Source organism: Cuculus canorus, chromosome 1 (genome assembly GCF_017976375.1).
Source record: "Cuculus canorus isolate bCucCan1 chromosome 1, bCucCan1.pri, whole genome shotgun sequence".
In the NCBI taxonomy this organism is placed as follows: Eukaryota; Metazoa; Chordata; class Aves; order Cuculiformes; family Cuculidae; genus Cuculus; species Cuculus canorus.
The window spans coordinates 22,047,755-22,108,702 of record NC_071401.1 but is presented as its reverse complement, the minus strand read 5'-3'; the positions used below and the strand labels follow the sequence as shown (position 1 = coordinate 22,108,702).

Below are 60,948 nucleotides of genomic sequence, written 5' to 3'. Positions count from 1 at the left end.
TAGCTTGCCTCTTCAGCTTGGCAGCACTGCTTGCTCTTCCTCTCATCAATACCCAAAGAAATTACGCAGGCTGCCAGTGCATGAAAGCAGAACCTATAACTGCTTCAAAAATAAGAATTGAAATGAGACAGCAAAAAGTCAGCTGCACCGAATTTACCCTAGAAAATATTTTTATGTAGAAGTGTGAGTGAAGGGCTAAAGAACCAGGCGAAGACTGAGCAGCCAGAGCAGAGGCAGCTGCTCAGCTTGGCAGAGGCATCCTCTGACAGAAGGAAGATGCTCCCCAACCCCCCAGAGAGGCCCCTTCTCCCCATCCCATAGCTGTTTCCTTCAGGCTCAGGACTCAGACCCTCACTTTTGAAGAAGTGGTTTCACTGTGGGCAGTGACGTGCACCCTTAAGGCAACCACCTGCGCGGCTCAGCTTGGTTTCACTCGCGGGGCTGCGGGACTGCAGGGCATCGCCAGCCATGGCAGTAGGCTGGCCCTGTGGCCGCCCCGCTGGAAGCCTGTTTCATCTAGCTGGTAAGGTGTCCTAGCACCGCTTTTCAGATCCTTTCCTCTGCATTTCTTTGTCTCTCACAGCATCCCTTCACATCTTTCCTTTATTTCTCCTTTGACTTCATTTTCTCACACATCTTTTATCTTCTGTCCCACCTTTCTTCTGTCTTCTGGAGATGTTCTTCTCCCTCCCATCACCCTAGTCTCTTCCAGCTCAGCCTGGCTTTTGCTGTCTCTGCATTGATACATTTCATGCACAAGGCAAAAAGTATTTAAATACACTGATTTTCTGTTTTCTTTTTCCTGATATAAATGTGTTTCCTGGTGTTAATGCTGGCTTGCCTGATCACTTTAAACAATCTATCTGCTATTTCCCAGGTAAATGATCTGTGAATCAGATACCTTAGTAGAGTGAAATATAATGGTGCATCTATATCTTACCAGGCTTTGTTGTTGTTGTTCAATGATCTAACTAGAAGAAGAAATTATATTAATGTCTAGAAAGTGTCTTTATTTTGTTAGTAAAGAGTTTTAAAGCTTGATTTCCTCTACTGAAAATCATCCAAACATTTAACTGTTAAGAGAAAAGGAAATAACATTTGCTTCCATATCAAATGCCTGAAACTATGTGTTTTTTCTCTAAAGTAAACTGCTTCCTCCTATCAAACATGATCTTGCTGATTCAAAATTCAGGACTGAAACAAAAAAGAGTGTGTTTTTTTCTGATTGACACAGTTCTGATGCATGTGTAGGAAAGTTACTTAACAATCCATATACAGGGATAATAATATTTACTTCAAAGAGCAATTGTTAGAATTCGTTCTTAGTTGGAGCTATTTGAAGGAAAGGCAGAGTAAAAATGAAAATTAGTATTTTATGATCTTCTGCTTTGCGTGGTTGCTGATACTACTACTAAGCAAACCCTGTTAAAGAGGGATTTCTGTGTTTTTCTCTTAGCTGAGGTTTGCTAGTCTTGCAGGCTTCATAACAAAGTAAACAAAAGTGATTAGCATGTAGGACTTAATGGTGTCCAAAAGCTCCTGCCAGGGATGGATGCCAGGGTGGCTAAGAGGCAGTTCTGCAGAAAGAGAGCAAAAGGTGTGAGAGTCCCAAGATGTAATTATTATCCAGAAGAATTAGTGTTCTTTCTATTGAGAGGCAAGGTATGTGGGGAAGTAATGTTCCTCCTTGTAAGATTAGTTGCTACAGGGAAAAAAAGCAAATGCTTTTGGACATACAAACCAGCTCAGATTGAAGGATCAGAGGCATAGCTGACAGCAGAAATCCTGAAAACTTCAAGTTTCATGCGTCTGTCTGTAGCAGATCACTCTTGAAAAGCAATTTGATGTAAAAAGTGTTAAGCATTTAATGAATTATTTGACATTTCTTAAAAATGCATGTGTTCTCTTTAAGAATCTGTTGTCTAGAGATAAGACCTAGTAATAAACTGTACAGACAACAGAAAGTATTCATATGATGAATCAGAATCATCTGAAACTGCAACACTTAAGCAGCAAAGAAAAGCTAAAATATAATAACACCTAGAGCAGAGTCTCCATAATACCTGTAGACTTAAGAAATCAGATCTGTCTTTACGTTATAGACTCGGAACCGCAAAATATGCAGGAAAGAAAAAGCACCTTCCCCATGTTATTTGCTGGAAAACAAAGCTCCCCAGCAGCAAGGAATGTAATCCCAAGAACTTTAGAAAACAATATATACAATACAATATATATGTAAATACAGCTATATGCATTAAAAGCACTGCTCGAGTTCCTCTTCTTCCTAACTTTTTCTGGTTACCCCAAGCACGAGCTTGTGGTTAAAGAGAATATTATCTAGCGTACAATTAGCCTTGGACTGGTGAGAGGGTAGATGGGGCTGGGAACTGAAACAGTAGTAGTTTCACGTTCTACAAAATGGAGAATTTTGTGATGAACAAAGACTTCCAGTACCTTTCTCATCAGGGGAAATTTTCCGTTAACAACTGCTCTTTGTCCCTTTGTTTTTATTGCACCCACTCTTACCTGAGAGCTATTCATAAAACCCACCTGAGAAAAACGAAGCTGAGAGATACTGACCGAGTTCTCCCTCGGGCTGGCAAATGAGAGGGCTTTTCATATGAGCAAGGACTGCAAACTTAGGCCCTAACAAGTTCTGGATTAGGTTGTGGTGTGTCTGATTGCACAAAAACTGTAGGACAATACTGTTGACCCCCTTCTCACAGAACATACAACTGTCTGTTGCATTCCCATGACAGAAACCCAGGAAAATATGAAGTGGGCCAGCATATTTTTGCTTTTAAGGAGAAACCCAGAAACGCTTGGGACCCAGCCACTGCAGGATCTGTTCATCTCCCAGCAATACACCGATTTCTCTCTGACAAACCAGCTGACAAACATTCCAGAGCAAGTTCAGGCGCCTGCCTCTGGCAGGAAAGTGAAATCAGTGAGTACCCTAGAGGGAACTGAGTTTGATCCTGACTACAGTCTCTTTCCCAAAACATGAAAAAAACAGGGTGCAAGCCAGCTGTGAATGCTGGATAGGGCCAGTACATGGTCTGCTTGCTCAGGGAAACAGTCATGCCCAGCAAAACATATTTTCATGGTCATTCATCACCATGTATCTCATCGATCAGAAGATAAGTTGTCTCTTCTGAAGTGAAGATTCCTGAAAGTGAAACGATTGTGCAGGGGAGGGCTGTTTTCTGATGGAAGTAAATGCAACTCAAAATTATGCGTGTTTTATTTCTTTGAGATTTGGCCCCATTTGCTTCCCCCCGCCTTTTCTCCAGAAAATTCCTCAGATTACCTCTATTTCAATCTACTAAGAAGTTGGAAGATTTCCAGAGCACAACCCAACTGCCAGGGCCACCCCCGTCTCTGCCCAGAGGTGTGTGGGTATATGCTGCTGTGACTGCTCAGTGGAGGCAAGTTTTTTAGTGGAGTAGAGCTGTGGGCATCCTGTCCTTCTGCAGCATCTCCTTCAAGAGCCTTTCCTATAATGACCCCAAAATAATACAGCACAGAGCACCTCTTGTTCACAGTTTTCTGAAGATGTAGCTTTCAGAAGATCTGAAACTTCATCGCAGAAGTTCACCCATGTTTCATGTTCTGCTCTGTTAGTTGAAAAGCTGGTTTCAGTCACTGTTTTCTGAAAACCTTCATGGAGGTGTTTGCTACAAGAGGCAGGGATGAAAAGCAGTGAAACAAGCAAACAGCAGTGAAAGTTAAATCAGAGAGTAAAACATTTATGAAGCAAAAATGTGTAAGAGCAGGAGTGGATGACCAATGGAGGCAGAAAGTAGTTTCAGTTTTTATAGTGACACTAGAAAAGGATAAGGACTGTTTAACCCGAGTGATTATATGCTTTTAAAAGGAAAATAGGGACCAAAAAACAGTCCAGAGCAGACAAACAGCAGCATTTCTCAAATGAGCAGAAAGACCTTATTTCCTATATGGCTTAACACTATTGCTTTTAATAGAAATACATTCAAAAAGATACTATAGGACTCTAAACTGAAATGTGGTGTAAAATGCTTCCTTAAGGAATCTGTAACCCTTCAAACACAGATAATACTCTGAAAATTACTGGTGTGTTTGAAAGGTAAACTCTTCTTTTCTCCTCTATATATCATGAGAAATAAGATGATAACAAAGCTAGACAGATAGCTGGATAAATGTTCTGTGCCTATTTTCCATCCAAAGGAAGGAATGGCTCCCTTATTTTTCCAAGATGTTTATTTAAAAACTGCTGAAAAAAATGAGTAAACAGACAGAAAAGCTAGCATGTCACCTGGATCTTTAGCTCGCATTATTTACTCCTTTCTTTGTAGTGTAGGCTTAATTGAGTAGATAAGATATCTGATTAATGAGATACAAGGCCTGGATTGTGAAGTGCTTAATCATTACAATGTTTATGGACATGTTATCCAAAGTTTATGTTGGAATTTGCATTCATACAACTGCTTGGGGACAGCAATTGTTTTCTAACCCTAGCATCATAATGATATAAATAAGAATAACTAATATTTATTTTTTGTTCATTTTTACCAAATTTTATACCAAACACTAAGTACTTTTTTTTAATCAAATACCTTGGATTCATTTTCATAATTTGAAACAAAATCAATCTCTCCCATTCTTCCTCTTTCTGTCTATCCTTCCCCCATACACAATTCAGGCCTTCTGTATTCCCTCCTTACCCCCTTTTCCAGGAAAGGAAAGGCAATGTACTATAGTCAGTTGTGGAAATATTCGGATGACAAGTAGTATAATTTCATTATCTGCCATCTTCTGGTTTCATTTCTTTTTCTGGCAGATGCTTTTCTCCTTGTTGATGAAGTGGCAGGAATCTCACACCTTTGTTTTTAGGTACATAAATAAAGTAGTCCTTGCGTGCAATAAGTTAGTAATTCCTCTGGTGTCAGTAGAAGTGCTAGAGTGTGTCGGATTATGAGACTGAAGTACTTAAACACAGAGCCATTTTTTTTTTTTAAAAAGGAGTTAAAGCAAACTTATTTATGCCATTAGATGAGACGTCTATTTTTTTTGCTTCAGAGTTGTCTAGCTTTTTAATGGCACAAACATGCCATTCCCATGAGCAAGCATCCTTTAGAGAACAGAAATGAATAAGGACAGCCCAATGACGCTTTCTGTATCGTGGGGGCCTCTGTGGTGCCATCACACCAGCACTTCTTTGCTTCTAGAATTGTCCCTTTATTCACAGAATCACAGAAAGCTTGAGATAGGAACGAACCTCTGGAGGTCATCTCCTCCAGCCTTCCTGATCAAGCAGAGCCATGTAGAGCCAACTGCCCAGGACTCTGTCGAGGTAGCTTTTGAATATTTCTGAGGATGGAGACCACCGCTTTTCTGGGCAACTTGTGCCAGTGCTCAGTCATTCACGTGGTGAAAAATTTTGTGCCTTCTGTTCCTGTCCCTGGGCACCAACGAAAAGAGCCTGGCTCTGTCCTCTTTGCACTCTCCCTTCAGGTATCTATATAAATTGATAAGATCCCTTCAAGCCTTCTGAAGAGTCCTGGCTCTCTCAGCCTTTCCTTATAGGAGAGATGCTCCAGTACTTTTATCATCTTTGTGGCCCTTCTCTGGACTTTCTCCAGTATGTCCATGTCTCTCATACTGAGGAATCCAAACTGGACAAAGGTTCCAAGTGTGGCTTCACCGGTGCTGGATAGAGGAAAAGGCCATCTACCTGCTGGCAAAACATCTCCTAATGTGACGCAGGGTACAATTGTTCACTATATTTAGTGGGGTGAAAATGTCTGGGTGATGTGGGAGCCAAAAAGCAACTCCCTTGAGAGGATGACAGATGTGGGCAAGAAGAAGAAGAAGGAACCACAATGCAGGCTCTTCCTCAGAAAGGGAGGTTGCCATGGTAACTGCAGTTCATGGCCTTTTCAGCCACTTCCCAAAACGGGATGTCCTCGGCAGTCCTGGTTATTCTTTGTAAACTGGATCACAAGTGGCTGGAACAGCCCAAACTGTGGGTGGAGCAGTAGGGATTTCAGTGAGCTCACTGTCAGCACTAGCCGGAGCAGAGAAGTCACCGTAGTATCATGGACCAGGGGCACCTGGGGAAGCGCTGTCATTCATTCAGCCAGTCGCATACAAAGCAGATAAAATGAATAACAGGCAAATTAGCAGTTCAGCTGTTTGAGCAGTGCCTTTATCTTGAACTCACACGGAAGATAGATGGAAAGTTGTCTTAGTGAAATGAAAGGCAAATAAGTGTTTGAATATAACCCTGCAGTCCTTCCTCACCCAAGTCCAGGTAAACAAAAAACAGAGGAGGCAGGACAGAGAGATAAAACAGACCTAAAGATCTTGCTTGCTTCAGCCTTCAACATTTGTTTCATGCTAAGGAGATTTTTTTTTTCCACATAAAAGACATGAGTTACTGGCATAGATTGAGAATTCAAAAAGGTGATTTCAAAGCAAATCTATAAATTAAGGAGCAACACACTGCTAAGACGAGTTGTGTTTAGCAAAGAAACTTGCAGCAGCCAAAGGCGTCAGGCTACTCATAAATGTACGCAGTCCCTCACTAAAAGCAACTCGTTCCAGAGGAACAGCAAGTCTCATGTACTCAGGAGGGCAGGTATATGATTAGAAAGCCTGAAAAGTGACAAAAATATACAAGTAAATCAAACTGGATTGTTATTCATCCTGGCTTAAATGAATGCTGAAATCACAATATGCATCACAGAACATTATCATACCATCATAGAATCATAGAATGTGATTATTTGGTTATCAGTCTGAAATAAAGTAAATAGCAGTAGAGTTTATCTATAGTAAATAATGTTGTTTATGTAGTAATGTGAGAAATATGCCTACACTTTGTGTCATCATTAGCTTATTTTTACTACTTAAGGCACTGAACAACCATATCTGTAAGTAATCAGTAAAAAAAGGAGTATCTCTGCTGACTTTCAGCTTCCTGTTCTGTTGGAGAAGGTTTTGTTTGCTTCTCTGACAGAAGAGTGTAAAATATATCCCCAGTGTGACACTGTTTAAAATCTTCAGACATCTCAATTGTTCTTTGTTAATATCTATGTGATTTAGAAGCTGGCTGCAATGAGCCATAGGCAGGGCTTCTGACTGTCCTTGTCTAAGAAGAACGTTACTAGCATTGAAAGGCATCATTTTGTCCAAAAGATGAAGTTTGCTGAAATCTGTACAAAAAGTACATGCCAAATATGTTAGAACATAACAAGACAGAGGACAAATTCTTGGAAACAGTGGCCAAGATATTAGAGATATGTATATATATAAAAAACAATAAAGGGGAAGGTTAAATTTCTTTCAGCTCTTTCCATCTGGGACCTGGAAATGAAGGAATGAGGAAAAGATGAGAAAAATAAAAAATTTAGAAAATTAATTCGTGGACAGAGTCTTCCCTGCTGTATGTGGCAAACTACATTGGAGTAGACAGGTCTTCACAGTGATGTTCCTGAGACAGATTGAAAGAAGAAGTTTGCTCAGTCTCATATATTGAAAGGAGATCTTTTAGATTTAGGTACAGATTAAATTTGGAAGGACTAGGGAAGCAAACATCTTAGGCGAAGGCAGTGTAGTTTTACTACAGGAGGTGACATGAAGTGCGTAAGTTATCAAGCAGCAGAATCCTTTGCTGGTACTTACACTGGATGAATTAGGAATGATTGTTCGCTGTCACAAGTTCTGGTTTAATATCTCTTCAGAAGAAACGCTTTCGACACCACTATAATAAACAGGGGCACAAGCAACTTAAAGATGTTCTGCCTTTTTGTTATTATTTTTTCAAAGTTATAGAACTGAGTTAGAATTCTATCTGAGCCATGCAAGAGTAGCCATGGGATCTTCCCGGAAAGGGTCAGTATTTTTAACCTTTATATCTTTTAGTAGAAAATCAGAAAATGTTTGCTGGAGACAGCGTGTAAAAAAAGAAGAAAAAAAACCTATCAGATATCCATCATCAATTATTTAATTAATGTATGAAAGAATTTACAAGGACTCTTTTGTTTCACGTTTCTTTTCCTAAGAAAAAAACATAAGGCAGCTCCTTCGCAAGCAATCAGGAGCCAAAGTGGTCGAGTTAGTCACCAGCCAAGAAAATACCCCTACACTTCAAAGGGCCGACTGTGTATTCAGTGCTGCCTCGGTTGTCTTAACGACAGCTCCGGAGGAGCGTGGGGATGCGGGGATGCGGAAATGCCCAGGGATGCGGAGATGTCCGGGATTGCAGGGATGTGGGGATGCGCAGAGATGCGGGGACGCGGCAATGAGGTGATGCAGGGATGAGCGGAGATGCTCCGGGATGCGGGGATGCGGGCGAATGAGGGGATAAGAGCAAATGAGGAGATGCAGGGATGCGAGGATGCAGGGATGCGCGGGGATGGGGATGCGCGGGGACGCGGGGATGCGCGGAGATCTGAGGATGGGCAGGGATGCGGGGATGCAGGGGTGCGCGGAGTTGCGAGGACGCCGGGATATGGGGGTACAGGGATGAGGGGATGCGCGGATGCGCGGGGCCGGAGCGCCCCCTGGCGGCAGCCATCTGCCAGCCCGTCCATCCCCACCCCGTATCCTCGGGAGCGCCCACGCAGGTGCTTTGGCGTTGGCAGCTCTCGTTCCCTCGCACGGCAGCTCCTCTCTCCGGCAGAAGAGCCCCGGGAAGAAAGAGTGTGTAATGCCATAGCCTGAACTGCTGCAGGTGGTAGAAGTCGTGGGAAGAGCGAGTCCAGGTGCAAAAATAATAGAGGTGTGGGGTTGGTGGCAATGGCAAACGAGACGGGCAGATCATAGAATCACCAGGTTGGAAAAGACATCTTGGATCATCGAGTCCAACCATTCCTGTCTGCCACTAAACCATGTCCCTGAGCACCTCATCTACTCGTCTTTTAAATACCTCCAGGGATGGGGACTCAACCCCCTCCCTGGGCAGCCTCTGCCAGTGCCCAATGAACCTTCTTGTGAAAATTTTTTTCCTGATATCCAGTCTGAACCTCCCCTGGTGCAGCTTGAGGCCATTCCCCCTTGTCCTGTCCCCTGTCACTTGGGAGAAGCAGCCAGCACCCTCCTCTCTGCAACCTCCTTTCAGGTAGTTGTAGAGAGCAATATAGCATTCCAGGACACTGTATAGTATCAATGTTGTTTCTCATTATTAGTTTTTGACTCAGTATTGAGGTCCTAATTAAGTACTTCCCGAAGCCACCTCTAACACACCCCCACCCCCCCCCCCGCCCCTTGTACTGCTTTCCTGCTCAGTAATCCAACTGTAGAGATTCTTGGTTCACTTCCACTGAACTCCTCCTGAAAAGCTACCATACTCTACAGACTTCTTTTTCCATCTCAAATCTCAATCATGCTCAAACATGACTGTAAATAATTAAATCAGTTCACGTGATGTTTGTTGTAATTAACTGGTAAGACCAGATAAATGACTGCTCCTGATCAAGACGTACCCCATTCCATATTACAACAACTGGTTATAATTATCATGAGCTGCAACAGAGGCATCTTGTCACCCAACTTGCTTGTTAAACCTTGTTCTAACACGGTTATTATTCTGCAACATGGAGCAACACCTCTGGCCCCATCATCATGTGAGAATGAACTCACAGGCTGTATTTTTTTCTGGAAGCTGGGGGTTATTTAAGCTGAAGGGATGAAGACACCAAGGGAGGAAGATGTTAAAGGATGAGGAAGGAGAAAAGTGGAGTTTGATGGGAAAGAAATAACATATGGGTGAAAGGCAGGCATTAATTTAAGATCAGTTCTTTCTACCTATCCTGCCTTCCTCTGATTTATATTGTATTTATGTAGAATAAAATTCTCACTTCAGGATCCACCACTTTGTGGGTGATATGAAAAAAAGCAGCCACATGCAAAGATGGGTTTTTTTAAGAGTTAACACATGTATTAGGTTCATCCATGTCACCACTTTTACAGATTTGTTTCTGGCAGCAGATAACTGTAGGAGAACTATAGCTTTCCTGGGGGAAAAAAAGGTCCTTCTGCCTTCCCTGACCAGAAAGAAAATTTTGGAAAGTTGATCCAGAGAGTCTCACTCAGAGAAAACAGTAGGAAGGCAATTAAGAAGCAAAACACAGTTTGCTTTGTGTAAGTTTCCTGACCTATAAGGCAGAGTGGAAGATGGTTCTATGTCTAGGAAAGGCCTGACTGCTGTGTAAACCAATAAGCACCCTGAGCTGAACACAAACACAGGATGCATCTCTTGGTAAAAAGAGAAAAGTTTTTCTTCATCTTTCCCAGTGCTCCAGTTCTTCAGCTATTTTCTTTCTGATACACTCAGACTCAGCATATTTTAGAGTGTCTTTCCCAGTTTTCCAAAGGCTACTTTAGTCATCCTCAATTTGAAAATAAAATTTTGTAAGGAGTTCCATTAGGTGAACCATCTAATAGCTGGACTAACTTAAACATAGCTGTTTGGTTTGATATCTCTCCAGTAGATTCAGTTTCTTCTTCTCAGCGCTGTTACACATAAGCTCAATTACTGTCTTGTACAGCATTTCCCCATGCATGTGCCTACACATATTGATGAAATCCTCAGTTTATCGCAGCTAAAGGTTTGTCTGACTTCACTGAGAACAAAATTTCTCCTACTGCTTTTATTTTTGTATAACCTATAAAAAGATGATGAAGATGGAAAGCAGACATAAACAAACATTATTCAGAAGCAGCAATTTATATCCCTTCCAGCTTCAGTACAGTTTGGAAATACACAACATGATTATGCACTCTACATAAGTGATATTCCACACCCAGTGTTTTTCAGTCTCTGCAGTTCTTACTTTGGGTTTTTGGAGGATGACTGACATGCAGTGACAAGCTCTAGCAGTTAACAGGACAATTTTCCCTTATACACGGGAGTGTCAAAGTGCCCACTACTCCCAACATACATTCCCATATACTGTCCTTTACAGACACAGTTCCAGTTTGTCAGACACCTTGTTTGCATGTCTCGCTCACAGTCTGGTTGCTACATCTGCCTCTTTCTGCCTGAATTTTAGCTGCAAATCTTTTCCCTGTCAGTGTATAAATACATCTTTCCTTTTCTGACTGCGGTGTTGGGCATCCTCCTCACAAGGTGGTGTGAGCAAAGTGAAGTAAAACTGGGGATAAATTGGCTCAGCTTGTACAATCAGAAGCTAAAACTGTTTGCAGATTGGAAAGCTGAAGCAAAGAAATATTCAACAGGCCAGATGAGTGGAACTTCTGAAGTCATACTTCCAGGTGTTTTCAGCTGGTGTGTTTTGGAAACCAGTGGCTATAGGTGCATTTCCATCAGCTAAGCCCCTGGCTGTGAGCCTGTCAGATGGTCTCTGGTTTGAAAAGAGTGAGGTGTGAAGTGGCCAAACAAACAAACAGAAACAGAGAAGGCTGAGGAGAGCGGGGTGTATTGAAAGGCTGGGGAGGGGTGGGGAGGAGGGGCTGGGAACCTGGATTGCATCGATGGGGAGGAATTCAGCATGCTTGATGTAGATACCTAATGCATGCCTGCCTTCCAGCTACCCTCTGGCATTCAGTGTCTCAAGAAGTGCCAGCATTATCTTTATAGCCAATGGAGGGAGATACATATCTCCACAAAGAAGTTCACCTTTCCTAAGGATCACAGAGAGATAGACACGATCTTCTTCAGAAATCTGCACAAGCAGACCATTGCCTGTGCCTACTGCGGAAAGGTGGCACCCAAAGTGAAGTACATTAGGTGCCTGATTGAGAAGGACTCAATCCATATTTTCCAAGAGGGCTGAGGAGAGGTTGTTGAAGTGTTGACAGCATAGAGCTCTGCAGCTCCAGAAGGCTTAGACATCAAAGAGGCGATGCTGGCCACTCTTACTCATTTCTTCCTTCTTCAAGTTTTGCTCTTTCTTTCCATCACCTGCAAAAATAGTCTCATTATTTTCATCCTTCAAGCATTTGCTGATATATTTACCTTTTTTCCTCCTTTCAAGTCTGCACCTTGATTCACGTCCAATCATCTCAGGAGCTGGTGGGGTGGGAGGCAGTGGGAAGGGAGAAAAAAACAAGACCTGAGGGCAGAAATTTTCCAGGTCACCAGGAAAGAGATGTTATTTTATGATTCAGTGCTTGTTTGTACTGTTGGGGGCTGACTTTAGGGGCTTAGTGGAAATCAGATACATGTCACTTAGATAGTTGTGCAGTCTTCTGTTTTTCTTGTTTATGTGCAATGGTGGGGACATGGTTAGTCTATAGATCCTTTAAGGCTAGAAGGTCACTTTCCAAGCTGCAGTCTCTGCAGAAAGTTTTGTTTGAAGCATTCTGGAGAGATGATGCCTTTGAGGCACCAGAACCTTTCAACACTGTTTCTTGTGCATAAGGAGAATGACATTCGCTCCTCCTGCCAGAGCAGGGAGATGGCAAATGAGCTGCCCTTGCTGTATAGGCTCCTGGGATGTGACAGAGGCAGGGAGGTATGGAGAAGGGAAAGGGCAGGAAGAATCCATGGGTTTACTACTCCTTGCCTTCCACTTTCTGTATCACTTTCCTCAAAAGAGTGGGAATTGCTGCCTTGTTTGTTTCCCAGATGGGAAAAGGCACAAGCCTGTGAATGGCAGTTCAAGGGAAGAAGCATCTAACCCAACCCTCATTGTGAGCTGCTGGGATGCAAAAATCCACATCAGGAAGCCTCAGGAGAGTCTGCGGTGGGTATGCCAGATCAAATAAAGCCTGTCCTGGAGAGAAGAAAAGAGAAGACTAGATCTTGAGTCCTTAGGTGAGCTGAGTGTGGGCTCTAAAGGCAAACTGGAGGTCTTTATTTGGCTATTGCTCTGAGCAGGAGTGAGAGGTGCTTGGCAGTTGTTTCCACCCGGACATCTCCTTGGTGCCAATGGGAGGGATGGTGCGTTATCATCTTCTGACTCACAACAGGCAAATGCTGGCCTGCAGCTGCAGGGTTTGGTGCTGCAGGACCCTTTCAAGATACACTGATGGAGAACTGGGCTGCAAGAGGGAGCCTGTGTTTTTTAATGTGGTTTCTAAAGAAGTCTCCATAGCACAGAGAGACTTTTGTCTTTAGAAATTTTCTGCAATAGTACAGGACATGCTCATAATGTGTGATGTATCTGTGCTTCTGAAAGTTTCTCTGAACAGTACTTTCACTCACTTCCAATACACAAATGCAGAGTTTGCAAACGCACATGATATAACTGCTTGTTACTTTGCCACGTTTTTTTAAGAAAAAAAAGGTGTAGTCTTTCTACAGTTTTGTTGTATTTTATTTTTATTACCATTCTTATCCCTGACCAGAGGGATAGGCATAGTTACATTTGTTTCCTGTTTCTGTTTTACAGTTCTTCTTATGACAGCAGTTACTTTCACTTCTGCAATGAAGCAAAACGCATCTGACATTAAATGTCTGCGTATCAACCAGAAGGATGAAGGTTCAGGAACACCATGGTCATCCGTGTCTCCTAAGGTAATCCAACAGAGAATGAGTTGCTTATAAAATATTCCTGTTCGTTCCAGAAATACCTTCCCAGAAGCTTACAACAGCCTAAACCTTTAGCCTGTGGGGGTGTCACAGTCAAAACAACCAGTTAGGTCAGCTGTGACTACAGAAGGACAGAGGGAAATACGTATCATCATTCATACTTTGAAACTATAAATAGATAAGCACTAGTTTTCTTTAAGCCTGTTTTTTTAATTGCTGCTTTGATACTGTCTCACATCAGCACGCCTGAATATTGCCAAATATTGCTGGAACTGTATCGATGTAAAAAACTATGTGGCATTAAGGGAATGGATGAGGCTGTGATGTGAACCAGTGGCCAGACACAGCACAGTGGAACCCATGCCACGTGTGTGTGTACCACGGCTGCTGGGACTGGTGGGGAAGCTGCATAGCCCTCTGCTCCTACCACCAAAGCCCATGCATCTCTGCCTTTGACTGACATGCCAAACCTGCCAAAGCTGGGTAGGGAATCAAATATGAAATTTTTACTTCTCTTCTGACTCAAAGTCTTGAAATGACAGAGGTGGTATAAATAGATTATAAAGAAGTCAAGAGCTGCAATTTAAATATTTCCTGAGGATTCTTGTTTCAAGACAGTCTTATGAAACCTTTCTCATTCCTGGGCAAAAAGATCAGTAATTCCGATAATGAAAGAAGGTATACCAGTCAAAGCTATGCTGTCCTTCTATCAGACAAAGGAGAATACGGCTGTTATCTCTAGATACTTCTCAGGTCAAGGGAAGGGATGTAGAAGGAGCAAGGAATAAGAAACAAGGGGCCAACCACAGGATAAGGCAGAAGATGCGATGAACTTTGTCCTTTCATAAACTTACATCAAACAAATGTCACTGACCAAGGTAAAGGAGACATTTATGGCTACTCTTCAAATGAATGCCACCTTTAGCTGCAGCTAAGCTTAGAGACTCATTAATCCATTGGCGTCTTTCAGAATGACTGTGAAATATTCTCTTTCTGTTTGCAATTCTCCTTTAGTTCTACCTAATAGTGAGGAAATGAAAGGCCTGAATGCACCCAGGCCAAATGTCTTCTACCTAGTACAACCGCCAAGGAGCAGCCTGGCCAGATCCTGCAATAAGAAGCAGTGGATTGCTAAAAAACAATCATTCTGGCCCTGCCTTTGCCTTGTGGTCACAAGCAGAAAGGTTGTCTTACAGTCTTCCTCTGGTTCTACATGGAAGGAAACAAAAATGAGAGTAAAGAATAGCCTATATCACTAAGGGAAATTACCCTGTTTCTGGCTAAAATTGTTCTGTGATGTCTGTCTGAAGGACAGAATTAACTAATTCAACAGGAATCCTATAGTGTTTCCTCATGCCATAGAATTCAATATATTTATTAATGCATTTGACAATAGAAATGAAAAAAAAAAAAACCTAACCCAAACAAAATGAAGGTATGATGAATGTGTTGTTTCAGTATGATTTTTATTCGTATTTTGGTGTTATAAGGCATTATTAATTTATGAAAGCTTTTCCAGAAGAGCATCCTTCTAAAATATTTGAATGCCAAAAAAAACCAAACCAAATAAAGCTAATTGCTAACAACAATCTGTCCTCTTGCTTTGCAGACTTCTAATGTTTTGGAAGATCTTGAGTGTTATTTGAATTCTCAGGGAAGAGAGAACATCTATGAGCCAACTAAAAATGTAGAAGTTAATGTGTTTGAAGATATTGAATTAAGAGTGATAATGAACATTTCAGACATCATTTCGTGCTTTTGGTTATTTAAAGACAGCAAAGCTTGTAAACCTTCATTGAACTCGGAGAATCAGTAAGTCAAGGGATTAAAGGATCTTTAAGAGATTGTTTATTTTAGGATGCAAATGGAATACTTTCTGTGACTGTATTTGCATTTGATTTCCTGTTATGCATTATCTTTATAAATTCTCTAATCTTTCCTAACTTTTGTCACCCAGCAGCACATTGCTAATTATCATTTAGACACATATGACTCTTAAAGTCAAGCATAGTTTGAAATCAGATTGTTCTTTTCATTTGTATAGCATTGTGCATGGGGGCTCCAGGGACTTTCTGACCTTGAGCAATTTAAGATTTGATGTGCTCATGTGACACAAATACCATGATCTTGTAGTCAAAGAAACTGAGGCATGGAGAATATGGGACTTGTTAGTGTCACACTGCAGAACGGGAAGAGCACCAGATACAGCACGCTCATTCCCACAGCCAGACCTGGGCTGGAACCTGAGGCTGGATTATTGCCTCCCCCTGCAAAATGTGTGGGATGGGATTGTAGGTAAAGCATTTCCCTGTGGACCTCCTCAGCTATCCTAAGCTTGGGAAGTCCATCCTTCCTAATGCTCAATGTTAAGTGTGTGCCTGGGCATCTGTGGTTCTAAATTCCTATGTGCTGCCTGTGTAGGATGGAAAACAGTTCAGATTGAAGGACACTACGCAAATAATGAATACTAATATCTCTGAAATGGCTTTGCAAGAGCTAACATTTTGTTATGTCTGCTACATATCACCTTCTAGATAACAAATACAACTTTATTTTTTATTTTATAGGTATGTTACGTCTTTGGCTTTTTCCCAAATAAAGGAAACCCAAGCTGGAAAATACACCCTCTCAGTCATAAGTAAAACTGGCAGTTACACAGTAGTTATGACTGTTCTCATCCGAAGTAAGTATATCTCAGATGAAAGGGGTCAGTCCCTCTATATGTTGAAGGGGAGAGGCTCAAGGTCAGTCACAGCAATGAGTCTGATGAATGGCGTTTCAAGTGTCTTCCTAGGTTTGCATGGGACTCAGGACTGTCTTCAGAGACTGACGTCAAAACCACAGACTGTGTCAGAGTCAGGTTTCACTGTCAATAAACCATGCAAATGAACAAATAAAGGTGTAAATGCAGTGCAGTCCTCTTCTCCCCGATGAGAGATTCCCCTCTGTGCCAAGAGGGACAAATCAAAGATAGTTTTTGTGTGCTCTCAAAGGTTGTGGGCTAAATTTGTTTGCATTTAACCTGTTTATTTTTGGTATCGCCTGCTGGGCTGTTATCTGGACCAGATCAGAATGTCCCTTTTCTTTCTCTGGTCTCTCCAAAGTCATGTTTTGATCCACTCAGCCACTTCTCCGCCTATGCCTTCCACTGGGTCTCTGCACTTCCCACACAGCTTTTCCTTTAGCAATTCTGTGGGCAACAAGAGACACAACTGAGGGAAGGGGGAAGACAAGGTGCCAGCCTTTATTTGTTTATTGGGTTTTAAGTTAAAATGCATTGCTACTGCAGCTGCTCAGCACTTTTAACTGCTGTTAAATGCTCTTGACAGAAAGCATGCGAGGTGCAACTTTTTGAAAGGCTCACTTTGGGAGCAAAGTAGGTTGAATCTTCTCAAGGGCCACACAAGAAACATCTTTGATGCAAAGGCAACTGTTGCAACAAAGTTCAAGCTTCTTTTTCTAAGTGGAGGTGTCCAAGAACACCTGAAAAAAAAAGGACTCCCATTGACATGTCTGTTTTTTTAAAAGAAGTGAAATACCATATTATTTTGTCTGGAAAGGGCCAAACTTAAAGATAAAATTAAAAAAATAAAAGAAATATGAAAATAAATTTCAAAGAAAAAGCAAAACATCAATCCAAACAGCTAAGACTGTAAAATTTAGGACCAAACCCTTCTAGAGACAGGTGTAATAATATGCATCATTTCTTGCTTTGTTTTTAATAAACTGTAACTAATCAACTTTTTTTTTTTATTATTCCTTCTTCATTTATTTTAAACGTATTTCCTCTGTTTGATTTTTTTCTCCCTCAGATGTCATAAGTGTTACCTCTGGCCTTCCGTGATTTACTTGAAGGCCTATTGAACATCTAAAGTATAATTTTAACAACTTCATTGAGGTGACAGGGTATTAAGTCTTTAATTAAAAATTATTTTCTCTACTATATCAATTAGGGTTTAGAGGTAAAAAAATGTTATTACATGTGCAAGAAAGAGCAGTTCGAAACAATCATGACAAAGATCTTTTCGGTATCAATTGCTTAGATTACATTCTCCTTGCTCCTGTGAATCTAATATCATAATTACATTTCTAATAATATTCTCCAGGCTAGATGTGAACCCTTCAGCTGAGATGTGAATCTCTATGGGTGAGAAAAGCCTTCTAGACCTGGCATGTAAGACATAAATGAAGAAAGAAATTAAAAAGCCAGAAGTATTAGTTTCACCTTAGTATGTTACCTTGCAGGCAATGAAAATATGACTTTAAAGAAAATGTCTCTTTTCTGTGTGGAAGCTATAATTTCATTTTAAGATGACCTAAAACCAGATCCAGTGTTTTCATTTTGAGTGAAATCTGTAGCAGTTTTAATATACTAAATTTCTGTGCTCAGTCCAAGTCTGCGCCTGATGGTTTCAGAGGACTGGAAGTTGTCTAGGAACCTTTTCTCCCTGGGTTACAAATATAGGATAGAGAAATCTGCCAGTTAGCAAAAGTCATTATCACCCATTTTTTTCCCTTTGTGTATCTGATCTGACTGAGTAGTGTGCAATGATTCCATTTTGTGTAGAGACTTTGTATTCTCAACAGATACTCCATCGAAGGCCATCGGCTTGGGATGGTATCTGTGCTCCTTCCCAGCAAAACGAATAGCAAGCACAGCAAATTAACGCATTTCAGTATCAGGCTCAGGATTATCCTCTGGTGTATAGATGCAGGCCTTTGATACGGGGGAAGCTGTGCATTTAGCAATCAAGACTGAAAAGCTCAGAGACCAACCCACAATACCCCTAGGGCAGAATCGTGTTCTATTCCCTCAGCGTTTGAAACATCCTGAAAGAAATTACAGCTTTATAACTTTACGTACTGTGAAATAAGCTGAACAGTGTTTCCAAATTATTTCTGCATTCCTAAATATTTGCATGATTTTTAACAGAGAAACCAGGCAAACCTTATTTCAGGAAAAGGGAAAATTCAGATGCTATCGAGTGTATATCTGAGAGCTATCCCCAGCCCTCTGTGGAGTGGATATTTTGCAAAACACCTGAAAAGAGGTATGCGTATGCTTATATGCATGTGAAATCTCTAGACTGAAGGTTTACCATCTTCTAAAGGAGAAGGGGCAGGCTTTGTACTGCTTAGTGTGCATAGGGAGCTGGGGAGGTAACTGAAGGAGAGAGCTTTTGGGTCAGAATTTTTGAAGATGGGCTCTACTAGGTTGTACTCCCTTGTGCTGGTTGAAAAACTGTGTCCGCATAATCCACTTTTGAAGTGCTGCAACATATTTTTCCTAGAAATTTTGCCTGTTGTGCTCTGTTGGAAACTTTCAGCTCTTTGCTTGAAAAAAAATGTTCCAGATTTAGTATTTTGAGCAAATTGAAGTTATATTATTTCCCTCCAGTTTTTCACCTTTTTTTTTTTAAATACAAATGCATTACATCTAGGAAGATGTTACGCAGGATCATAATTTTCCAAGCTGATTTTTTTCCATTCTATTAATATGTAACGTTAATTTTATCTGTAATGCCTTTCTCTGCAGTGTGATCATTTGAGACCTGGGTCTCGTAATGGCCACTGGATTTGCAGCCGCTCCCACCACTAGGAATTGAGAGATGTGTGAAAGCTCAACCTCAATAATTTCACTCTTCTCCAGATTTCAGTCACAGCATTACCTGTCTATGGGACAGTCTGAACATATTCAGGTCATTTCAGCTCATATTTCTACCTAGGCTGTGAAATGTTTATTTTCTTATCTTCACCTTTCCTGCTTCCTTTTTATTCAGCTATGTAGAATCCAGTTTTCCCACTATTGTTTTCATATTCTCATGGCTTCGAGATTTATCAGATTTATTTGCTTGAGATTAACCAAATGAATCAATGAATAATTGTCATTGCAATTGCAGTTGCCCTGATAAAATGCATGAAGAAAACAGGGAGATAGATGGCATACAGAAGGTACACCAGGAATCATTTCAAACGTATATATGGTGCTGTGCAGTTAATGACCTGGGCAGAGAATGTACAAGCCTCTTTACAATAGGTAACTTCCCTCTAAGGTTTGCTTACCACGAGCTGGATCCTGCTGCTAAAGTTAGTTGCACTTCTTATCTGAGTAAGCTTTCTGGGCTAAAATTACTTGTTTGTATTCAGTGGAACAAATTTAGCAGTGAATACGATTGCCCTGTCTCATGTTTAAAACCTGAATTTCAATAACTATTTGTGCTATCTAAAAAATGTCGTGTCCTTCTACATTTTCTAAGCATCTACTGTCTTTGTCTGTGTGCTTTAGGACTGTGTTACTGTAAAGTGCTCCTCAAAATGTTCTTAAATGTATAAATTTATAAATAACCATAACTTGATTAAATTCAGGTTAATCTGTCTGTTTTTTTAATTAAACCTGATCAGAGCTAAGCTCTGTGCAGAACTGTGCTCTATAGACATCTTGTAAATTATGACAAAATTTGGTTTAAGACATCTAAATCCATCAAATTGCTCATTAATCATTAATTTCATGATTGATGAGTAATTTTCCTGAATTCTAATTATCATTACAATATAATAATAGATGTCTATACAGCCTTTGAGGAAAAAATGTTGATCTAACTGAGCATTTTTCCAGGCAAAGTGATAGTTACTCCAATGGCTATGTTTTGATTTTGTAGATTTAAATGAAAGACGAGCAGCGCCTTTACCTGAATTACTCCTTAAAGTCGGGGAACCATTGCTGATCAGATGCAGAGCTGTTTACCATAATTATAAATTTGGAATAAAATTATCTTTTGAAAACAAAGAAATTGAGAAGGTAAGAGGGCAAGACATGTTTTAAAATAGGTAATATTTGATACTATCAACTGATTAAATGGGAATCTCTGTTTAAAACTAGGACCACCAGTTTGAAGGATTAGAATATCAACCAAATGGCTCAGCAATTCGGACCCAGTATGCATTCACTTCAGTGGCAGAAAGAAGCAATAGTGGGCATTATACCTGTTCTTCTACAGTTCATCCAAATCAAACTGCTTTGGTTACAGTTTTAGGTAATTCTTCCAGTGTTATTCTTGTCCTTCTGCTGGTTCTTTTCCTTTGTTTTCCATGCAGCGGTTCTTTGTTTGCAGGTATGCAGCTCATGTTTATAGTTCCTTTTCTAAGGAAAAAGTCTGCTGGCACTTTCTGGTAGTCCAAGAAAGCCAGAGATTAATCTGAACTGAGTCTTCTGGTGCCCGGAGATAATTACCCTTTACTTTATATTGCTTTTCAAATAATTCCCATTAATTAAAATACGGTGCTTTTAGAAGTGAAATGAAATGGCACTGGTTAGAGGTATAATCTACATGACTTCATGTCCACATGGTCTGGAACATCTAGTGACTGGTTTCAACTAATATGAGGAAGAAATGTCCTACTGCGACTCCAGTATGGGTTTTTACAAGCTGCAGCCATGACCTCAGCCTCCTTCTCACCACTTACTCCACCTCCCTTCACTCATGTAAGGCACCTCCATCCCACTTTTGCTGCACTTTAGAGGCTGGGAGGTAAGGTAAAGGTTCTCATGTCCTCTGTTCTGCTGTTTTGTATGGTCCTTTCAGGTACTTATTGCTGTTACACAGAAAAAAAAGGGATAGAAAATCTCCACAAAGCCTGACCTGGGTTTGCCAGGAAGGAAACAAAGAGTTGGAAGGCTTTTGATGGTGGGCTATCCCACTCAAAACCCAGAACAAATGAGAAGCAGCATTTTCTGTTATGGTTGGGGAGTGATCCACAATTGACCGTTTGAATTTGCCAGGTTTTCTTATGGCAAAGTATATTTGGGGAAGAATTTTAGCTCCAAGAGCTGTGGAACAAGTAGCAGAAAAGTAATAAAAACTTCTGTGTTAAGAGAGGATGTAAGCCCAGAGAGATGGTGAGTAATGAATGCTGACAGAGCTGGCAAACCCCTGCAGAAGTGATGTTGCACCAGGCACTGAAAGGAGCCATCCTCCTAACACCAAGCCATACAAGGCCTGAAAACTTACAAAAGTGAAAGCATATCAAAGGAAACTTCATTGTATTTAAGCAACATGTTGATTTAAAAGCCAGCAGTGTTGAATTTAGTCCAGAACAGCCTCAGTGGCAAACCTTGTTTCTCAGATGGAAATGATATGCAAATAGGAATAAGTCTGGAAATAAGGCATAAAAAGGAAACCTGTAGATAGGACCATGCTGCTGAAATAGGCACTGGGAGTAGTCTTCTGACTGGCATGCCTGGAGTTGGAGTCTTAGAGCCCTGAGAACACGGCTCTCAGAAACACCTACCACCCATTTGACCCTCGATGTAGTTGCTCCCAGTTTACAACACCTAAGCTAGAAATGGTAGGAAGTGAGAACACTTACCCGGTCCCTTTCAAAATTACTTTCCCAGTACAATATCCTCTTTTCAGCTTCTGCCTACCACTGAGCAGGAAGTTCTGTCATTATTTACAATAACCAAGTATGATACCTGGGCACTTTTTCTACTCACATCTTATTAGTAAAAAGGAAGACAGGGGTGAGGGGGGTAACTTAGAGGAAGGGAAAGATCCTCTTCTTTCTTGGCGCTAGTGCGCATTTCAGAAATAGTGGTTTCTTGGATCCATGAACTATCAGGTATGAGTATGAGTCGCATTAACAGGGGACATTTGTCACTGGAAGACTGTATGTCTGAGGGGGCTATTGTTTGATGGGGGTATGCCAAGCTGTGATGACTGTCTGTACCCTTCTTAACACCCCTTACACCAACAAAATTTCTGAGGGCTCATTGGCTTTGCTGATGAAAAAATCCGTTTGTTTCTTACACGGTGAACTAAAGTGCGTGGATGTTGGCACACATCTGTAACAGGTTATACAGGGATATCCTGCGCTTATGATCCTCCCCAGCCTTTAGCTTACTGTAATAATGACAACCATTGTCGGTGTGAATTTGTGCTAGCATCCCAGGTTCCATTTTGGCAGTGATATAGATACCAATTTCACTCAGTTGTCCATGGAATAGAGCTGCAGTTTCTGAAATGATACGTGTCCTTCCTTTAAATCATCACTGTGCATGAGTCGGCAACTATAGCTACGCTAAGAATGGACGTGATGTAACTTTACCAATAGAAAACTGATTTTGTTGACACATATTGCATTGCCTGGGGACCCTAGTTATCATAACTACATTGATGGGTGGTCTAATCTAATGTAGCCAGTAAGTTCTGGTTTACCTTTTGCTCATTGATAATTCACCAGCTTATCCCATCTTGTGTGGCTGGTCAGGTCAGGCAGGGTGACTGGACCACTTTAAAGCATAACAGAGATCATGCCAAGAACTGCAGCTGCAAGTCTCTTTGTTTCTGCATTTCTTATGCTCAATTTCCACTGGTGCTATAAGAATTTTTAGCACTACGCAATTTTGCTTCAGGAATATGCAAGCTGTTTTGCAACATGTGTTAGGTTTAAAGAAACAAATAAACAAATATGATAAATACAGAGATTTTGAAAGCTTTGATTCCAGTTTCAAGAATTTCATCTCACCTCATGTTCACTGTTTCTCTGGCAGAAACACACTTAAATCTGCCCCAAAATGATAAGCCAAGCAATAATGTGTTATTTTCTTTCTCCTTCGGGAAAAAAGCTACTTTTTCTGAGTTGTTTTCCAGAGAAATGGCATACCCTGCTCCAAGGTCCTTGTGTGCACTCTGAAGAAATCCATTACTCTTGGCAGGTTGTCTTGTTAACAGAGCACTCAGATGACCTTGTCCCTGGAAGAATGAGGTCCAGAAGATCATTCAGAGGATGAAGGTCCGATTTATAAAGCTAATAAGCCTTTAATATCAGAAAGTAGGAGAACAGTCATGAAAGGAATTGCTTCCTATTTTAAAGTTCTGACATTTTTGTAGTTTATCCTAGAATTTCCAGATAACACTTTTTAAACCAGTAAGCTAGATAGAGGTAAAACACACCAAGCGGAATATGGGATTACAACCACAAGAAAAACACTCAAAAGGAAAAAATCAGTCCAGCAGTATTTCCACAGTGCTATTTTTCACAATGTGGCTGATTAAACAAGTTTCCAGAGACTGTAGAGTCTAATTCCTTGGAGATACCCACACTCAAATGGACATGGTTGCAAGCAACCTCATCTAGTTCGACCTGCTCTGAGCAGGAGCTGAACTAGACATCTCTGGAGTTCTCTTCCAATGTATGTGATTCCATGATTTTTACAGACCTGATTCTAGCCCCGCTGATGACTTTAGGACAGCACCCTCCCACCTATTTCTGCCATTCAGTGTCTTTGGGTGGGATTCATGAGACATCGTGAGACATCTAACCCCAGCAATGGCTTAGTTTTTTTCATCTGTCAGTGTCAAGTGACAGATATTTCTAGAGAACACTTCAGTACATTTTTTGTTATCTTCTGGTTTAAGATGGAATGTATTTGAACGTGCCTTTCTCGTTCCACTGTGTGTATCAGAAGTTCAAACAAGTATGTGGGTCACTGAACTTCAGACAGCTCCATTAGGTGAAATTAATCCCACCTGAGCAGGACAAGTCTTCAAAACGTTTTTTCATATTGCTGTTGTCTTGCATAAAATATGCCTAATTTAGATGGAGAAATAAAGGAACAGCTTCAAGACTCGCATGCAAAATCTTCAGCTCATTACAAGGAAGGAGAAACAACTGATGGTGGTGCCATCTGTTTTCATTCCCTGTTGGAGGAAAGCCAGGAGGTGCAGCTGTTGACACCTGGAACACCCACCTAAAACAAAACGTAATAGTGTTGTTGCCCCTGTGGTTCTGTGCAGGAGATGGGGGAGAAATGCTGGACCATTTTGGAAGGGCTCTGATCTAACCAAATATGCAGCTTTAGCAGGCTCAGATCATCTGTCTGCAGCTGAACACAGTGAGATCATTTCAATACTGTTTTGAAGCATTATTTTCTTTTGATTAACAGGAGGCCTTTTGTGATGTAACATAGTGCTTTTTTTTGCTTGTGATAACCAAAATGAAAAACAGAGATGGTAAAATACCTTCATTAAGCAGTCCATCATTTGTAATATAATATCAATATTTTATTTGTTTTTTCAGAAAAAGGATTTATAAACATAACCAACTCTAAAGAAGATTTTGAAATTGGTGAGGAGGAGTTTTGCTTTGAGGTTAACTTTACAGCATATCCACCAGTTAGATGCGTGTGGCTGTTTTTCCGAAAGACTTTCCCATGTAAGCAAAGTTACAGTGTGGATGGACGCAGGTATATTTTGGTATAATTTCACAATGTTTCCTCTTTATCATAGAATCATAGAAAGGTTTGAGTTGGAAGGAACCTTAAAGATCATCCAGTTCCAACCCTCCTGCCATGGTTTCCACTAGACCAGATTGCTCAAAGCTCAATCCAGCCTCACCTTAAACACTTCTAGGGGAGGAACATCCACAACTCCTCCGGGCAACCTGTTCCTCAACACCCTCATTGTGAAGAATTTCTTCCTTCTATCTAGTCAAAATCTACCCTCTTTCAGTTTAAAGCCATTCTCCCTTGTCATATCACTACACGCCCTTGTAAAAAGTTGCTCTCCAGGTTTCTTGTAGGCCTCCTATAGGTACAGGAAGGCTGCTATAGTCTTACTAGAACCTTCTCTTCTCTAGGCTGAACAACACCAGCTTCCTCAGACTGTCTTTGTAGGAGAGGTTCTCCAGCCCTCTGATCATCTTTGACACGCTCCTCTTGATGATGTTCCCTGTGTCTTTCAAAATGCTCAAATCAAATCCAGGGCCTCATAGTTTCCCAGGCCACCATTAGATCTGTTCGGCTCTGCCTGTACCACAGAAACATACCGTTCTGCTCATTAGCCAGGTCATGTATTCTTCCACTGCTTCAAAACATGTTTTGAATAAACCTGCTAGTTATCTACCTTTTCTGTTATTTCCTACAATGAAGTTCTGGCATGAATCCTGCTTAAGGCTAATGTTTTCTCCATTCCCTAGGCTTTCTAACTTCTTGATAACATTATCTAATTTCCTTCAGCATTTCTTTCAGAATAGTCCCATGGCTTTCAAGGTAACAGCTCTTGTTCACCTCAGTGAAAATAAAGCCAAGCTGATCTTTTTAAGTTTTAATTTTAAAACCAAGAAGGTCCTAGGTAGTTCATATGCCTGTACTGAATTCTTCTCACTTTCTTAAATCCTCTCTGAGGCATCTGCACAAAACTGTATCACAACCTTGATTACATTTTTTATTATTTCTTTCCTTAGTATTTTCGTACACTCGATTTTATCTGCTAGCTTGTCAAGTGATCTTTGCAACAGACTACCCTTTTCATCTGCATCAGATGGTGTATTAGAGCCATACCTTCACAAAGTTCAGAGACATCTCAGTTCAGATTAGTAAATTGTCATCTCCTGGCAGTGGCCACAGGAACTCTGTCCCTGCTGATAAAGTGAGGGTTATCAGCAAACTTTGATAGCCTTGGGTGGGTGTTGGTGACTAATCTGCAATGTCTGACATGGGATAGGCAGATCTGTTCTTTGTGGTCAAACTGATTTTGGAAATGAGGTCCCAGGGGATGGCTATGAGCATTTACTCATCCTTGTCCAGTAGGTCCCTCCCTCTAACTGATAACGCTGAGTTGATTTATTTTGCAGCTGGTATGGACTTCTTCTCACAGCTTGCAAGAGTAGGAGTCAGTTTTGCTTGGATGATTGACAGCTGGTGTAAATTCAATCCAGTTAAGAAGAAGGTGCTGCAGACTGGGCCAACAATAACAGTTTTGAGAACTCTTGAAATAGCTTAGGTAACCCTCATTAATCGCTAAGGTGTAGTTGCTGCTGGTGGCCTGGGATTTATGAGTCACTGCAGATAGCCTGAGCAGCACAGAAACGGTGGTTGTTGAGCACTGATCACCACCTGCCAGACAGGGAAAATTTCACCCTGCGTCCTTGCAGCAGTCCTACACTGACCATGGCCACAGCCACCTCATAGCCCCAAGCATCTCTGGAGCTTGGTCTGAAGACTGCTTCAGACAGACAACTCAGCCACTGTATGACTATGATGTTGATTAATTTTTTTTTTTTTAAATAATTTTAGGTAGTTATACTTTGCATTTGCTCTGTTTATTTTATGGAAAAATACAGCTGAGGGAAAATACATGAAGTTCATTATTATTTCATCTGAAACGTACATTCTTCTGTACAAACATCCCCCACAGCTATCCAGTCTGGGTTGAATACTAGCATTGGATAGACACATCTCACCTAAGGAAGAAGCGTAGGGGTAGATATTTCATTCAGTTTGAAGTAAGGCACAAGCAGCAAGGGGCGAGGAGGTCAGAAGATTCTGCCTACAAGCTGTAGCACCACAGATTTCAGTGTGGTTTTAAAGCAGAAGATTTCTTGAAACAAAACAAAAAAGGTCATAAAGTATTTTAACATAGTGTGAGCCTAACTTAGCATATTTTAGTTGAATTCTGTGTAATCCCCTCTCCCAACACTTCTACTTTATTCCTTTCATATCCTTTTTCATTTCCTGTTTTTCTTTTTTTTTATTTATGCCATTTTCTTATCAAATTGTTCTCCTGATTATAGAGCATATTAAATTTTATTAATTAATTCTGTCCCATTGTCTAGCTTTTAATTTCAAATCTCAAGGATTCATCTCTTCTGTCACTGCCTTTACATATTTTCAGATTCCTTCAGAATTTCCATTTTCTACCTGCTTTTGTTGTCTCTTTGTTTAAGCACACTGCTGATTTTCACTTCCCTCCTAAGAGCAAATATGTTTTCTTGCACAAAAGATGACCTCTGCTAAATTTATAATTTTTATCTTGCATCGTCTTCTATTTTCAGATATCAAAAAGACTCTTTTTCAATTACATTAACTGATGTCATTATTTTATTAGGATTTAATCCTTCAAATATAGGATTTCAAAAGCAACAAATCATTTGTGGTTTCACCTGCATTTAGTATCCATTTTGAGGCAGCTTAAAGGGATCTAATTTTTAAAAGCCCCTTGATGGCTGGTGATTTGTCTCACTGATAATGAACTTCTGACGATTATCTCATTTCTGAGTTTCTGTCTCCATTTGGAGAGGTTTGTCTTGTATGATCCTACCTGTCATTGGTACTTCCTAATACTGTTTATTATATCAGCTAGAAATTTCCATTAAAATCCTCTGGAAAGTAGCAAGTTTGGTCCTGTGTTGGTCTTAGCATCTATGCTTCGATGTGTTATACACCCTGTCTTCCAATGGATTGTAACACAATCGTGACCTGAGAGCCCACATGCACTCCAGGAATTACCAGGAAATTTGCATAATTAAATCAGTACTGCAGGAAAAAATAATCCTCTTATCAAAACAGTTACATTCTGGGGTTTCTATTCTCTAATAAAAGATATTATAGTCTGGATTCTTCATTAGAAGTTGCTGAATTGTTTCAAACTTGTATATGAGTCTTGACTACATTTAAAATATTTTTCAGGGTGGTCTTTTGTCATTTTCCCTTCTTTTTTTTGCTCCACAGCTTTTCATCAAGGTTCTGTAACCATCAGCACCAGTCTGGGATATACATATTTTATGCCGAAAATGATGATGCAGTCACAACAAAAGAATTCACTCTGTATGTGAGAAGTAAGTGAGAAAACTATCCCTGTAAAGATATGTCAAAGTCTGGGATTTTGCCACTGGTGTAAATGGGGCTAATGTGTTACTTTTCCCTTGGTACTCCCCATTTCATTTACATAGATTTACTGTTAAAAATTGAGAAGCATAGAGCAAAAATGTGATACCAGACTACTGAAATCCAGGCATTGGGTCAGAGAATGATAACAGCTGCTTGTTGGTTGTGTTTCTTGTGTTGATCAGGGATGAAGAACAGAGAAAGTTATTAATTGTTTTCTCTTCCCCTTCAGTCTGCCATAACCAGAGAGGACAAAATATGAGAAATTAGTCATACATTGAGAAAAATAATACTACTGAAGAAAACCACAAAGCCTAGGAGCTTTGTAAAATACGGTGACTGTATTCTAACTCTACAGAGACAGAATCTGTGAGTGCTGTAGAGACCACATGAGATACACAGTGAGAGGGAACACTAATCCTCATTAGGTGTTAGCTCTCTATGATGTTTTTCTGTCATTATATTTTTTCCTAATGGCATTTGTGAGTTCATGAAGTTAGTCTGGAGACCCTTTGGTATGTGACACATGTCTTAGGTCTGCACTGCCTCCTACACCCCTCCCCACGATTTACACAAACACAGTCTTGCCTGATGCTCTCCATTATCTCAATTCCATCACGTAAGTGCAGTGTCTCACCCTTGCTCTAGGTTAAGGACCTTTATTTATTATAGATTATTTATACATGGATGCTCTGTGCACATTTTGTATGAGCCTGACACTCAGAACTGGGGCACCAGGGGACTTCCAGAGCCAAACAATTGTTCCGAGTCAGAAAAGCAGAAATCAAGACTTCTAATTTCACATCACTGTTTTGATGTGTGCCTTGCCCACACTGCCATCCCACAGAACCAAGGCATGGGACTAGAGGAAGGAGAAGCACCGAGAGCTGCACTCTCACAGTGGCATGTGGGTGGGTTATTTTGAAAACACAGAAATAAATCTTTCTCTCAGCAGATGTAGCATTGCCACATAAATGTAAAGGTTTTGGTCACTAATGTGCTCACAGGAGCTCTCTTGTATTGTCTTGTTGCAGGAAAGCCTGCAGTAACGATGCAGTCGTTGTTCAACCAGATCTCCTGCATCGCTGTCAGTTACCCTGCCTCGTCCTGGGTTTGGAGGAACTGTCCCAAACTGAACTCATCCAAGTAAATAATTTTCCCTCTTTCTTATTCATTGCAAAGAGCACATCCAAGCTATCTTTGGTTAAATGAAGACTGGCCTGTAAGAAACTAAGCATAAAATGCACCCTTGACCATTTGTACAAGGGGACAGATTGGCCCACTCCAGAGGAACTGGATCACCAAAACTAGGGAAAGTTTTCCATTTAAACAAACAGGCACTTACAAAGTCCAATCTAAGTTTTTCTCTTGGCCAGTCAAACTTACAGGACATCTTGGGAATATAATGGTTAATGTGGGCTTGATTCATTGGTTAAGCTTTGGTTAGTACAGCTGTTACAGTGTATTCTACCAAATAGGCAGTAAAGTCACTGAGAGATTTCCAGTAAAGTTAGTGAGAGTGTTTCCATTTCCTTTGTTTATTTAGGATAATGAGTCAGGCTCTAAAATTTCAAGAGATGCTGAAACAGCTTTTAATTGTTTTATGACCTCTGCAGTTTTTATTTTAGATATGCCAAAGAATTAATAATCCCACAGTGGAGAACAGTGCTAGGTCAAATTACATTCTGGAAGACTGTGGATAAAGCTCTAAGTATTTTAACTAGATAGAATTATTTAGACCATTTTCTCATCCATGCCTCTCAAAAAGTCCTTCTGACATCAATCTGTATGTGCAGAAACGAAAGAGGAAAAAAAACGTCCGGCTAGTGAGTTTAAAACACTCCTTAAAACATCCTTCTGGAAAGAAAATGTTGTGATAATTCTTTTTTTGGGAAATTCCACATGTGGAAGTTAGTACTCAGTGTAGAGTTGAATAAATTTTATTTATTTATTTACTCACTCACTTACTGACGAAGACAGTAAATTAGTTAATAAGTTGATGAATGATAGAAAAGCTAAAAATCAAAATTATATGTGTATGGGTTTCCTTTCACTTAACATTCCCTTTTTCTACATATCAGGTCTTAAATAAGTCATTAATACAGTGTGGTTGCTCTCCACTTTGAGTGAGAGAAACTTCGTGGTTGAAATAATGTATCTTCAGGGAAACAGAACTTCTACTGTGGGTTCATTTCGCATTTATTGTTTTAGTAGCTGCTCATTTGGAGTTGCTCAGTGGTTTGAGTGTTTGAGGTAGAGGAGAAACCTGTGGGAATAGATGCAGTAGAGGGGGATTCGTGTCAGCTGTGAAACTGGTGGAGGTCCTGGAGATCAGGGGGTGCAGGTGCCCTACCAGGGCAACGGTGGAGAGTGGGAGTGAGCCCAGTGTAGGGGGGTAGGGAGACAGTTCACTCCTGCTGATCCTGCCATGTCCATCACAAAAAAATAAGACTGGCAACTGCTCTGAAGCCTCATTCTAACAGTGACAAATAACAAACAACTTCTTACTCCTTCTTTCCCTTCCACTACAGACATAAGACATGTTTTGAAACATCCTACCTTTTCCCTTGGAAAATGCCACTCTAAGCCAAAAATCAAAACTGGTCTGCTTCCTTTTTCAGCTGCACAGAAGAAATCACTGAGGGGATTCACAGCTTCTTGCCAGAGCGGAGATCCTTGGGGTCGTGGATTTCAAGCAGTGCTTTAGATGTAAAGGAGACAACAACCACCTTCTCTCTTGAGTGCTGTGCAAATAATTCTGCTGGTTCAGCCTGCGCTAAAAAGAGTTTCGTTAACCTGCCAGGTACCATAACCAAGTGCTTTAGCACATGTTTTCTCAATTAAATTAGCATGGTAGAACTTAGAGTATTTTTAATCTGGCTAAACAACTGACCCTGCAACGGCATTGCAGGTAAAGCACAAGCACTGTGTGTATACAGTGTGGGAAAAGGTGGGTGAGTGAGACACTCATCCCAAAAGCTCAGAAAGTAGAAATTTCACAATAGGAGGTGCAGGATGAAGCCATGGCAATGTTGGGGTCTACTTCTTTGTTTCTTCTTGGTAATCCCTACCTGAAACCTGGAGACATCAGCTTTGGTAGCTGATGGGCATGACTGAGCTAACAGACCCATTCAAGGGACAGTCCCTGTCTGGGAAACAGGAGCAAATACTAGGGGAGAGACCTTTTTAAATTTCTGTAGGCAAATGGCAGAAGGCTAAGTGGTTTGGGAACCACTGTGTAGTCTCTCTTCTTGTAGGAGGCAGGAGAGATCCTCTCCTAGTTGAACAAGAAAGTCAATATGATTATTTGCCCATTAACTTTATGCTTTTAGCACCATATCCATCCCATAGGGCAAAATAGTTCCTTTGCAGGGAACATGCTGTGGCACCTGGGAAGTGTTTTAAAGCAGCACCGGGATTTCCTTTGTCAGGGAAAAACAAGCTGTTTGGTGTTTCTGCCTACAACTGTGACCACCATTAGAGTCTGAGCATTTATGTTGAAATTGCAGTAGAAAGTAAGCATCATGCTCTTAGAAAGTACCAGAATATGAGGACAGGTCTCATGTAACACTCATTTAACCATTGACACCTCATGGTATGGTCTTGACTTGTTAAGAGGCCCCAGCTGAGCAGCAGAGAAATGCTCCAAGCAGATTGTGTACAGTCCAGCCACTGATGATTGGTGCTTTGGCACTTAACGTATGTTGCTTGGGGAAAGGCACAGAGAGAGAGGAGGAAGACACGATGAGAAAAGGGATTGCTCATTCCTGTTTAGGCTTACAAAGTCCATTCCATGGATGACGCCAATACCTCTGTGCACTTAGATTTATTAATTGGTGTAGCATTTTTTTTTTTTTCGAGCAAGAGCAGATGCCAGAATTGCCCAGCACTTGCTGCCTCCTGCCCAGCTCCTTGCTTTGCACATGGCTCCATCTCATTCCCTGCACAGACGAGGCTTGGGCTTGAGATGACTGCTGAGTGGCAGAACTGACCAAGCCACAGTGGGTTCTTCTTGCACCTTTAGCTGTACACACAAGCTCTGATTCAGTGAGCAGTAACATGTATCTCTTAAAGTTGCAGGAGCTGTTTCTTCCCCCCCGGACAGTGCTGCATTCTATGTGTCTGTTGGATTTTTCCTTCTACTGATCGCTTTTTTGTTTGTGTTCATTTTTCATAAATACAAAAAGGTAAAAGGAAACATAAACACCTGCCCTTCCTTCTTTTACTCCTACCAGGCTGATTCCTCTTCTCTAAGACTTAATCCACTTTTTTTTTTTTATTCCAAAGCAATTTAGATATGAAAGCCAGTTGCAAATGATACAGATGATAGGCCCACTAGATAATGAGTACATCTACATCGACTTCCGAGAATTCGAATATGATCTCAAATGGGAATTTCCCAGGGAAAATCTGGAATTTGGTGAGCAATCCACAAGGCAAATCACAATGTTAGAGTAGTAGACTGTGCTATACCAACTGCAAATAATATTCGCATATTGTGTCTTGTAGGACAGGTCCTTGGTTCTGGGGCTTTTGGGAAAGTGGTGAATGCAACAGCTTATGGAATTAGCAGTGCGGGAGATTCAGTCCCGGTCGCAGTCAAAATGCTAAAAGGTATGATAAACTCTGGGTGCCTTTCACAAGCAGTGATGTATTCTGGTGGCTCCAAAGCAGAAGCAGTGTTGGAAGAAATCCCTTTATACAAATACATTTAGCAGCTACACTTCACAAATGTTTGATTTCAAAATTCTTTTAAAATGCTTCCAAAATTCTGTTTCAGTTCCGAGAAGTATTGCTGAACTGCCTTCTTCCCACACTGTGTTGCATTTCATCCTGCACGCCACAGATCTGTGTTATATGGGGATGTATGGAGCTGCTTTGCTCCAAAGAGGAAAATGCAAATTCTTAGTGCAAGTTGGCCTGTTGGTTGCTCTAATGACACTGGGGTCTTTGAAGAAACACAGAGTGGCCTTCTTAGCTAGTGATTTGCAACTGGTTATGTGCCATATGAATGCTAAGAATTGTTTTTTCTCTTAGTATTTCTGCCCAACAAAATTGACTATTTTTTTTTCTGTGCTTGGGCACACTTGAAAACACTGAAGTCCTTCCTTGCCAAGTCCAACAATGACAAATATGAATACTTTTGTTTTTCTGGAGATTTCCAGAACTTTGTTATTATTTTTACAGAAAAACCTGATGCTTCAGAAAAAGATGCTCTAATGTCTGAGCTGAAAATGATGACTCACATTGGAAGCCATGAAAATATTGTCAACTTACTAGGAGCTTGTACTGTGTCAGGTAACTCATGGAAAGGTACCAATTACAACCTTCAGACTAACAAGGACTCCTGAAAATTCATCACTGAAAGCAGTATTGAAAACATCCGAGTGATAATTAGTCACTTATTCCTAGTGCCACTGTTCCCTTCTTCACCAAAGTGCTGTCTTTCACCAACCAAACTTGCTGTTCTGTGCTGGTCCAAAATAAGAGGAAGATGAACTGAAAGCAAAGTTAAGGCCATACATGTCTACAGAAATGGGTCCTTTCTAATTGTATTTGTGTGAAGTGATACAACAGCCTGTCTATAGAAGAGGTTTCCCTATTCCAGTGGTGATGGCACTGACACAGACTAATCTGCTGAGCAGAAAGAAAGAACTTGCTGGGTGTAAAGTACTTGCGTATCCGCATCATTCTGTTCACATAAAAAAGAAAAAAAAGATATCTCATTGCTCATCAAACAGTGAAGCTGTAGAAAGAAATGGAAAAATTGCACAAGACTAGACAGGAAGGAATATGAACTGAAAGTGGCAAGATTTTATCACTAATTAATTATTGTGTGACTTGTGATATCATTGTGGCAACATACATGGATTTTCATGCCCCAGGAACTCCCTGTCTGGACAGTCCAGTAGTGAACAGGAGCAAGTGGAAAGAAGCTAGAGAAGGGAGGACAGGGGTTTACCCAGTGTTTGCCCATAACACGAATTGTAACATCCACCACTGAAAAACTTGACAGATTTTCTGCCACTGATATTTATTGAGTCAGAAAGACCGAAGAGAACAGTTAACTCTTGTTGCCTCAGTTTGCATCAACAGCAATAGTAAGCAAGGACATTTGAGGCATGAGAGGAAAGCAATAGGTTGGTGGAGGTGGCTTTATCTGATCTGAAGTTATACAAGCTGACACTGTCTTCTGGAAAATTCAGCAAGATGTGATGGTGTAGGCAGGACAGCTGCAGGGAAGACCTGCTTAATCTGGCTGGGTAGGGTGGGGACACTTCCAGACTTACCTGAGTCCTGTGTTCATAAGCATTTACATGGCTTTCTGAACTTTCACATCCATCTTGTGAGAGACTCTACAGGCTTTTCACGGTGTACTCTATCTTGCTTGACCGGTCTATTTTGGCAGAAATGTCCGTAAATTCTTGTTTGGTCTTTCTGAGCCATAAGTGGTGATGCTAGTGTAAGACTTTGCAGGAGTGATGTGTGATCCTTTTGCTCTGCTTGTGCTGGCTTGTCATGGCTTTCCTCTGAGTCTGTCTGGTCAGGAATTGGAGGTATTTTTCATTCTTGAGAAAGCTGCGTGACCAGTGCTTCATTCAAACATATCTCATTGTAAGGTCTTTACCTCCTATCCTCGCTGCAAACACACTTGGGCTTCAGGTGGTCTTCATGAAAACAAAAGGATGTTTCTAGAACATGAAGGGATGGCAGATAAATGAAAGGACATAGATCAAATGATATCAATTTATACCACCCAGATAATTAGCAGGGGTTGTCTTTTCCTTGAACTATGTATGGTTTAGACAATATGTTGTATCTTTATAACCTGTGCTGTCCTCCCCAGTGCCATTGGCATGGAGAAAGATATTTGCGTCTTCATAGCGATTTGCTGTCCACCTTGGGAGATGCACCAGAGGGAAGAATCAGCTACACAGACTTTCCAAAGGGACATTACAGTCAGTAAACATTAGCTGCCCATCACTACAGGTTATCTACCTGGGAAGCGAAGATGCTTGTGGTGTTTAATACCGATTAGTCCTGGAAGAAGATGAGGCATCATTAGGGCTTTAATGGGGAGTGTGCTATAGATAGCAGGAATTATTTATATTTTGGACTATTTCAGGACCAATCTACTTGATATTTGAATACTGTTGCTATGGTGACCTTCTGAACTACTTAAGGAGCAAGAGAGAAAAGTTTCACTGGACTCTGACAGATATTTTTAAACAGCACAACTTCAGCTTTTATCACAACATCTGCTTAGAACAAAATTCCAGGTACAGCATTTAATACTTTAATACTTTATAAAGCTACTGCCTGTTTTTAAGCTGCATTCTCAGCTGTGCTGTAAACTGGTGAAATTATTGAATTCTTGAGAATGTGCCCTCACATAATTTACTAAGCAATGCCTTAGGAGGAGCTGAGATTTGAGTCTCCTTACAGTCTTCTCACTGGGCTGCAAGAGACAAGAAATCCCTTATTTCTCTTTCCAGTTTTGAGAAGACTGGTGTCTGTACCCAGATTTTTAATAGCCATGACTGATTATGCTTTTTCACTGCAAAACAGTTCGTGTGTAGATTATGTGATCCATTGTGTGTAATCTTTGAAAATGTGCCACCCACTCCAGGGAGGGAACTCACCTGACATATGGTGTGAATATGACTTTATGCAGAGAGGATGAATTTGAGATCACACAAGGAAGTCAAAACATGAATGTGACATATGGATCGAATGGGATTGCACTGAATTCTGAGGAAGGTAAGAGATTAATTGCTTTTCTGTCTAGTAATTCTGTTATTATTCTATTTATTATAATATTGATATAACTAGACTAGATTCAGTGACACAGTAAGCTGCTTTCTATCATCTCTTTCTCTTCCCTCCTGGCAGAAATTTTGCTGGAGAAATATTCAATAACAGCTAAAACCAGAGGCCTTTGTCTCTGGTCATGCTATGCACAGCATTACTGTATGAAAATACCCTTTCCATTATTTTCTATCTGAGCAAAGGATGGAAAAGAAAGATGTTCTTTGTGATATTGTTCTTGGCAGAAATGTGTGAAAATCCTTACAACTGTCAATAGAATTAATCAGAGAATGAGGAAGCCCATGGAAAACTCAGGCTCCTGGTTATTTTTTACAGATAAAACTAAGCATGCAAGCAGACAGATGGATGAAGAAGAGGATCTTAATGTGCTCACTTTTGAAGATCTTCTTTGCTTCTCTTATCAAGTTGCCAAAGGAATGGAGTTTCTTGAGTCCAAATCGGTATGGTGAAGGGTAAGAAACAGTTTAGATAGAAAAGATGGCAAAAATGCATTGGTTTATAAAAGGCAGACTGAGGTACAGAGCCACACAGTGGCAGGCTTGAACGATGCCTCCTTCCCCAGCTTATGTTAAAGACTGAATTGCAATATTAGACATGGCCCTCAGTAAGATGAAGTGGCTGCATGCTTCTGCCTGTTCTTGCCCTGTCCTTTGCCACGACTAACTGGGGACTGTCCCACTTGCACATTCTCCAAACTGGAAAGCAGAAAGAGACAGCAATTCAGACAGCTCTGTGTGTGACAAGGGAATTATGTCCTTATGATACCAGATACTGCAGAGCATTAACCCTTCCTTTCCTTCTAAGTGCATTCACAGAGATCTCGCTGCCCGGAATATACTGGTGACTCATGGAAAAGTGGTGAAGATATGTGACTTTGGCCTTGCCAGAGACATAATGAATGACTCCAACTACATTGTCAGAGGCAATGTAAGTTCCTGAGTGCTCTCTACTTTTCGTACCATTGTAGGAATGATGAGGAACCAAGAAAGTGAAGCTTTTAATTTTCAAATTCCTCGTTAGCTTTATAGATATCTGTACAGACAGTACAGGAATTTCATTTTTTCTTGCCCTTGGGTAATTCAGATTCTTAGCTTATAATTAACCTAATCATACTAGTGCTGTAAATGAGATAGTATGCATGTCCTTCCTAAAGCATACTGAAATACATCAATAGAAAGTACTGGGAATTGTTTACTGTTAAGGACAATAATAGCATAGGGACAACGGCATATGTGTGGGCTACACCAGTTTTTCCAGCTATATGAAGAAATACTGAATGGACATCTCGATCTGAGCTACAGCCTCCGGTAGTCAAAGGAGGAAAGAGGGCTTTTCCAGGGCTGGGATAATCTCCTCCTTAAATAGTCATCTAAAATGGATAAAATGAACTGGCTCCTTAGAAGTGCCTATTTCTTTGTTTAAGGGAAATTTAAAGGGATTGCTAAGAGAGGCCCAGATTTTCAGCAAACATGAACTGATCTTACTCAAGCAGTGAGGACTACAGTGAGTCGCCTAGAAAGCCTGTGCCAAAGCATGACCTGGCCTCCTTTCCCCCTGTCTGTACAGGCTCGTTTACCAGTTAAATGGATGGCTCCTGAAAGCTTATTCAACAGGACCTACACAATGAAGAGTGATGTCTGGTCTTATGGAATATTACTATGGGAAATATTCTCTTTGGGTATGTTCTGTAATGCAAAATAATAGCATTGCTTGGTTTTGGCTTCTTCTGAATTAACATGTAATTATCCAATATTTTCCACAGGTGTAAATCCCTACCCTGGTATTCAAGTTGATACAAACTTCTACAAATTAATACAAAGTGGATTTAAAATGGACCGACCATATTATGCTACAAAAGATGTGTGAGTGTATTTTCTGAGTGATGCAGAGCATGAGAATTTATATTTAATAGTTCACAGCTTGTGTGATCATTTATTTATTGTACACAGTACTTTGCTCAAAACAGAAATTGCAAAACCTGAGATCTTCCTTTAACTCTGAAAAAGACTGCTTCATCGTGTAGGTTTCATCCTAAAGCACAAATTATCAACACTGAAGGTTGCATGTGTTTGCAAGGACTAATTTTTTTTCTATATTTAATTGCACCTTCCTTTCCCAGAGAAAGGGTGTCCCTGCACATGGCAAGCAGGTTGAAGCTAGATGATCTTTAAGGTCCCCTCCAGCTCAAACCATTCTGAGATCTATGATTCTATGACTCAAATAAATACATGCTCTTCACCTTTTTGCCTTATCTTTCTATATCTTTTCCTGTGATGCAACATGCTAAATCTGGTCACTTTCTAAAAAGTCGTTCTGTAGCCCCATGACTGGTGTCACCATTTGGATGGTGCCCCATCCAAATTCTGCATCTCCATGTCAACACTTAAGAGAGGTTGCAACACCTAACATGTTTTCTCTACCACCTCTTTGCTCTGGCAGCTATCGTGTGATGCAGTCCTGTTGGGCCCTTGACTCCAGAAAAAGACCCTCTTTCTCTTGGCTGGTTTCCTCTCTTGCCTGTCAGCTGGCTGAAGTAGAAGGAGCAGTAAGTAAACAGAGAAAGACCAAAAATATTTCTTTTTTTTCTTTCTAGTAGCCCCATATGAGCTGAGAAATAATTTTGGGGTTTCTATTCAAGTCTGCCATTGTGATATGGAGCTATTCCCCGGGGATCTATATAAGAGTTTGGGGAAGTTTTTTCTGCCTTCAGAAGGAATCCTGATCTCCCTGATGAGGATTTCTTTCTTCCCACTGCCTGCACCAGAACACTGGAAGGCTGAAATCTCTCAGCCTGTAGTATGACAATGTACTTCCTTTAGGCAGGAGCCAGTGCAGTTGGCTTTGGCGATGCTGATTGCTGCCATGGAGGGTGAGCTGAGCCTGAGCCAGCTGCCAAAAATCTCATGGGGGGACACCATAGGCATGTTGTGCCAAATCCTCACAGATGAAAGGCCGTATGTCATTCTCAAAGGTCAAAATAATACACAGGATCTGAGGAAGTCACATTCCATGCTTAGTAGACTGTGATCTCTTCCTCAGGGAGGATAAGCAACTCCTTTCAAAACTACTGATTCCTACCTGGGTATCCACTCTGGGCTAGATGCTATTTGCCACTGCAGTGTCCTTATGAACCTTTTGGGATGTGGAGAGCTATGAACGACTCTTGCCTTTGCAGCTCTGAGACTCTCTGCAGGCTGTTAGCCTGGCAGAAGCTGCCAAGCACAGAAACAAAATATCAAGAAACTTCAAAGCACTGTTAATAGAAAAAAAATCCTCCTTTGCATTCCTCTGCCCTTCCTCAACCCAGCTCTTTTTTTCTGGATAAGATCCATCTCACTCTGGAGTAAGATCCTTTGGAGTCAGTGGGAAGATGTGAGTGTCATTCTCCCTCAAGAGGAGGTGGGCTTGTAGGTCTCTGCTTCACAGGGAGAAAAGCAGTTTACTATGTACAGTAAGGAGTAACGGAAGATATCTTTTATTTCATCCTCCCAATTCTAGGTTTACCAGAATATGAAGAAAAATGTTTCAACACGCAATTTCAACGTCAAAATTAAGCCACGTGTAAGCAGGGATGAGGAATCTCTGCTGTCCCCAACTGAGCTCTCAGGTTGAAAAATAATCTGGATTCTGAATTTGGTCCTAGTATTTTCATAAACTCCTTGTAGCATTAATGTTTTATATCACCATTAAGAAAAGAAAATGTTACTAACTGCTATGCTATTCACATGTGTTGTGGGCCAGTCCACGTTTATGTTACTTTGAGGAGAAGACATAATCAAGTTCTTTGAATTCAGCAGACATATCTATTGCAAGACAAAAGCAATGGTCCTTTCGCTCTCTCTCTACAACTGGATATCTCTTTTCCTGGTTTTATGCTGATAGTGTCTAATCAATGCATTGAATTCAGACTTGCCATATGGCAAGCAAACACAAGAAAATCCATGGTTTTTCAGTCAATGTTTACAAGCATGGGCTACACATCTAAAGACAGCTGGGGTAGTTTCCAAAAATGCTACTCATATCTTCATCTCAGATATGGTTGGACCTGATGATCTCAAAGGTCTTTTCCAACCTAGTGGCTCTATGATTCTATGGTCTCCAAATGTCAGGGAGTATTGGAGCAGCCAACTTTAGTTACCAGATTTTTAAATATCAGCCTTGTTCTACAAGGAACTATAAATTTGAATGTATATAACTGTCTTATCCTGAACATCTTAATTGCTGTGATGTTCCCGATAGTTGTCTAGTTCAGGAGACCTCATTTCATCAAGCTTTAGGTACTTGACTGGTCTGTAGTCATCCAAGCTACCTTCTGCACCTGCTGATGAGAGCTACACGCTTATAGTGAGTGGGTCCTTTCTCTCTAAAACAAGCATCTAAAACAAGCATCTAAAACAATCAGGAAGAGTGAGATTTGGACATGATCTGTTGCCTCCCTGGTCTAGAAAATCCAAGTGGCAGTCTCTAACTGAAAGTCTCACTTGGACTGATTTATAGCTAATTTCATTCTTTGGGCTTTGTATGATTTTTTTATCAAATAAAATGTTTAATTATAAAGAAATTATCTTCTGTAGCAATTTAGAAGTGCAATATCATCAGTCCCAATTCCCAGAAATCAGCCTGGGTGTATGAAACCTGCTACAATAAAATTAGAGTATATTTCTAACTTTCTCCCAGACTCCCAGGACAACAAGGAGAGGCTTGATGGGTTTTTAATATAGATAAAAAGATAGGTTATTTTCATGATGAGTTTTTTTTAAATGTAAATGTGGCTTTCATAGTGACTAATGGGATACTTCTGTCTACATCACACTGAATCAAGATGACAATATACTGGTTAATAGTTTTCTTCTTTTTTACAGTTTACAAGATGCTAACTGTGGTTAGGAATTCTAATGGCAAGTGTTAGAAATCAATAACTATTTGGATACAATATGCTATCACATAAATTGAGCTACTGTTTACTAACATTGCCTGAAAATAATTAATATTGTAGTACAGCAGTTACAAATTGTACATTTTTGTTGGCATTGTTGAATTAGCAGTGAATGATTGATTTTTTTAATCAGATATAGAATACTGATGAATAATTTGGTAATAAAAAGATAGAAATAAAACCTTAACATTGCATTTTCTGGAAAACATATATGACTTAACTATAGCACAATTTCAAAATGTTCAGCAATGAGATGCCGCTTTTCAGCATAGTAAATGCACAGCCTGCACTGGCTGAAAAGCAGGACTTGAGTGTCTTGTGCAGAGAGGAGTTTTCAGCCTTCAGAGCTAGAGGAGATTAATACTTAACTGCTTGCGTCTGAGCTTAGCTGGCTCTGGAAGCAAGCAGATGTGAACTTGGCTCGTAGAGGAACAGATGGGAATCCCATGTGCTTTAAAACATGCCAGGGACTTGTGTTATATGTTTTTTCACAAGATTAAAAAAAGGAGTGGAGAGAGGTCATCTGGCCCCATCATCTCTACTCACCTGGGACTCCGGAATCTAAAGGCAAATAGAGAACCCTGGAGCTAACACAAAACTTGCAATGCACACAGAAAAAAAGCAGCTCAGGCAACAGAGCATTCTGTGAGGAAGCACAGTCAGGAGAAAGATCCTCCTGTAAAGGTTGGGCACTTGGTGGGTTGTGCATCTGCTTATCCACACAGCAGAGAGGGATGGAACAAAGCCACGAGAGGTATTTAGCAAAAAAAAAAAAAACACCCAATATCTCTTAGGAGCACAGTTACTTTCCAGGACCCTTCCAATGCAGCTTAGCAAACTGCTAGGCTGTTCCTGCGGTTCGTGCAGAGCCACAGAGTGCTGTTTAAAGAGCAGTTTCATGATTCTTGAGGGAAAACGCCCACATTTCTCTTGTTAAGATCCAGATCCCTAATCTGTGCCTCCAGGAGCAGGTTCCCTGGAGAAAGTGCTAAATTCGCCCTGTAGCGAATCGAGAGAGTTAAGATTGTTTGAAAACCTCCAGCAGAGACGCTCATTAATGCATATTAGTCCGTATTCTGGTAAACCTAAGTGAGATGTATCTAAGTTAGGTAGAGACCCGCAAAGATTCAGGAATAATTAAGCCGGGAAGAGGAAGAACAGAGGGGGTTGAGGTCGGTTAAATGTTCTGAATGGCAGAGGGCAGGGCAGAAAGAAAGAACAAGAAAGAAATATTTGACAACACAAACTGAAAGACAAGATGCGTTGAAGAATCCGCCCGAATTTTCTTTCCTTTCTCCCCTGCGAAGCACACGGCGGAGCCTGTAGGAGGGTCCCCGGGAGCCGCGGGGTGGCTCCAGGTGGCCCCGGGTGGCCCCGGGTGGCGGTCCCCGTGCCCGCAGCCGGCACTAGGTGGAGCTGGAGCTCCGCCACCGTCTTCCCATCTCGGTTTGTACCAGAGCGGCGCGGCCAGCAGGGCCGGGCGGGGGGTGGTTCTGCCGCTGCACTCGGCACTGGTGGGACCGCACCTCGAATCCTGTGTTCATTTCTGGGCCCCTCGCTACAAGAAGGATGTTGAGGCTCTGGAGCGTGTCCAGAGAAGAGCAACGAAGCTGGTGAAGGGGCTGGAGAACAAGTCTTACGAGGAATGGCTGAGAGAGCTGGGGTTGTTTAGCCTGGAGGAGAGAAGGCTGAGGGGAGACCTTATTGCTCTCTACAACTACCTGAAAGGAGATTGTGGAGAGGAGGGTGCTGGGCTCTTCTCCCAAGTGACAGGGGACAGGACAAGGGGGAATGGCCTCAAACTGCGCCAGGGGAGGTTCAGGCTGGACATTAGGAAAAAATTGTCACAGAGAGGGTCATCGGGAACTGGCAGAGGCTGCCCAGGGAGGGGATTGAGTCACCATCCCTGGAGGTATTTAAGAGATGAGTAAATGAGGTGCTCAGGGACATGGTTTAGTGGCAGATAGGAATGGTTTGACTCCGTGATCCAAGAGGTCTTTTCCAACCTAGTGATTCTACGGTACAGGACTAAGGGAATCCACAGCCCTAGTGGCACTGACAGGATGAGTCAGGTACCAGTGCAAAGCAGTCAGCCTCCTCCCTTGGCGTCTCTCTCGAACAGCCATGTGTGTCACAGACAGCAGACACCAAAAAAATAGGAGGCCCCTTCTCCATTTGTCTCAAGAGAAACTGGATGTTCTCCAACATAAGCCTCACCATCAGGTTTGGGATGGCAGGGATGGGCTCTCTGAGGTCCCTCTGGGAAAGGCTGGGGCTGATTGTGATGGTGAACTGATGTTGAACGAGGAGATGAGAGCAGAAATGTCATGCAGGCTAGCAGTGGCTTTCAGTTTCCATGTTCACACAGGTATGTGAAAAATGATGCAGAAATCCAAGGTCATATTTGCTATGAGCCATTTGCACACATGTCATTTTTAAGAGCACACATTTCCACTGGGAAATATTTTTGGGGTGCAGAAGTCAAAGCAGACTGAAGATATAGACATTTGCCATGCAGCTAGGCACACCATAGCTCAGCCTTCTTCTCCCAGGCACTGAACTAGAAGAAGTACCCAGCACAGGGCTCCTTCTTCCCACCTAAGTGCACTGCTGCACTACTGAGTCAGTCTCCTTCCCTCCTCCATCAATGACTAATTAATTAAAGTAAACCAGCTTTAAAAAGAGGCACAAAAAGACCCATGCAGACCTGTGTTTCCAAATCACTTTGGAAAGAGGTAGGACCTGGCCCCAACTCCTTCTCACCCTGAGTGACCATCCCAGCACTGGGCTGTGATGTGGTGGGAAAGGAATCCCTTCCAATCAGGCAGTCTGAGACATGAGCCGGATTCATCCTTCCTGACACACGACTGTGGATGAGATAAAACATGGGGGGAGCTGCTCAGATCAGGGATCCGGCCTTAGAGGTCACTGCGACATTAAAATTTAGGAGTTTAAGGTTGTGCTGGAAAACTGACAGAGCAACACTCCCAGCAGAAGCGTAGGTGCATTGGGGTACAGTGGGGATCAGATCTCAGCTGAAAGGGAAATTAGGAGACCTGTGTTCTGGAGAGAGGTGGGAAAGTGGTGGTACTCCTATGGCCACCTCCTCAGAGACACACGCAGACTGGAGCAGGGTTCAAATTATTTAGACACTGCTTAGTTGGCATGGAAACCCATGGAAGATCCTAGCAGTGATCCCGGTCCTCCGGAGACGTGCTGCCTACATCCAGTTGTGATCCATTTCACTGCAGCTAATATTTGGCACTTAGCTGTTGTGGCTGCCCATATGGTGCCTCTTCCAAGCTGTGCTAGGGTTATACCCACTCCATGGCCTATGCCACGGGGACATTGCTGTCTTCCAGCTGAAGAAAGCCCAGAAGTTACTTCTAATCATAGCCCTTCAGTCCCAACAGTGCCATGACACCCACATCCTCAGAAGAGGGAGGCTTCAGATCCAGAAAAGAAGGAGTTCCCTAGCTCTAGTTTGCACCATATTTCTCCTAGAGAAGTGATTAGCAGTCTGATGTGGACTGGATCTCCTTTGGGAAAGCCTCCTGTACCTGCAGGTGGCCTGGGTGTGGAGAGGCTGTAGAGCAGAACCCAGGCACTGCCTGGACTGGTCCCCAGGAGCTGAGCCGCCAAGGGAATGCCTAAAGGATGGCGCTGTGGGCCACAGCCGAGAGCCTGGCCGTGGAATCTGGGGCCTTCAGGGGCCTCTTTTCAGACCTGAAAAAAGTGCGGTGAGACTCCTCTGCCCTCCCAGGAGCCAGAAGAAGACAGCTGGGAGCAAATGGGAGGTGGTGAAGAGCAGTCAGGCACTGCTTTCTCCTTGGAGCCAAGCGAACTGAGTTTACGTTTGTATCGGAGGCAACAGGTTTGCCCATGGAGGAAGATGAGTCCTCTCCTGCCTTCTCATAGCAACAGAATAAAGAAAGATCCTATGTAGGAGGATCAGCCTGCTCCCTGCCAGACACAGGAAGTGCTTGGCACCTGCCTGCCTTGGAATCTCACATTCCCTAGCGTGAAACATTATTTGCAAAACACCATAGCCCTGCAGGGATGTGTTCAGTTACAGCCTTTGAAACCTTTGACCTTGCAAACAACAAACCATCTATGCAAGCTGGAGCCACCTCGTGTCTTTGCTGACTGAATGGGTTTGCTGGGTTCGGCCTGCTGTGTAACAGAGGAAGCTGATGGTGTGGGGCAGCCACCCCACAGCGTCCTGCCATAGAGATGAAGGTGTGGGGCAGCCACTCCATAGGGTACTGCTGTGGAGATGACGGTACGGGGCAGCCACCCCATAATGTCCTGCCATGGAGATGAGGGTGTGGGGCAGCCACTCCATAGTGTCCTGCCATGGAAAGCCGTGGGTGGAGGGATAAATCAGCAGGACTAGGACTTTCCGGACGTGTGGGAGGACACGGCCAAGGGGTGTGCATAACCTCTCTGTGAAGGTTGCACTTCAAAGCTGGAAGATGTAGGAAATGAATCAGTGAGATAGGCAGTGAGGACATCAAGCCTGTACGTTGTCCCTGGGGCGTGGAGGGGATAGCCTGGAGGATGGTTGGTGGCAAACATCTGCAAACCATTTTGGTCCACACGGCATCGCCTCCCTGTCCTGCCATCCGGGCCGGTGCTCAGGGATTCCCTGGCTCTGGGCGAGGGTTGGGGAGCCGGGGGGCAGCCCCTCCTCGGCCTCCCCAGCCCGGCCCTGCTGCTGGGGAGCGCGGGGCTCCCACCGCACCCCCTCGCCGGGCGCCGCCGGGCCGGGCTGCGAGACAGGGAAGATAACAGCGGCCCTGCGTGCTCCGGGGAGCGTCCCTGCGGGGCGGAGGGGGTGTCCTCGGGGGGCAGAGGGCGATAACAGCCCAGGCCCGGGCTCCCTCGCCGTCGGTGACTCACGGCTCCCGTGACCGCATCGAGCCTTTCCCGGCCTTTCCAGGAGAAACGTACCAACCGGGGCAGGGCACAAGCGCTCTGCGGGAGGACGGGGTGCTCACGGCAGCCCTGGTGTGGCTTTCTTTCCCCCTGCCGTTTAAAAAAGAAAAAAAAAAAAAAACTTTAAAACAGTAAAAACTAAAAATCCAGCCAAGGCGAGGTTTCACCGGGCAGCAGAGCTGTCCCGGGGTTCTCCGGTCCTGGTACATGGGCGACTTCCAAGGGAGCAGTGCAATACCCAGCCCGTTTAAACAGGGTCAGGGAGCACTACGGGGATCCGCCTTCGGTCTCCATGGGACACACCAAGAGGGTCTGGCTGGGGATATCCCGCCCTTGGATCCATATTTCGTTCCCCCATCCCCCGCCTTCTCTCCTTCCGTTCCCGTTTCCCGGAGGGAAGGTGCGAGCTCAGCCTCGGCAGCACCTATGCGAGGAGGCAGGGCCGGTGCGGGGCTGCTCGGGGCTGCTCGGGGGTCGCGGGGTGGCGGGGCCCCAGCCTGGCACAAGGTGCCATCCTCTCCCCTCCCCTGTCTCTGCTTCTTTCCCAGCAGCGCCAAACCGCTCGGGAGAGAGCGTTTAGCAGCTAACCCGCTCCTAGAGGCATGTGCTTAAACAAGCCGAGTACCAACCCCACGATAAAAGTGTTGGGTTATTCTGCAACATAATCTACATCAAAGCCTCGGGGGCTGCCGGCTTGAAAAGATCCAAGATGTTTTCTAACTCCTTATCATGTCTGTGCTTAGGGGGAGTCATAAATTCCACAGGTCGGACTAACTAACACACGATTCCTCCTTCCTTCGCTCTCCTCGGCCACCAAAGAGCTTTCAACCAGGCATTCTTTTTGTTAACCTTGCAAACAAAGCTCCCGGTTCCGTGTCGTTGAGGTGGGGGGGAGAGGATCCGTCACCCCTTCCCATCCGAGGTCCTCCTAAGCGACAGAAAAAAATAAATTAATTAAACCGAAGACGATTAGAAATAAAGAAGAAAGTGCCTGCATCCCAGGAAGGGTCCTGACAAGAGGGAGCAAGTCGGGCGAGGACGGATCGCTGGGCATGCGGGGCACTCGTCCCCTCCTGGGACTTACGGGGAGTTCTTTGTCCCCGGAAAGGGGTCCCCAGGCTGTGCCACCCGCTCCAGTCCTGGGCTCGAGGCGACAATGAGAGCCGAGTCCGAAGCGAGGTGTCCGCTCCAGAGCCGGGCACCGGTTGCTGCTTCCGCGGGCACAATGACACAAGGACACAAGGACAGCGACCTGCCCCCGGCGGTTTCACGCGATCATGCCGCTGGCCTGACTCTCCTTGGACCAGGAGATCCCCTTAGAAATAATTACAGAAATATCTTAATTCAAGAAGTAAGGCTGGGAGTGAAGGAGGAAGGCAGAGAGCCCGACGTCTGCCCGAGCTGGAGCTCCGGTTGAAATAGCTCTTCGGGAAAAATACAGGGAACGGGTTAAAAGAAAAGAAAAGGAAAAAAAAAGATATTTCTCTGTAAATAGTAGCCCCCATCAGGCACTTGTCAGCTTAAGAGGCATTGGGTCGCATTTTCGTGCTCGGGGTCTAACGAAATAGGGAAGAAAAAACAGAAAAAGACCCACAAAAAACCCCAAAACAAACAAATAAACAAAAACCTCAAAAACAAAACAAAACAAAACAAAAACACAAAAAGGGAGGGGAAAAAAAACCAACAACAACCAAAACACCAAAACAAACCGAAGGAAGCAACGAGGGAAAGCTCAGGGCGTCCCCCGCGCTCTGGTTTCGGGGTCCTCGTTCCTCTCTCGGGGCCGGAGCCGTCGGGAACCCCGAGACAGAGGCAGCGGAGGAGCACGCAGCTGCCAGGGCCGGCTGGGGAATCCTCTTTCCTTGGTCGTCGCTTCCAGGACTGCAGAGAGAAAAGATGGGAAACCCAGCTGAGAGTCATATCCCCTCTCCTCCATCCCGATCGCAGCTGGCGGGAGAAGGAACAAATCCTGCCCCAGTCTCAACGAAAGAGAGCTCGAAGAGCTCCCAGGCTCTTAGGTTCGGGGTGCGTGCGGCTCAGGATCCCTCTTATTTTAAGGCAAGAGGTTACCGAGATCAGAGCGTTCCCTGCCCCAGACGGAGGCGGGCAGGGAGCAGGGGGGGCTCTGCGGTGGTGGATGCTCCGGAGTTTCCATCCGCGACGACCGCTGGCCGTGGTGGGACGGCTGGCAGGGCCCGGTCTCCCCAGTGCTCCCCGTGCTCGGAGGCAGCTGGGATCACCATCTGACGGGCAAAGACAGAGTACGGCCAGTGGAGAGCGGGGGAAGGCGCAGTGCTCCCTCAGTGCCTTGCTTTGCTCCTCCGCCGGAATCCCGGGGCTCTCATCCATCGGGGCCAGCAGCCCCCAATCCTGGCAGCTCGGACAGCCGTCGGGTCTTACGCCAAAGCGCTGCCACCTGCCTGCCAGGGATTCATGGATGGAGCTTCAGGCACCGAACCGGGCCTGTTCGGGATTTCTCAGGGTTTCGGTGCGTTTTAATAACAGTACGTTTAGAGTTTTGTCGTTTTAATGACCCCTTCCTCCGTTTATGGCATCATCAAATTCACATCCGCATAGATCGGCTGTGTCAGTGCTTATCGGGGAAAGGCAATTACACTGAAGGGACGCAGCATTTCTTTTCCAGAGTTACATTGCGTTTTCCTGCGACAGAGAGCGCTGGGGGCTGCGAGCCCCGCTCCCTGTCCCCGTTAATCCACCGGAGGGGCGGGAGTAGGACGTGGCGGTGGGAATGGGCAGCAGAGAGAGATATCCCCTCGGAGAAGACGGCTGGCAGGCGTCCCGCATCCCTGCTGTTGTGCTGCTGCTATAGTAGGGTCGCAACTGCGGCCGTCAGCTACAGCCTGGGAACGACAAGTGACGGCGTGGGCGCAGACACAGCATTAGTGGCAGTGTGTAGAGTGTGGGTACCCCGTTCCTCGCAACCGGGCTCCGAGTGGTCTCTTCCCCGGGAGAGCCCCTGTCCTGGAGGGCCACTGGCACAGGACCCGCTCGGATCACTCGGGAGTCGCCTCTGCCGTAGTCCCACCCTAGTTAAAGCATAGTTCGGCACCCAAAGGTCCGGTGGAAGGGAACGAAAGACAGGGAGATGTTTCGAGGAGCGCGGATTGGGAGATTTGCCTCTGCAGATCTGAAAAGTGCCCTCAGCTGCAAAACGCCCCGTCTCAGTGGCCTAGGGAGAGACACTGTTCGCTCTGCAGAACAGCCACCCATGGGGAAAGAAAAATACACCTGGGAAAAGACCACACGGATCTCCCCACGAAAGACCAGGGACATGAGAAGCCGGGATAACGCGGGGGCCTTGGAGGATCCTGGCAGGACCAGCTGCACCCGCCCCGGGCTGCCGGTGCTGCCCTGCTCCGGCGACCCGTGCTGGGAAAACGGGGGGACGCTCCAGTCCCCATCCTTTTTTTTTCTTTTCTCAGCGGCTGAAAGGTTTCCTCGCTGTGTCATGGGAAAAGATGCGAATATGCAAACGTCGTCTGGCATTGTCCCCGCTCAGGGTGAAAAGTTAAAGCATAAAAGCCATGAGGGGAAACTGAGAGGGGGTCGCCTCTTCAAAGGGGGCTGGCTGGGCCGAGGGAGCCGGCTGCCGCTCTCCCGGGAGCCGCCCTTCCAGGGCCAGCATTTCCAGAGGGTTTCCAAGGCGCCGGGGTGGGGGAAAAAAAAAAACCACTCTTCATAGTCTTCGTGTTCCCCGTGGGCTCGGCCGCGCTACAGCGAGGGAATCGCCCTCCGGGGTGGTGGGCTCCATCCCTGGAGTCGGTACCCAGACCCCCGCGGGCAGAGGGATGCTCTGGCTTTGCTCAAGCAGACAAGGGCAACGGGGTTTTTTGTAGGCATAGGTGCCCCCCAACTCTCGTCCCTTCCCGGCGTTGGGGCCCTGGGTGGGGCGGGAAGGATGAGCAGTGCCTGACCTCGAAGCTGTGCAGGCACACGCAGGGCGAAGGAGGCAGCGCCCACGGAGAGGGGGGCGGGGGTGTCTCCTCTTACCTCTCCTTTTTAGCCCGGGACCGAGTGGGAGCGGGTGGGAAGCGCCTTAGAAAAAGCAGTAGGCCGTCGAGGTGGGGTTTGTCGCTTAAAACAACCACGACAAAATGACTTTCAGGATTTTTAATCGAAACTCTCCATTCCACGGCCTCTTCCTCCCCCCCCCCCCAGTCCCCAAGCACGGAGAAGAGCTGGTTAAAGTGCTGCCCACAGATCGGCCGCGATACACGGTTCCCATATTCCCACCCTCGCCCTTAGATCTCCCTCTCTGTCTTTTGCAAGTCTCCTGATTTCATCCTTTGAACCTGTGATTGGAGGTTAAAGTGCACCAGGTTGCAATGGAAGGAGGAAGCTCTTAAACAATAAAGGCTTGAATATTTAGCTGTGATCAGGTCGCTGCCCTCTCCTTATCTTTTTAAATGCAAATCGTCTTTTAGGGGTAGTAGCTATATACCCAGTGCCTCTCCACGTCACCTGCCTTTGGTGTGTCTGGGCCATTACTAATAGGGCCTTGTAAACAGTCGTTAATCATGTAAGCGCTGCCGGCCCTCGGGTTCGGACCCGGAGCGCAGCGCGGGGCAGCGGCCCCTCCGCCTCCCCCCCCCCCGCCCCGGGGAGCAGCATGCGGAGAGCCGCCGCCGGGCGCCCGCCAGCATGTACGTGAGCTACCTCCTGGAGAAGGACGGGCCCATGTACCCCGGCCCGGTGCGACACTCCGGGGGGCTCAACCTGGCGGCTCAGAACTTCGTGGGCGCCCCGCAGTACGGGGACTACGGCGGGTACCACGTCAACCTCGACAGCGCGCAGTCCCCCGGCCCCGCTTGGCCCGCGCCCTACGCCGCCCCGCTCCGCGACGAATGGGGTGCCTACGGACAGGGCGCCCCGCCGCCCGCCGCCGCCGTCCATGGCCTCAACGGAGGCTCCCCGGCCGCCGCCATGGCTTACAGCTCCGCCGAGTACCACCACCACCACCCGCACGCCCACCACCACGCCGGCCCCGCGCCCCACTGCTCCGCTGGGGTCATGCAGCCGCTCGGCGCCCCCGCCAACGCCGCCCCCGAGCCGCTCTCCCCCGCCGGGCAGCGACGCGGCCTCTGCGAGTGGATGAGGAAACCGACGCAGACCCCGCTCAGCAGCCAGGGTAAGAGCGGGGCCGGGCGGGATCGGGGCTGCCCCGGCGATCGCTCCCCGTGCAGGGCAACGCGGAGGGGGGTCCCGAAACGAGCTCTCCCCGAGGGCTGCAGCGGGGGTAAAGCACCCGAACGAACCCTCCAGAGCGTTCCAGCGGGGATAAGGAAAACGAACGAGCCTTCCCGAGGGCTGCGGAGGGGGTAAAGCAGCCGAACGAGCCCACTCGAGAGTTCCAGCGGGGGTAAAGCACCCAAAGGAGCCCTCTCGGGGGTTGCGGCGGGTTAAAGCACCCGAAACGAGCCCTCTCGAGGGTTCCAGCAGGAATGAAGCACCCGAATGAACCCGAACGAGCCCTCCCGAGGGCTGCGGCTGCCGGGCTCAGTCTGGAGCGGTGCGGAACCCTCAGGACGGCCCCGCCGCTCTCCGTCGCGGAGCCCCGGTGCTGGTCCCGGCGAGCCGATGCCTCGGGATGCGCCCTGTGGGGGCAGAGCAGAACGGCCCGGGATCCCGAGCAAACGCTGGCTCTTCCTCCCGCTGACTCCGCTCTCCCGCTTATAGCCACTTAGAAGATTTTTATAACCAATTATAGTCATATAAATCATCGGCCGGTGTCGCTCAGCATTTGTTTCTGAGTCACTGGGCGCTTACCCTTCATTAAGGTCTCCGTGTAGCCGGGCTGCGGCTGCCGCCGACCCCCGCGGACTGTGCCGCCGGTGGGACCGGGAGGTGCGAGGGCAGCCCTCTCTCTCTCTCTCACACACACACACACACACACGCGCGCACACACGCACGCAGGACCGGCGCCGCGCGCCTCTGCAGACCCTCTCTTTTATTCCCATCCCCGGCATGTGGCGGGGGAGATGCGTGTCTCTCCGCTTTGCTATAAGCCTTCCACGACTGTTGTCTCCTCTTTTTCCTTTATTTTTTTTTAATAATATTTAGATATAGTGGCTGATGCATAAAACGGCGTCGACTTTCGCAGTAAATAGCTACTTCCAGTACTTGGAACGGCTACAAGAAAGCTGGGGAGGGACTTTTTACAAAAGCTTGTAGCGATAGGACGAGGGGCAATGGGTATAAACCGGAGAGGGGCAGATTTAGGCTAGGCATAAGGAGGAATTTCTTCACTATGAGAATGGTGAGGCACTGGCACACGTTGCTGAGGGAAGCTGTGGCTGCTCCATCCCTGGAGGTGTTCAAGGCCAGGCTGGATGGGGCCTCGAGCAGCCTGATCTAGTGGGAGGTGTCCCTGCCCATGGCAGGGGGGGTGGAACTGGATGATCTTTAACGTCCCTTCCAACCCAAAGTATTCAATGATTCTGGCATTCCTCTCTCATCCTCTGCCCTACTCCAAGGACAGCAGGGCCGGCGGGGGCTGGTTGGTCCCAGGGGAAGCCCCTGGACCGGGCGCTGGCACCGGGTCCCCCCCGGGTGGTGGTGGCACCGAGTCCCCCCCGGATGGCGGTGGCACCGGGGCTCTCCCAGGCCCGCCGCTCTTCCCACAGCAGCCCGTGATGTTCCCACAGTTTGGGCTTGTGCGGTGGTGGCCGATCCCTTGTCTTCATTCAAATTCTGCCTTTGGAGCCAGTGTTTATGTTAATGAGCGGACTGGGGGGATGAAAGCGCCTGCCGCCATTTGTTCAGTAGTGGTAATTCAAACAGAATGTGGCTGTCATTAAGGCTTTGAGAAGGGTTTTTCTTTGATAAGATCTCCTTGTCCTGCATTGTTTGGGATTGTGTTCCCTATTCACTGGCTCTGGGGAGTTTTCTCTGATCAGGCTTGTATCTTTACAGGGTGCTTTTGTTGTGGTTTGCAGAGAGTTTACCTGAACAAAGTCAGCCTGCTAGCCATTAAGCACCTTGGGGGCAGAGACTCCCCGCCTCGGCTCCCTGGGGAACGGGAGGGCCGGGGACACAACCAGTTCAACAAGAAACGCTCGGGAGAAAGGAGGTCAGCGACTGCGGCGGCGCACACTCGCCGGTCGCTCGTTGGCATTCGCCTTCGGATTTTCCTCGGGTTTGTTTTTCCAGGTAGTTTTTTTTCGATCACTAAAGTCGCACGTCGCTTTTCCAGGGTCACCGAGAAGTGGCTTTAGTCTTTGCCCCGACACCAGCGGCCGGGCTGGAAGCGGGCAGAGTCGGGCCGGAGCCCCCGACGGCTGCTCCGGGTTCGATCGGTGTTTCTCGTTTACAAACCAAGCCGCCGGGCCCTGTAGGGCCCTTTCCTTTCTTTTCCTTTTTCCTTTCTCTTTGTAAAGCGTTTGTTCTCGGTAGGAAAGGTAAAGCAAAAGCGAAAGCCATCAGCGAGTTCACAATCGAGGCGTCCCAAGCGCAATGCCGGGCTGGGACCGCCAACCGGGGCCGAGAGCTCGCCCCTGCAGCCGGGCACGCCTGGGGCTTCTGAGCCCTGGACTCGAGGAGCTGTGGAACTGCTCCCTCTCCTCCGTTTGCTCAGGAAAGCCCCAGGCAGGGCAAGCAGGAAGCTGGGGGGGGCCTGATCCTGCTCGCCCCGCGACCGCAGAGGGGAAAGCCGGGCTTCACACAGGCCCTTTGGCTTTGACTTTCCCAACCCGGCTTTGTTCTCCGCAGTTAAAACCAGGACGAAAGACAAGTACCGCGTCGTGTACACCGACCACCAGCGGCTGGAGCTGGAGAAGGAGTTTCACTACAGCCGCTACATCACCATCAGGAGGAAAGCGGAGCTGGCCTCCAACCTGGGGCTGTCGGAGAGGCAGGTCTGTCCCACGAGTGGCACTTCTCACGCCCACCACGTGTGGCTGGGATGCGGCGAGCGGGCTGCGCAGAGCTGGGATGCGCGGGGGTGGGATGCGCGGTGCCGGGATGCGCGAGGCTGGGATGCGCAGGACAAGGATGCGCTCCAGAATCAAGGGGCGGCTAGTGGAAACACTCCTCTCACTCCCCTCTTCCCACCTCGGCAGGTGAAAATCTGGTTCCAGAACAGGCGGGCGAAGGAAAGGAAGATCAACAAGAAGAAGCTGCAGCAGGCGCAGCCGGGCGGCGCGGAGCCGCTCAGCCCCGGCGCCTCGCTGCAGGGTCCCGCGGGGGGGGCGGCCGCCGCCGGGCTTGTCCCCACCGCCCCGCAGTGACAGCGGCCGGGGGACCCGCAGGGACTGCTGGAGGGCACAGCCGCGGCGGGGCCGGGACGGGGCGGGACGGGGGGCACGGTGGGACCAGCCCCCCCCCGCCGCCCATGCACTACATCGCCCCGTGGGGCCGGCTGTGTGTACAGATGTACAGTGTATGTGTCTCGTCGTTCGGGGGAAGCGTGGCCGTCGCTTTATTATTATTATTAATATTATTATGTCTGGGTGGGTTTTTTTTACCCTGGAGTTTGTTAGGTAAAAGGGGGGTACTGCCTGCCGGTCACCCCCCCGTGAATCTCAGGGATCGGTCCGAAATATTGTTGGGCTAACAATGAATTTTAATAAGAAAACAAAAATTAAAGCACATTTTTTTATTTTATATTTTATTTTGGTTTTTTTTCTTGTAACCATAAATATGCAAAATGTTCATCCTGCCCTAAGGGCCAGGGCAGACAAGATAAGGTGCTGTTTAAACGTTCAGAAATGAATTGCTTAACATTAGACACTTGTAAAAGAGCCCATAAATCCAGTGCTGATAGTCATCCAGCCAGATTTATTAGCCACAGTGAAGAGAAATTGGAAGAATGAAGTCTCTGGAAAGTATTCTATCACACTGGCCTGAGGAGCCTTGCTTGTGTCTGCAGAGCACTACTGCACAGTGGTGACATTTTATAATGTCCTGTCATTTGCATTATGTGATGTTTCTCTCCTCCTTATGACTTTTGGTGTGTTTGGAGTTTTTGTTCAGTTAACTTTCAGAATTCTCCTTGGTTTTATCAGCTTTACTTAGGCGTCATCACAAGCAGAAATCCTTGGAAGAGCCCTGTGCTGTACCACAACCCACTTGCACAGACAGTGGCCTGTTTCCATATACTGGCTAAATGTTGGGGACCAGGACAGAGACGCCAAACAACCCATCTAACTGGAGATGAAAACAAGAAAAGCCCAGTTGATTGGCCGGGTCACCCCAGTTGATTGGCCGGGTCACCCTGGATGTTTGCATGTGTTTTTCTTATTTACAGGTGGAAGAGACCCCACTGAGGAGTGAGACCCCACTGAGTGGGGGTGGCCACGCTACAGCCAATGCCCAGGGCTGCATATGGAACCAGCTCATATGGGCCTGGGTCCCAGCAGGGATGGGAGCACTGCCCAGCCCCAAACACATTATACAGGTTTCTGACTTCTCCAGCGCTTGGCCCCATGTTTTTCCGTTTTTCTCAACAGGTTTATCTAAGATATTCAGTTTGCCTTCATTGGGGCACTTTGTTTTTCTCCTTGCTGACCCTCTTCTCATCTTTTTGCTGAAAGCCAAAGACAAATGCCAACAGGATCTGCAGGACTGCATGGGGAGGATTGGATTGCCAGGGCCTGGCCCCATGGATATGGTAGTTCTTTCTGTCTGGGAGAGCTGGAGGAAATGGTGAGGACCAGCCTCAGAGCCTTCAAGCAGAGTTTTGGCCACGTGTAGCCCAGCAGCTTGCTGGGCCAGGGGCTGGGGCACCCAGGGCTCCTGCACCTGGGGAAGATCATGGTGAGAGGCAGAACCTCCAGTGCAGGGAACCTATTTGATTTTCTACCTGCTGTGTAGCCTCTGGAGTGGGTCTGGCCAAGACACATGGGTACAGCACCTAGGCAGTTGTGCTTGTCGCATGTGGACTTGACACACACCATGTCCTTCTGGGTCCAATGTCCATTGTTTGGTCTGAACCAGAAGGAGGTAGGAGCTAGATCCATCCTTCTTTGCCTCCAAAAGGTCCTTGGAACTTTCTGGAGGAGCTGCTTCCCTGGGTTCACCTAAAGCTGAGCAGCACCAGCCTTAACACCAGAAGAGAGCAGTTGCACCAGGCACAGCCAAATTAGAAGGGCTTTGCAGGCACCATGACCCACTCCTTGCTCTGTGCTCTCCCCAAGAGGGCATGAGGGCTCCTGGGTGGGAGCAGCCACTATGGCAGTTGGGGTGTGGGCAGCCCCAGGCAGTGCCATCCCCTCGAGGATGCCCTCTGCCACCCAGGGCCACCCCCACAGCATTGATCCCTGGCCAGGCTGCTGCCCGAGTTGCTACGCGTTGCTGCGATACGCCTGTCAATAAAACCTGTTTGGATTGTGGAGCAGAGCGCAAGGTTTGTTTGTTTAGTGGTTAGAGGTTCAAAAGTCGGCATTGTCCCACTGCAAACGAGCACAAGTTTTTTCTCCCTAAGGAAAAGCTGGCTGCAGCTAGAGGGAAGGAGAGATATCGGTGGGCCCTTTTATTTGCTTCTAGGAATAATTAATGGCAGCACAAAAAAAGATGACTGCAGCGTTATGAAAGGCCATCAATAAGTAAATTAATCACAAAGGACCTGGGGGGTGTAAGAGGTGCTGCTTGCCATGGTTTTGCTGGCTTTCCTCCATGCCCATGGGGTTGGGGAAGCAGAGGACTGGCAGAGCCCAGGGCTCCTCACCACAATGGTGGCACGTGAGCCACTCCCGACAGCAGCTTGGGCACAGCAACATTTGAGACAGCTCCTGTAACCCTTCAGCAGTGTGCTCCTGCTTGCTTTTTATGCTGAAAGTATCACAATTTTTCTTTATTGCATGTAGGAATTTAGAGAATGAGAGTGCCCCTGTTGACGTGATCTGCTTGGAGTTCACCAAAGTTTCATGTCTCAAAAAAGTTTGTTAGAGACATATGAAGAAGCCCAACACACTTTAAACACCTCTGTTACAGAACTCTTCCCCTTTTTGGCAGTGAACGTTCATTTTCTGAGCTCCCCTCAAATTTTTCATTATGGCAATGCAGAACTTGTATTTCTCTGTGTAAAAAGGAACCTACCAAGCAAATTATGTCCACACCCTATTTCAAACATTTTCCCCCTCCCATCCCCAAACAAATAAACTGCCAACCTTCCGGCTTCCTTTATATTACTCAGGTACCATAAAAGAGTGTAAAAAGGCACAAACTGGATATTTTGTTTATTTGGGGGAATATTTATAGGTACCTGGACCAGTCCAGTGACTGGGCCATGACAGTGACCCAAAAGCATTATTTGGGAGCAGTGAGCTCTTTGTGGTGACCCCATGCCCAACCCATGGGTGTTTTCACTCCTCACAGATCTCCCCAACGTCTTGCAGCAGTGAGCCAAGCCAGGTTCGTGGGGCATTGTGGGTCAAAGTCCCCACACTGTGCCTGCCTGGTAGGGGTTGGAGTGGGTGTTCTTGGAGAGTCTCTGCCTAGGCTGGATAAAATCCAGGAAATCAGGCGGCTTGGTACCAGAATTGCAGGATGGCAGAGAGTGAAATCAGACCCCAGCTCTCCCTCTCTTGACAGATTTTCCTGCTCCTATCACTGTAAAACAAGAAAGCACTTAGGATCCTTTCTCTTCACCTAGCTCTTATCCAAATATACAAGTTTCTCAAGAAAGCTCTTTTTGGGGCAAGAAATTACTCTATGTGTCGTAGTCCATCATAGGGAGAACAGTAAGGTCCTTAAACAGAGGACATATATGGCATCAAAAGCAAATGTCTGCTTTCTCTGATCTTGAGCATTTTCTAGGGGCGTACTATATATCCTCAGCCTGATAGTTAAGTGCTCTGAATCTGCTGTATGAAGACAGCAAGCTTTGTAAAATATAAAGAAAACAATATCTAAATACAACAGCAAGAAAAAACACCCTACCCCTCACTCACACGAGTGGCTTTGGTGAGGCTGACTGTTTCTACTTGTGGGTGAAGCAGTGGCTAGAAGGACACGCCCCAGTGATATAAAGGGGGCAGATCCTGTCCTTTAGAAACTGAAGGGAGTTTTTCTATGGGTAACTCAAATCCTGGCTCTAGAGGACTGTGAGGTTTCCCCTCACCTCTCCGCCAGCAGCTGAAGTGGAAGAGGAAATCATGGGGTTTGCATTTCTGACACAGCACTGCCGGGTGCAATGCTTCATATAGTTGAAATTGACGACCAAAAAATGAATATTTTCCCTGGGGACCGGTCATGTAATGGAGCTATGTGCTGAAGCTTAGAGCAGTTACAGATGAAAGCAAAAGTTGAGCTGATGCCAAAGAAACAGTGCTGGAGGCCTTCCAAGAGCAAACAGCTTGTAAGTGGTAAGGAAAGTCAGCAGGAAGTGAGCCTGCCAAAGGCTTGTCCAGCTGCACAGGCAGCTCAGTAAGAAAACAAGGCCACCTTGGCACAAGAGGGTAAGGGAAGGGTGGCCTGATTCAGCAGAGGACAAGTGCCAGAGTGGTGCATGCAAGACCCACAGGAAGAGCCCAGGAAGCTTCCTAGCCAAACAGCTCGATTTACTGGGTGAAAGCCATGGCAGAGAAGTGGCCTGAGTCCAGTTAACCATTGGCAAGATTACAGGTAACAGGAATAATTTTCTTCTTTTTCCTAATTTCCTTTAGTTGTAATAATATCTAACCTAATGTAATATCTAATGTAATCTACCTATCTATAATAGATAATCTATCTACTGTAATATCTAACCTATCGATCAAGGTAGAAGTTTTGATTCAATTCCAAAGTCTTGTGTGCTTCACAGAATTATTGAATGGTTTGGGTTGGAAGGGACCTCTATAGCTCATCGAGTCCACCTTTCCTGCAGTAGGCAGGGAGATCTTCAACCAAATCAGGTTGCTCAGAACCCCATCTAACCTAACTTTGAATGTTTCCAGGGATGGAGCTTCTACCACCTCTCTTGGCAACTTGTGCCAGTGTTTCACCACCCTCATCATAACAGATTTCTTCCTTAAATCTAGTCTGAATCTATTCTTTAGTTTAAACTTCTAACTGTTCATTTCTAATCTGCTGATCTTTAGCTCTTGAGCTGGACTGAAGTCAACTAAACAGATGCCAAACGTAACATCTGAACTCATTATCTGCCGCACAGCACCTCTTCACTCAGCCATAGCAGGCAGGGTTGGAAAGCGCTCTTCCAAAAGAGAAGAACAAGCTAAACAGAGTACATGGACTTATCCTGCTCTCAGCATTCCTCTTCCCTTAGTCAGCCAGGTATTTTTTTGGCAGCTGTCGCAAGCTCTTGTATTTTTCTTTTGAGTCAGATCCTGTTCCCCTGACATGCCTTGTTGCCTTCCATGGAGTCACAGCCCATCCTGCAGATAACTTGCATAGAGCCAAAGACCTTTCTGAGAGAAAAGCTGCCTTATCTCCAGCATTCTCTGGAAAGGAGTGCTTCTTGCTGCAGAACACCCCTTCCTCTGCAGGCAAATAACACAAACTTTCAGTCCTGGAAACCTGAGATTTCTTGTGGTCTAATTTTTCCGCACCATGGTATGACGATGCAAAAAGACAAATATCTCATGGTTACAAGACATGCTTGCTCCCTTACCCCCTGAGTGACAGCAGAAAGGCCAGTTAGGTCTTCCAGCAGGTCCTTGTTGTAAGCAAGACCTTGGAGAATGCCCTGCTGCAAAACTCAAACCTTGGAAACCCTGGGCATGATTCAGGGCCCTCCATATTAGGAGGGTCTCAGTACTTTGAAGATCACAATTCTGCATTTAGTCATCTCAAGCGAAAGATGGGCAAGACACAGATGCCAGAGGCCTTCTGAGCCTCCAAAGGAATTTAAGCTCCTAAATTAAGCAGGAGTCAAAAAGCACTAACATCTGAGATTTTTCTTTCTTTTCCCACAGTTTGAACATGACCCAATCATTCTCACAAAGACTGTCAGAAATGATATAAAGAGCTGTGTAACAGTTAACTATTGAGGTTGCTTTAAAGATAACTTAAGCTTTCAATTACATTTTAGGGAAATTCCAGCCCTCACCTAATCTAGGGAATACTTTTTGTTGTTATTTGTAAGATTTAAGAATGTGAAAGGGAATTTACCTTAGCTCTCCGTGAAAATCACCTCCTATACCAAAGGATTTTTATTCTACTTTGAAATATAAATGTGCTGCTTTATGAATCATAAATTGCAATAATAGAAAAAAATCAAACCTCTCATTTTTAATATATAGTAGGTGCAGTATATTATTTCTGTGGCAACAGTGTTCATTTTTTAGATCTTATTTGATACTCATCAAGATACCTATATGCATCTACAGATGTAGAGGTAACCACGGTGAGCTTAAAAGGGGTCTCTAAAAACATCTTGCACAACTACTTCCAAGAATGTAGTGACTTAGAAGAAAAAGCAACTTATCAAAGACTTAGTCTTATCAAAAGTGTATTTCTTCCTCCAGGACTTCAATCTAGAAACATGATCCCCTTTCTGTTGCCAGTGACATCCTGCTCTTCCAGAGCCAGAGCAGGCCTTTGGTCTCAGACATTCCCTTGCCAAACTCCTATTGTGACTCCAAAGGTGTTTTCCATTCTTGGAGGCTTGGCCTCTGCCGACAGGGCTCCTGACGATAAAACATGCCCTATGTTATCTCTTCGCCTGTGGGCACATGCTTCTGAATTGCAGCAGAAAAATACAGCCTTGACACTAGTCCAGCAAAAGCATCTGCCTGAGCAGGGGCAGCCGGGGCTGACACAGTGAGGGCTCAGCAGTGCCAGCGAAGTCCACGGTGGTCCAGGGGCTGAGGTGATTCAGCCTTCTCCTACGCACATCCCTTCCCAAGTAATCTACCATGGCCGCCTGGAAAACCACCTCCTTCCCCTTTTGGCCTAGGAAAGTGATCCTATATCCCCAATGAGTTAGCAGCTGCCATCACACGGATATCCTGGTATTGGCCTCTTGTGCACGAGGCAGTAAAATTGAAGTTTAGAACGAGAAAGAAAAGGCAAGAAAGAGTTTTCCTGTCTCAGACATAAGGAGTGAGGCCACTTCAGCAGCAGGAAGGGCAAGAGCTGTAGCTGCAGTGCCAAGTGTCCCTGAGGGCAGGGGAATGTCCAGCTCCCGTTTCCTCAGTGATA

At 44.8% G+C, this 60,948-nt stretch overlaps 2 protein-coding genes across 3 annotated transcripts; both read left to right on the top strand.

Annotated features, from left to right (window-relative positions):
* Window positions 1-394: 394 nt before the first annotated feature.
* FLT3 (fms related receptor tyrosine kinase 3) lies at window positions 395-37,841 on the top strand. Of its 2 annotated transcripts, XM_054066893.1 has the most exons (22): window positions 395-523; window positions 13,341-13,465; window positions 15,090-15,292; window positions 16,048-16,163; window positions 18,414-18,531; window positions 19,381-19,517; window positions 20,140-20,279; window positions 20,361-20,514; window positions 24,560-24,725; window positions 27,990-28,096; window positions 29,180-29,291; window positions 30,767-30,948; window positions 32,220-32,332; window positions 32,433-32,565; window positions 32,655-32,759; window positions 33,333-33,443; window positions 35,272-35,425; window positions 35,776-35,906; window positions 36,291-36,415; window positions 36,780-36,902; window positions 37,542-37,653; window positions 37,738-37,841. In XM_054066893.1, exons 1-22 carry the CDS (start codon window positions 469-471, stop codon window positions 37,839-37,841), a joined length of 2,826 nt encoding a protein of 941 aa, XP_053922868.1. In that variant the 5' UTR covers window positions 395-468. The 2 variants fall into 2 exon arrangements, with proteins under 2 accessions (XP_053922868.1, XP_053922876.1); XM_054066901.1 differs by lacking the exons at window positions 37,542-37,653; window positions 37,738-37,841 and having other exon boundaries at window positions 36,291-36,427; window positions 36,780-36,897.
* A 12,670-nt stretch (window positions 37,842-50,511) lies between these two features.
* CDX2 (caudal type homeobox 2) lies at window positions 50,512-54,133 on the top strand. Its single transcript, XM_054053188.1, has 3 exons — window positions 50,512-50,998; window positions 53,578-53,723; window positions 53,928-54,133. The coding sequence occupies exons 1-3, from the start codon at window positions 50,512-50,514 to the stop codon at window positions 54,093-54,095; spliced, it is 801 nt and encodes a 266-aa protein (XP_053909163.1). The 3' UTR covers window positions 54,096-54,133.
* The last annotated feature ends 6,815 nt before the right edge of the window (window positions 54,134-60,948 follow it).

Coding starts and splice junctions, on each gene's coding strand:
- FLT3 (XM_054066893.1), top strand. CDS start 469: ATGGCAGTAGGCTGGCCCTGTGGCCGCCCCGCTGGAAGCCTGTTTCAT. Junction 24,726..27,989: donor TACAGTGTGGATGGACGCAG/GTATATTTTGGT, acceptor TTTGCTCCACAG/CTTTTCATCAAGGTTCTGTA. Junction 37,654..37,737: donor ATGGGAAATATTCTCTTTGG/GTATGTTCTGTA, acceptor TATTTTCCACAG/GTGTAAATCCCTACCCTGGT.
- CDX2 (XM_054053188.1), top strand. CDS start 50,512: ATGTACGTGAGCTACCTCCTGGAGAAGGACGGGCCCATGTACCCCGGC. Junction 50,999..53,577: donor GACCCCGCTCAGCAGCCAGG/GTAAGAGCGGGG, acceptor TGTTCTCCGCAG/TTAAAACCAGGACGAAAGAC. Junction 53,724..53,927: donor TGGGGCTGTCGGAGAGGCAG/GTCTGTCCCACG, acceptor CCACCTCGGCAG/GTGAAAATCTGGTTCCAGAA.